The 57,566-nt window shown below is 39.8% G+C and overlaps 2 protein-coding genes across 4 annotated transcripts; both read right to left on the minus strand.

Annotated features, from left to right (window-relative positions):
* Nucleotides 1–12,205: 12,205 nt before the first annotated feature.
* Nucleotides 12,206–34,019, minus strand: kctd1 (potassium channel tetramerization domain containing 1). 2 transcript variants are annotated; one of them, XM_084732852.1, is made up of 5 exons: nucleotides 33,585–34,019; nucleotides 22,823–23,001; nucleotides 20,281–20,425; nucleotides 18,133–18,438; nucleotides 12,206–13,439 (listed from the first exon to the last, which is right to left on the minus strand). In XM_084732852.1, the coding sequence occupies exons 1-5, from the start codon at nucleotides 33,591–33,593 to the stop codon at nucleotides 13,278–13,280; spliced, it is 801 nt and encodes a 266-aa protein (XP_084588978.1). In that variant the 5' UTR covers nucleotides 33,594–34,019; the 3' UTR covers nucleotides 12,206–13,277. The 2 variants fall into 2 exon arrangements, with proteins under 2 accessions (XP_084588978.1, XP_084588977.1); XM_084732851.1 differs by lacking the exon at nucleotides 33,585–34,019 and adding an exon at nucleotides 24,260–24,528.
* A 12,103-nt stretch (nucleotides 34,020–46,122) lies between these two features.
* Nucleotides 46,123–50,957, minus strand: LOC146317696 (aquaporin-4-like). 2 transcript variants are annotated; one of them, XM_084732141.1, is made up of 5 exons: nucleotides 50,646–50,957; nucleotides 49,617–50,034; nucleotides 49,369–49,533; nucleotides 48,208–48,288; nucleotides 46,123–47,197 (listed from the first exon to the last, which is right to left on the minus strand). In XM_084732141.1, the coding sequence occupies exons 1-5, from the start codon at nucleotides 50,738–50,740 to the stop codon at nucleotides 46,943–46,945; spliced, it is 1,014 nt and encodes a 337-aa protein (XP_084588267.1). In that variant the 5' UTR covers nucleotides 50,741–50,957; the 3' UTR covers nucleotides 46,123–46,942. The 2 variants fall into 2 exon arrangements, with proteins under 2 accessions (XP_084588267.1, XP_084588268.1); XM_084732142.1 differs by lacking the exon at nucleotides 50,646–50,957 and adding an exon at nucleotides 50,489–50,639.
* Nucleotides 50,958–57,566: the final 6,609 nt, after the last annotated feature.

Below are 57,566 nucleotides of genomic sequence, written 5' to 3' on the forward strand. Positions count from 1 at the left end.
CCATAAACATGTAGCCTCGATCTCACACCAGATAACCTACATCTTAAACAACACGACACATATGCTAATGTGAAAGGCATGATGTTTATGAGCTGCACACGATGCATATGCTTGTGCGTGTGGGTAAATGCACAGACACGCTTGGGTACATATGTCCGCGGGGGCAAAATGGGAAATAGACACTTTCTCTTCATGCCTGTTCTTTAATTGGGGCATTTATTGTTTTTGCGGTGGTGTTTACTTCATTAAATTAAGGCGCATTTAAAAAATGCAGCATGTTTCAAGGTTTATATAAGCAAAATTATGCTTTCAGCCATTAAGTTGCAAATTAACATATCTTTATGACTGTGGGATATGCCAGTTGAAGATGCTTTTACATTTTCACACTAATCAACTTGACTTTAACATGTTGGATTTCAGTTTGATTTGCTTTCATCGCAAATATTGTTTCCCCCCTCGGCTGTGTGTGTGTCTGCACGCACGTTTGTATTCGAGTGGAGCCGTGTTGGTGTATGTGTGCGTGTGTGAGTGTGTGTTGTTACTTGTCCATGGCACCTTCATGTCAGCCACAACTGTTCTCTTTCTTCACAAATCACAAGATGCGTGTGTCTCTATGTGTGTGTATGTGTGTGTGTGTGTGTGTGTGTGTGCAGAGGGGGGTGTTGCAAGGACAAAATGAACTAATGTTGAATATTCCGTATTGGTTTTACTGTAATTCTTTTCTAATTCTTAGTTTATTCAATTTCATCTCCTTGAGGCTGGTAGGTATGGAAATGAGGTCTGTTCTTTTTTTTCTTCTTCTTCTTCTTTTTTTTTTCGCCTGTGTAAATTGCAGCTATCACCTCAAGCCTTTTGAACAAGATTACCCAGATGGCCTTGCGTGGTGTGCCTGAAGTTTTATTTTCCTCCTTTGCCTGCTTTTCCTTCTTGGCTGCAGGGGGAAAGGAGAGGGGAGCTGGGAAGCCTCCTGAAGGCTCTGGGCGAGGCCAGGAGGCAGCAGCTGTGGCAAAGAGAGATCTGGGGGAAGAAGAAGAAGAAGAAGAAGAAGTTGGGGAGGGATTGAGCGCTGGGGGGTGGATGAGACTGGTGCAGGGGGCGTTGTTGTGTGTGAAGGGAGGGGGCACTAAAATCTGAGAACACCAGCCATTATGAGCACTCCCCCCCCCCACACACCTCGGTTGAATGTCGAGGGGACCGGAATATAACCCTTGGAGTACTCACACAGGGGGCTGGTGGAGTGGATGGGAGCAAGAAGAACTTAGGCGATGCGTTCATGAACATGTGTTTGGAGTGAGGTGTTGTTTGTAGATACAGCGAAGTGTGTCCCAGTGTAAACATGGCATTACCACATCACCAGTCACATTAGCAATACTTACAATTCAGACAGCTCGTATTGGCCCGTAAATGCCAGGATTTTTGGTGAAAAGCATGCTAAATAAGCAGCAGCCTCCTTCTGCCCAGGTGATCATTGTTGTGCGAGTGGTGGAGATTTGTCATTGGGTTTCCACTCACCGTGCCCTGGACATAATCTGCTGCTGGTTTTCTGCCCCGAGGAAGAATATGATTTTAATACATTAAGGTGGCGCAGAGATAGAGAATTATGCAGAGTTAAAGTGTTCACCTGTTTATTATTCTAACATGCAACAGCCTCCATCCACACTAATCTCCAAAAGAACACACCCCAACTCCCAGATTGCTGATCTTAGCTCCGAGGCAACAGTGAAGGGAGATTCTCACCTGTGATAAGGTGAGGAGTGGAGCAGGAGGAGGAGGAGGAGCTGCATATATCACTTAAAATATAAAAACATAACATTGGAGGAAAAGCTGATAGGAGACAGAGATCTACAGCATTATTTTATGTTTTTGCTTGTTTTATGTTGCTTACTTTATGTGTGCTTTTGATCCCATATGTGGTTCCTTGTTTGCTTACTTTTATGGATTACATGACTTGTATTTACTTACATAATGCTTATTGAGGTGAGATTCCTTCTATAAGCCCCTTGGCGTTTTTTAAATCTCACCTGCACAATTTGCATCTTTTCTTTCTTTTGTTGTTGTGTTTCTGCTGCTCTGATTTATTGTGCAAAAAATGTGTTTTACCAACTGGAGTTACCCATTTATATGCAATTAAAATACAAACATGATTTTATAATGTAAATGTATTTTTATTTGATGCAAAATAATAGCAAAGGAAGTTTTTGATAAGAAGAGAGCAGGTTTCAGGGCGTTATTTCTTGTTTGGTAGCAAACAAAGATCTCTCTTTGCAAACCAAAGAGGAAAGTATGATGAAAATATGTTGGTAATGGAAATATTAATGTAAATTTTCTTGTAGTACTTGAACATTGAGGTGTTGTCCTTCAATCCCCCAATCTAATTTGAGTTTGAGACCCCTGTTCTAGACTGACATACATTCAAAAGACACATCCTTTATTTAATGGACATACTAAATATCAGAAGTGGCGAGAGTGTGCACCTTCTTTAAATACAGATACTGTGAAAAAAAAAGTAGAGGTATTGATTAAATTTTTATGCTCAAGGAAAAGTGAAACAGTGTAGGTTCTGAAATGTACTCAAAGTATAAAAGTAAAAAGTTGACCTCGAAAGGACATTTCTGCCAGCAGTGTCTGTGCAAGCTTAACTGATACTCACCTTTTCTCTGCAGGCAGGTCTCCCTTTCTGGTCTGTTTCTTCTTGTATAACCGCTTTTTCAACATTTGCTTTTTGTTACATATGTCGTGTGTGATATGCACTCATCTTTTTTATGTTATATTCCATTCAGGTGGAAATCGGTCTCGATGTTGGGAAGGCAGCGCGCAATGATGCAAAACTAAAATAAACAATAATTTACCCTTCCTAAGCACCACCTTTTTTTTTGCTCTGTGGTCCAACAACAGTTGAGCAAGCTTGGTACCCGACAGGATCTCGGTCAGCTTGTTACTTTCCTGTACCTTGATATGATTGTGTGCCAGACCAGAAAACCAAATTTTTAAGATGGTTAAAAGATGTTGCTGGAGGAACTGTAAAAGCAGCATATAGCCACTTCTTAAATTACTTAATGTTAGCATAACATTAGCTAACTTGTTACTTAATGACTGATGTAGCTTAGCTAGCTAGCATTTTGCTAACATTAGCTGTCATATGTAACTAACTAGCAAACAACTGGTGTAGATTAGCGAGCTAGTTAGATAGTAATCAGAGCAAAATGCCAGCAAACTAGTTAGAACTGTTATTGGAGCCCAGAGCAAAAAGGAGCAGGGGTTAGGAAGGGTCAGTTCTCCTAAAATGCATTAAAACTAAAGCAATGAGTCTGTTTTTAAAATGTGAGGAGTAAAATGTACAGATGAGTTAAACCGTAGGGAGTAATAGTTAAAAATCATGAGAAAATTAAATACCCAAGAGAGGTACAGATAGCTGAAAACTCACTTTGGTACAGTAACAAAGTATTGTACTTTTCACCTCTGCTAAATATAGTTGTTTTCTGAATACAGTTATACAAAACAAATGTCTCAGCATGTGATCCATATGGTCAGTCTTCCCCTGTATTGAAGTGTGCCTTTGGATCAAATCCCCCGTGTTACTCCGGCAACAGCTTTTCAGATGCTGCTGCCAAAGAGTCAATAGTAAGCTATCACTGTTTGTTTTCACTCCCTCCATTTGTTTGTTTTGTTAAGGTTTTGCTCTCCATCATAATGAATCACTTTTTTTCATCTTGTTCTTATTTATTCTCATGGCTGGAGGTAAGAATGTGGTGGTTGATGAGGGGCTGAAATGAACTGAGCCTTAGCCTTAGCCCGAGGGCTGGCGCATATCTTAGCATAAGTGATGGCCAACCGGAGGGCTAGAGCCTAGCTGAGAGCGCCCTCAGGACAGCAACTCTGACAGATCATGTATTTATAGGTCTGTTGAAAGACCTCTATTGTGTCCCACATAGCCTCGGAGCATGTCTGTCCTCTGTATTATAATAAAGCCGCTGGCCTTACCGCTATGATGGATGGGTGGCCCTCGAATGGCAAGCTCCAGAATCATTAGAGCTCTCCTAACATGCAGGTCTACCCATGTGAAAGGCTGGTGCAGGGAGGGGTGCTACCGGTGAGCAATACAGTACAGTTGAGACCTTTTAATCAAGGATAGGTAGCCCTTACTAATTCGCCACCAAGAGAGGGAGGGAGTGAGAGAAAAGAGAAATGGAGTGAGGGAGGGAGGGGGCGTATTTGCTGATGTTTTTGCCAAAGGATACATTTGCAATTATCTCAGTGGCTTAAAACGCCCTGCAGGCTTTTTCAATACAGGTTAGAATGTGGCACCTATAGCATTTACAGGCAGCTTCACTGGTCAGATTTCATTGCAGCTGAAAATTTCACCAAAGCCAGCATTCCATCACACCTCCACTGAGCCATACAGCGTCAGTGTAAAATAAATGTGTGAGCGTGGAGGTATAACTGAGCACAGCATATTTATTAGGAGAATTTTTGGAGAAACTATTTAAAAAAATAGAAAAGAAAAACAGAACTTGCTTGAATATGCTCTGCAGCCCAAAAAAAAAAAAAAAAAAAAAAAAAAAACAGCTTGACTTTTCTGTGCCTAAAGCCTCACAAGCAGAGTGGTGTTTGAGCTGTTTCCCAATCTCATGTTCTTCTGTTACCTCTGGACTAGAATATAAATGATTCCCTCTCAGTGTACAGTGTATGCCAAGGGGCCTGCAGCGACCATAGTCCGGTCTAAAATTCCTCACTGCAAGCGCACCATAACTCAAGGCCTGACTGATAAATAAACAATGGAAAGTGCAGCATGTTGTGGAGCACTACCTCAAATCCTCCACTTGGAGCACTGTCACATATTACAGCCCAATCATCATGAGGTGAGGAGAGGGTCTGATAGAGGCTGGTGTATAAAATCTGCTGTTTTTGACAAAGGAGGAAAGTGTATTCCCTCTGCAGCATATTTCAGGATACACGTATACAACACTGTACAAAATCTGTGGAAACACACTCAGGATTTTTTAGTCAAGGAGCGCTCCACTGATTTTATGTCTAAGTCAACTGAGTAGGCACAGAGAGAACTACACTGAATAGCTGAATAATGTCTGCTGTGGCTCTGGTCAAATCTGAAAAAATACTTGAGTGACTTAACTTTAGTAACTGCAGCTTGGGCTTGGGGACTACTTTTTTTTTGTTATGCTAGCATTGTTGTTGGCATACGTCAATGGGCAGTTGCAATTCTGTATTGTTTGAGTGTGTCCGAGGGTTGATGGGGGTTGTTGTTGGGTTTAAGAAGGGGGCCTGTCTGCTGCAAGTGCAATTTTTTTCTACTGGATGCATTGCCAAGAAATCTTGTATATTTGTACATTGCACGACGTCGTACAACGTTCATGTCACCCACCAGGATGAATTGGAATAACTTTGGTGATCCTGACTTAATATCTATCGCCATGACCATTTGTCTGCATTTCGCTTTCACTTCTTTGATTTATGAAGAAATACCTGCAACATTAAGGGGATTCCCATCAGCCTCAAATATACATTCTGTGATTAATGCTAATTAGCTAACATGCTAAACTAAATTGGTAAAAATGATAAACATTATACCTGATAAACACCAGGATGTTACCATTGTAATGGTGAGAGTGTTAGCATGCTGACATTAGCCTTTAGCTTAAAGGTCCAGTATGTAAGATTTATGGGGTCTACTGGTAGAAATGCAATGTTCATTAGTGTATAATCACCTTAAGCATTAATACATCTTCATTACCTTAGAATGACTCTTTTAAACTGCCAAGACCCGGGTCGTCTTCCATGGAGTCGTACTTTGGAGCCATGTCGCACCACCACGTTCCTACAGTAGCCCAGAATGTACAAACCAAACACGAGCTCTAGATATGGCCTTTCACATTTTGAGTGGGTGAGTTTCACGGCCACCATAGGTTCTTCTACACACTTGAAAGAGAAAAGTGCGACAAAGTGCTTGCAATCTACAGCCTCACCACTATATGCCACAAAATCCTATATACTGGTCCTTTAAAGCAACAGTCTCACAGAGCAAATAGCTTGGGTGTAGACTTAGTCTTATTCTTGTAATGTTATGCATCATATCATCAAACGCCAAAGCCGCACCCCATTGTAGGGGAAAGAGTCAGGCTTTCACATAACAAGAGACACAGGAAAATGCCAAAAATCTGTTATGCTGTAAAACAAATAAACACCAGATCTCTGGTTCCCCATCCTTCCTGGAAAGGGATCCCATGAAGACAGGAGTAAAAATGCATAAGCCTCCAGAGGACGGTAATTCTTCATTTTGGCAGCAGTGTAAATTCCTTTCTGATATGAATTAGCTTCTGTCATTTAAATTATGCCGAATAAGAAACCAAAAACAACCGTATTAATAACCAAGGCTTTCACACTGAGTTTTGAGACACAAAATACATGAATATTCACTGTCAGTGTGGTTAATAGCTACATGATGCTGGTGACAGAATAGCTAGTTTGAGTGGGAGGCTGCTGGAATACAGTCATTACATTACAGTATAGCAGCGTCAGACGTTCATCTCTAACCAAATCTCAGCCTAGCTTAGATCAAACAGGTTTTTTTTTAATCAACAGGTTGGTTATTTAAAGACAAGACTTATTATACTGTTAATTCAATATAATCAGTGTGCGAAATACGGGGGGGTCCAGGGGGGTCCGACCCCCCCGATTAACCCATGAGACCAACGAAAGCCTCAAAAGCAAAATTTGAAGGGGGTCTCAAATTTTGTCAAAAGAAATATTTCATTGTCACTAATGGTCACTAAAATGTTTTTTAAGCTCACCATGTCCAGTATTCAGAATTAAAAAAAAAAAAATACAATTTTTTTTTGCCAAACGGAGCCAGCCAGTCCTGTGTGTGTATGCAAATTAGTCATGTGCGCACCAAACAGAAGAAAGACGTAACGTTGAGAAGTCATACTGGTCATACTAAAAATGGCAAGCAAGCAAAACTAAACCGAGTGTGTCACGCGCACACTTTGGGTTCACATGGCACTCAGAGATGAAGATGCTGGTGCAGGTAGCACAGTGGGCCCACTCGCTACCAGAACAGAGGATCCTCTCCCACCCAGTGACTCCACAGAAGAACAAGGTGAAGTTGAGGCCGAGTGCTCTGAAGACGCAGCAGGTGCTGGGGTAACGTTAGCTGCTTCTGCTGCTAGCACTGTCATATTTGCTGTAGATGGATGGTTAAATTATGTCACACGATCGGTCATACTGCAGGCTCTCATTTGCAAGTGCACTGATTGCGTGTCGATATACCTGACATTTATTCAGTCAGTTGCTCTTGTAAATGCGCCAGATTGGTGTCAATTGTTGTTGTGTCTGCATTGTAATGCACAACTTTGCCTCTCCTTGTTATAAAACAACGTGCATCCATACAACTTTAGCCAGTGCAACCTCCTATGTCAGTGTTGCTTTGCGAATATTATGGGATTATCAAAAATTGTTAAGTGTGTGCCTGTGTGCTGTCACGTAGGCTATAGACTGATTGTCTTGGCTTGCATCCATGAAATGTTGTAATGTTATAGACCTACTGCATATTGAGAAAATTTAGATCGGTATTGTGCAACAATCGGGAGATGGGGACCCCCCCGAATATTGACGGGTATTTCGCACACTGAATATAATCAATATTCAGCCACAGCGTTGAGCCATTGATCCAGCTGGATGGGGGTGACTGAAGACGCCTGAACTTAAATTTATCGAGGTGTCAAGAACGCTCACATTCAGACAAGGTAGCAAAACAATTATTGGGCATGTCTATAAAACAAAGGTTTGTTTAACACAAAATAAATGCATACAAACTTGTAATCCAAAAACACATCAAATTGCATTAACATCTACAGGATCTTTGGTTTTCAAGAATATATACACTAAAATGGCATCAATGATTATTTCCTGAATCTCTCAGTAGCTCCTCACTAACTTGGACTTTCCTGTGATTTTACTGCACATTGGTGGAAATAATTCAGGAAGCCAGTAGCCAACTCATGTAAATGCATGGTGTGCAGAATATATATAATATAACATATAATATAAATAGCATACTAGAAGACAATACATACCCATACCACAGCGTGTTCAGCCTGCTGCCATCTGGCAAGAGATATAGAAGTATTCACTGCCCTACCACCAAACTATGGAGCAGCTTCTTTCCTGAGGCTGAGACAATTCATCCTCCACACTCCACCATAAGTAAATTTATTTTCATGATTTATTATTTAATCAAATATTGAAAAATGGAGAGGAAAGGGGGGATATAGAGGGCACCATGCCTGTGTTTGCCTTGGGCCCCAATATGACTAAATCCACCCCTGGTCTAATGTATCTATGGTTCTACTGCATTGAACCTTCTTCTTAAATCTCAAATTCCCCCATTTTATAGAAATCTAATACAAAATCACTGTTATAAGAAGATCTATTTTTGAGGAGTCAGAAACTGTTAGGGAATTTGAAAATACATGCTTTCCAATATAGAAAAAGGCCATTGCTGGCTTTTGTCACCAAGCTCACCAGTTTAAAATCTGTTATACATTAAGAGTGGATTATTACAAGTTGCCTTGGGCTCCTACAAAAAATAAAAAAAAACTTGTGGGACAATATGGATTAGGTGTTAATATGGTACTTTCGCATGCAGCCTTTTTTCTCAGACAAGTTCAAGCTCAAGAACCCATCAGTACTGCTGAGCTCCACTTTTTGTATTTAGACCAGCTCTGTTTTACACTAAGTCTTGGATTTCTGTAACTCAAGCAAAGCCACTGTGACATATTATTCCACTAGCGAGTGTCCATTTGAGATATTATCCTACCAGCGATTGTCCATCTAAGAACATTTAAAGCCCCAAAGACTGTGCAGGCATTCATCACACAGATGAACTAATTTTTCCACTAGAAATAATTGCTAGAAATATGTGGCCATTATATTATAATAAAGGTATTTATGAGCCTTCAATCTCGCAGCCTCACTATGAGATATCTTTGAAAATTTGAAATCAGCTCCCGAGGCTTAGGGAGCGGGAGGAGGGGAGGGAGAGAGAGAGAGAGAGAGAGAGAGAGAGAGAGAGAGAGAGAGAGAGAGAGAGAGAGAGAGAGAGAGCAATGGCAAGGGAGAGATGTGGGAGTTGTGTTTTGCTTTTTAGCCACGGGTTACATTTATAATTATCTTGCTGGCATAAAATGGCCAAGAGGCTTTTTCAATAAAGGTAGGAGGCACCTACAGTACTGAATATTACCTACAGATCAACACAGAACAAGAGAGATGACTGCAAATAGAATAAGTCCAGAGTACAAAGTATATCATCTAATAAGTGTATTTAGTTAGGACATTCATTAGGAAGAGTAGCCACTGCTTGCACGCTGCTGTAGAACCGAGCACTGTGAGGGCTGATGATTTGAAGACGAGGTGAATGAGTCCATCCACTGACCTTCACTAGTGGTGAGTAAGCAGAGCCTGGGGAGTGAGGGAAAGATGGCCACAGCCACTTTCTCCAGGCCCTACTCTGCCTTTTGATGACTGGAAATAATCACTAGAGAGAAAGAGAGTGAGAGAGACATGATCACAGACACACCACAGAAGAGAGGAGGATCTCAAATTGCTTTATTCTCCTCAAAAACCCCTGTCCTCTAAAGGACTGGAAGTCAGTTTCTTAATACCATTCATCTTTTCTCCAACAGGCTGTGTCCGGGGAGGAGGATATGTCTAATTCCTTTTCAAGTTCGCGTGAAACCAGGAAGTGAGAGGAGATAGGGCTGGACAGGGTCTCATTATACTCAGGCTGCCCCACAGGTAACAAACTTAAAAATCACATAGGAGTGCACAAAAAGTACAGCTGAATTTTAAACTAAACACGTGTTCATTCTCTCACACCAACCTTAAAAATATTTTATTTTAGCAAAACAGTGGCTGTAGTGGCTTTCATGGCCTTCTTTTGGGTTTTATGTAGCTAAACAAATTAGCTGCTCAGATAATGTTTAAATGTCTAAAAATCTTTATAAATAGTATTATAGGTATAGGTCACATTTTGGGGAAAAACTTCCTTCCTTCCTTGCTAAGACTTGAGAGAATCGGTATTCTCTCTCATATCTGTGCAATTAATGTAAAGCTGATTAGCTTAGCTTATCTTCGCACAAAGACTGGAAACAGGGAAACAGCTAGCCTGACCCTGTCCAACAGTAATAAAACTGGCCTATCAGCATCTGTAAAGCTCATTATTTAACATACTATATCATCTAAACTGTACAAAAAACAAATCTAATTGGCTGCTGACTGCAGCTTTAAATTTAAAGGTCTAGTGTGTAAGATTTAGTGGGATTTATTGACAGAATATGGCAGAATTGGAATATAATATTTGCAAGTGTTAATGCATTAATTTAATCACCTGAAAATATGAATTGTTGTGTTTACCTCAGAATGAGCCATTTGTGTCTACAGAGGGTGCTGGTCCTCATCCACTGAGGTTGGCATGTTGCACCAACATGTTTCTACAGTAGCCCAGAAGGGACAAACCAAGCACTGACTCTAGATAGGGCCTTTCATGATTTGTGCAAGTCTCATGGCCATCATCGGTTCTCTTACATGCTTGGAAAGTGAGAGTGAGGCAAGGTTTTTGTAATCTGCAAGCTCAGCACTAGATGCCACTAAATCCTACACACTGGTCCTTTAAATGAGGTTAACCTGGCTCAGCTTACCTTATCTTAGCTTAGCTTAACTTACTTTAGCTTAGTGCAAAGGCTTGAAAAAGAGGGAGACAGCTAACCTGGCTCTATCCAACAGTAACAAAAATCTGCCTACAAGCACCTGTAAAGATCACTATTTAGCATGCAATATATTTGTTGCTTTCTTTGTACAAAAACCAAAATGAAAAATAGTTTTACAGTGTTTGTGCTAAGCTAAGTGGCTGCTGGCTGTAGCTTTATAGGCCTATTTAATTGTACAGACATGAAAGCAGTATCAATCTTCTGTCTTGACAAGAAAGTGAAAAAGCGTATTCCTATTATTCTTTGTAAAATCTTTGAAAGTTAATGAAACTGTTTTAAATATTTATCCAGTGGTATTTTTCAGTACTGAAATGATAATTAAAGATAATTTCTGGAAAATTTGAAATATGGCTCATGATGTTAGTTTAATGTCAGAAATTTTTAAAAAGTTTTATTTTGTTAAAAAGTATGACCTATTAGTGCTATATCTCCTCTAAAACTTGAACGACAAGTTTAAGAAATTTTAAAGGACCATTGTGTTGGATTTAGTGAGTGTGAAAATGCAAAAGGCCAAATCTAGAGCTAGAAGTTTGTCTGTTCTGGGCTATTGTAGAAACATGAAACTTAAACATGGCAGTCTTTGTGAAAGTAGACCAGCACCCTCTGTACATATAAATGACTCATTCTAAGGTGACAAAGGAGCAACACTTTTCAATATCAGGTGATTATGCACTAATGAAAACGTACTTAATTGTATTCCATTCCTGCCATATCCTACAAAAAAATCTCCATAAATATCACAAACCGGACTTTTAAATCTGCAAACTAATAGTTTTAGCAGAGTGTTAATGTGGTTGATATCTCCTCCATTAATCCTTTATAATTACATGGGAACTGATATTTTGATTTGATGACTGAGAGCAAAGCATTGTTGCTGTGTACCACTCACAGTTGCACCTCTAGCCTATGAGAATAACAGTCAGTCAAACGGGAATCTAGGGCAAAGAGGCCTGAAAGGGAGACATATAGCATAAACCGTAGATAGCCAAAGAAAGTGGAGATTCTGCCAAAAGGGATGAAGACAAGACGACAAGGCTCCGTGTGGGATTTCACTTTGGATTTTGGCCCTGCAGGGATATGTGGAAGCACAACTGACAGGACTTGCGTGGAGAAGTCGGCTCTATTCAATATAACTAAGTAAAGAATGCCCCATGTAGTCACTGATGCACCAGCATAAATCCTCCAAGGTACAATATTGCCTTGGTGAAGTTAGCTTTACCTCTCTGGTTATAAAACACTACATAATGTAAAAGCTTCTCTTCTCTGGTAGATGTAGATGTTGAAAGAATCTTAAGAGGTGGGGTAGATAGAGTAATTTTAAATTTAAGGAATTACTATCTAACCATTGTGCTTGAAATGCAGTGCTGGGCAGACATGCGAAAGCAGTCCCTCCAGCAATATAAAAACAGCGAACAGACACCATGACAACTTTAGTTGAGATTTATTTCACATTTTTTTGCTACATTCCTCTTTACTCAAATCTAGGGAGCGTAGGTGGGTCAGTCATCTTAGAAATACTTTATAATCCAACTTCATATCAATATGTGCTACAAGTAAAAGTGATCTCGGAGTGGGTAGTACAATAAGCTTTAATCTGTTCAGTCATGTTGGAGGCAACAAATTCGCTTTAAAAAGATTCAATGTAAAAAACACAAACACATATACAATGAAAAAATTTACAGGTCATGACTTGGAAGAATATTATGATCCAATTAAATAATTCCCAAGGTAGCACATGGGGGTGAGTAGTTCATACTTCCCGATGAGGCAAATGGTGTGACATAATAATTTACTAAATTATTTTCTTTACTGTGTATAGAATGGCCTTTGATGTTTAATTCTGATGATACTAATGACAACTATATTTTATGGCATAATCCAATAAAATAGCTTCAATGAAAGTAAAAAAAAAAAAAAAAAACACTTCATTGGTATCACAATATTCAACATCATGTTATTTGCGAAAAAAAGATGCTTTGTTGAAACTAACTGTTTATGACAACTGAGACATTCTGTACTGTAAGCAACACATTAGTGACCTTTATACAGCGAGGGATAAAAACAGACTTAGCCAATTTGCCAGTGAGACAACAAATTCAAGTCACTGGTGACAAGCTATGCAACATACTACATAAGCAATAAAAGCCTTTTTTTAATTTATATGGGTATAATAGAAATCATGTTCAACCTAATGTAGGCTCTAAGTTTTAAAACAAACTTTGTTTGGGGATCCAGCGTATATAAATCCTTTTTAAATTGGCTTATGGGGGCTAGACAATCACAAATGTCCTTGCAATCTCAAACTTATCAAATGTCTTGTATCTTCTTATGGCAAAAAATCTCCTGTTGCACCTCATTTTTTATTCTCTAGATGGTTCTCAAGTTTAAGAAAACAAAAACATCAACAAGGAAACGAAGAAAAACCAGAGTCCACAGAGCTCTGCAGCATCGAGCTGCCACAGAAAAGTCTAGCACCTCCTGCTGCTCGGGAGGCTTCTAGTCCAGCTGCTCCTGCTTTATCCTGTTTGTATTGGATCCTCGCTGACTTGTCCTCCTCAGTTCCCTCCTCAGGACGTACTCGCTGAATTGGGATGAGTCCACGCCTCCGCCGCAGGAGCCAGCGATCTCGAAGCCACGCTGTTGGAGACGCTCTAGAACCTGGGAGAGGTGGGATGGGATAAAGGGAGGAATCTGTCAGTGGCAATACAGGATATCAGTCACAGAGGGAAAAACGTCATTAGCATTCTTTATTAGCACTCCAGTGACAGGCAGTGCTTGCTCATATACCTGTGATAGTCAGTGTTGACCTGGTAGTGTTGAATTTCATATCAGGGCTTCCCAAGCTTTTATTATGTCAGAGATCCCCACAGTAAATGCATATTAGACCACGGACCCCCCGGTCTGAGAGTATTTTGTCTTGAATTTATTTTTAGGTTTGAAAATAAAGTCAATAAATAATCAAACTAGCATCACCATAAATTACAATCAAGCAAAACACTCCACCTTATGACTTCCCTTGTTGTTTCAACCTCCAAAAACTTTTCTAAAAGTTGAAATATTTTATTTGTCCTTTTGCTGGGGACCTGTGTTGGTCCCCTTACCCCAGTTTGAAAACCACTGGTCAAGACCGCCTAAACTGAGACAAAGTCATGGCCAAGACTGACTGACACACGACCAAGACTTTGAGAGGTTGAAATCAAGTTAAGACCAAGACCAAGGCAGGGCAAAACTGAGTCGAGATCAAGTGATCTCATGTCCCTAGCACTCTCACCCTAGTGAGGGAGTGGTACTGCAGCGTGTGGTGTTTGTGTCAGAGCTGACAATAGCTAATGATGATGTAACATTAGCTACATACTGTAGCTTTATGTGGCTGGTCTAGTTACTGATTGTCACAAGCAAAAACAGCCTCACTTACACTTGGGTTACCTTTCTTTATGCTTCCTCTCTAAGTGTTGATAAAAGTTTGATGTGGTTACTCTACAGCTGTCTCAGTAAGCATTGCATTAGTGTTATTTTTGTTACTTTTGTTGCCTACACCTACTGATGTAGTTTTCTTGCCTAAAACTACCCAATTTGCTTTTGTGCTTAAACCTAACCAAACTGCAACTGAAAATAATACGTTATCTTAGTCTAAAAGAAAAGTTGACAATGATGTTTAGCTTCACACAAAGCACCATCTGTTGGGAGGATTTTCAAAAACAAAGAGGAATTCTTCTTCACAAGAAACAACATTTTGTGTAGCAGTATTGTTGTCCAGGTGGAAACAGTAAACTTTACAGTTATGGGGCTCAGACACACTGCACAGTGTCAGAAACAGTTTGTGATAATGAAAAGGATAGTTTGTCCTAAACTGGGAAGAGGAGGGAGAGGAGAATTGTGACCATGGGAAGAAACTGGAAGAGGGTGATGAAAAGCAGGAGTCTGCAAGGAAAATCTGACAATGCACAGGCAATTTAGTGATATCCCTGCAGATGTGGTCTCAACCTTGTCTTGAAGTAAAATCCTGAGTCCTCTTAACTGAGACCACGACAAGACTGAGTAAAAATGCAGTCCATCCAGAGACAAGGCCAAGACTGGAGCTGGTCCGTTGGTTGATGGCACTGTCCATCGTGATGGTCAACCATGTTGTCTTTATGATTATCTTTTCAAACACAACTGATTTATGGACCTGTGGTGCTGAGACAAAGACCCTTTTAGACCCAGCAACGGTATCATCATCCATCACATCACCATATACTGATTTAGTCGACATTGTCCAGCCCTAACCAAGACCTTCAGAAAGTGGTCTTAAGACTGGTCTCAAGACCAAGACCAATCTCAAGAACTACAACACTACAACTGGGTGGTCAAAATGGCCAATAAATAATTCGTGGAGGTCTGCCAATCCCCATGCACTGATGCTAAATCATTAATGTAACCTCTGACCTTTTGTTTCCTCCTACAAAACTGGAAAGCACAGAATCACCCGAAACTCTTCTAGTTATACAGCACGCTGCCGAGTTAGTGCTAAGTCTAGCATTGGAAACAGCTTTGGGAGTAAGCTGCAGCAACATACGGCCTGTGACGGGAATTTGGATGAGACTTTCACAAGACTTTCACAAAACCAAGAGCCTCTCATTTTGCTTCATGCCTCATTTTCATTGTTTTCTGGTGTTTATGTGTGTATATGCCTGTGTGTGTTTGTGCGTGTGTAGCTGTTCCTGATCTCGCAGCCTTGCAGACATCTACAGACGTGTCCGGGGGGGCAGTAGGATCACATTCCATCGAAGAGGCCCCAGGGAGCAGTGAGGCTTTCTCTCTGCCACTTGGCTCAGTGTGGACTGCTCAGCAAAACCCCCTCTCCCCATTTCTCCCCCAGCCCCCAGGCCCAAGCCTCCGCCAAAACTACAAAGGTCCCCCTACTGCTGGCAGCTCTCTCTGCCCCCCTTCCTTCTCTCAAAACCCCCGCCCTGCCTCCATTAGCCGCAGATACAGCATCCACCGCCGGCGTGCTTTAATAACCAAACAGGATTATGGGCCCTGCCTGGGGACAACCTGCCAGGGAGCATGCTCACTCTCTTGCTTGCTCTCCACGACTCACACACTTCAGAGACGGGGTTTGTTTGTGTGTTTTTGGGGAGGGAGATGGAGATTTGACTTCCTCAGATGGAGACACAGTCCAAATCATTGTGAAATCTTTTCAAATATGCCTCTCGCCATCATTTATTGATGCGTATCCGAGGATTTTACCATCAATGAATTAGTGGAATGTCAATATATAATCAGGGAAATACAATATTGCCAAAGACATGCTGAATATGAAAGATGAATTTACGCTTTCTTGTTTCAATCTTGCAAGTATGGTTTTGCCCAGAACCCTGGTATGCTCAAGATCATTTCCATATAGTATAAATGTAATAGTGAGTGTTGAAAGTACACCTGACCTTTAGATATTTAAAGACACTTATTTATAGATGCCTCCCTTGATAATAAAAGAGTCACAGGTTTACTCCTTGAGAGATCACAACTTTCCCAAACACCTTGAAAGTGTTAATTAAGGCAACAGAAAAGGATCAATAAAAATAACCCCATTTGGCAAGATTACTTGTCTAACTTTGCTTAATGTTGGTGTAGAACAACCAGAACAGCCTCAGACAACTGCTGCCATCCATGCACATATGCATCTGTGGATCTGCAGAACTGTCTGAACTACTATTTGATAAGAAATCTGGTGAAGGCAGATTGTCGCTGACCAATGACCGGGCAATATATTGATATTATATCGATGTCATGATATGAGACTAGATATCATTTGAGATTTTGGATATCGTTGTATCGTGTTATGGCACAAGTGTTTTCCTGGTTTTAAATTACAGTGAAGTGATGATTTCTGATCTTATCAGTCTGTTCTAGTGTTCCTACTATTTACCTTTACCCACTTAGTCATTATATCCCAATCATTGATGACTAATTTGTTAATAATTTGTGATCACCAGTAGTCATCCCTACAGTGTGGTAGTAATGATATCAAGGAATTTGGTCAGACACCTTGTCCATATCACCCATCCTTATGCCTACCCAGAGTCTGGTTCTGCTCAAGTTTTCTTCCTGTTATAAGGGAGTTTTTCCTCGCCAGTGTTGCAAAGTGCTTGCCCATTGCAGGAATAGTTGTCTCTCTGTAAATAATATTATAATAATATAAAGAGTATGGTCTAAACCTGCTCTATACAAAAGTGCTCCGAGGTACCTTCTGTTATGATTTAGCACTACATAAATAAAACTGATTTGACTTGACTAAATATGTGTTTAACACTTTTAAAACGGACCACCAGCAGGTGGCTGTGAACTACTCATGGGAGATCATTGTTTGCATATATCTATTTAAAATGATCAAAAATAAAAACCATAATAGCTAGAGCATTCATTCTTTTTGCAGCTGAAAGTCGACACTTCTGTTTTTCATGTCATTACATTGTTGTATTTATACTTATTCCACATTCCCATACTTTTATCAGTTAACATTATTTATGAAGCATTTGAAGACACTCAAAATAAGCAAACATACAAACAAACATAGGTACTGGTGGACCATTTCTATTGCAGAGTTCAGAGGGTTAACAGATTTGTTTCCTGCATGTTGCAAACAAATATGTGTGGAGTTGCTTGGCTTTGGTCTTGTTTTAAATTTAGCCTTGAGCCAACAGCCCTGTAAGACACTCAAGGGATTCATCTCGTGTCTACTTAAGCGTTTCAGTGCAACCTGAATTGACCCCCTTTCTCTTGTTGTCAGACAGTTTCTCAACAGTTTCCACATTGTCGGCCGTTCCTTCACTTAATGGGTTAAAACCATTAACCCTTTTACGGTTCCTTTTCTTTTCGTTGGTACTGATGCTCACGATCAAAATAACATATGGATTTAATTGTAAAAGTTTTTCATCCTCATGCAACACAGCAGGCGATCGCGTAAGATGTGAGGACCATATTATGAGTGTTGCATGATATTAAAGCTGACCATCCACCAACCAAAGACGCAATCATTATTCCAGTCAGATCACAGAAAAGTAAAGATAGTGGTAGACTTGTGTAATGATGGCTTGTTAAATTGATACTTTGATGAACTCATCAAAGAACTCATTTTTCTGCAAGGCTGTTCTCATGATTCGATTAGATTAAAAAAGATAAGATTTTGCAGTCAGACATCAGTAAGTATACAGTATAACAGCAGATGAAAAGACGCTGAATGAACAGATCATCACCTCAGTCAACTCCTTGGGCATAAAATTGAATAGAAAAGTAGAGACAAACATGACTTTATCCGACCTTTGAGTGTTTATACTTATTTAGGAATGCTGAATAAAATACTCAGTATTACCTGGACAGAGTTAAGGTGGCAGTATCCATTAAGTGGGAAGCGGATGACGTGCGTGGAGTCATGGTTCCAGCCAGCATTGACAGAGTTGCACATGACATCACCGATTTCCGGAAACACATCCTCAATCAGGGCCTTGTCACCGCTGAGCGTGATCCTCTCGCCCAGGTCAGGTGCAACGCGCACCACCAAACACTCGCACGGGCGTGACACCCGGCCCAGCTCCTGGTCCTGACGCCAGCGCTCCAGCTCAGCAAGCATGGGCTGCAGCTGGAAGTATCGCGCCTCCTCGTACAGCAAACTGTAGTCCTGTAGGAGATGACAAAGGGCATCTTAGGATACAGGAAAAAAACGTGTGATCATCTGCCTTGAAAGTGTAATATATCATCCACTTAAAATGATACTGATTTTGTCATAGCTTAGCTTCCCACACCAGTACTCTTGCTTCTTCTCCAAACTTGGGGCCAACTGCCATCTACTGTAGATAATACAATGTCTTTGAATAAATACCTCATACAACCTTCAAAAAATCCTAAAGGCAAAGATATAAAGGCAAAGATGCTTCAGTGTAGTTTAATATTGATCCACTGACATTTGTGATACTTGACTTGAGTTTGTGGAGCAAATGTCAACACAGCGAATAACTGGATATATTTACCACACAAAAATTCCAATGGTTTAAAGGTTTATAGACTATCAAAATGTTGCATACTGTATAAAGTTATAAAATACAGAGCTGTGATGATTAGTCAAATAATCACTTCACTGATCAAAAGAAAATTGTTGCCAACTATCCTGATAATTGATTGATCGTTTCAAGCAAAAAAGTCATACAGTTGCTGGCTCCAGCTGTGGAAAATTGTGATTTTTCATTTTTTGACATCCATCGTGAAATTAATCGGCAGATTAATCTGTAAGAAAATGATCCTAAGTTGCAGCCCGAATGGTAACATTGCGAGAAGGGTGTGACTAATGATGGGTCATGAGCTCAACACAGGAACGATTATAACTGGCATAAAAAACCCTGCAATACAGTATAAATCATCACTATCATTAATCTAATGTGTGGAATAAGCATTCCAGTTTGATTGTTTTATTTACAGATGCCTAAATGCAAAATAGCCATAATCTCTCCTCCTTAGTTTTTTTCACATAAAGCTCAGAAATTCCCTCAGGCAATCTTACAAAATAACATATATATTGTACACTGATACTTCCTACTGTTTAAGGTAGACTAAACTAAATTGGAGGAAGCTGGCAGCCTAAATGCATCATCTTGCTATTTTAGAGAGCAAAATAACCAAAAACAGAATAAGCTAATCAGTTTAAGGTTGTGTTTTTCTTTTCTAATGTGGTTCTAAACCAAAAAAAGAAACAACAAAGAAGTTTGCAAACCACTGTTCTACATGAACGAGCAATAAACCAAAGCAAAGCAGAGGAGATGTAGTGCGACATGTAACACAGGGTTGCGTGGGGTAGAGGAGCAGATCCTTTACTCGCAGGACTGCAGGGCCTGAATCGCACCACAATCAAGTTTTCTCATGCTCCTCTCAAAATCGACTCAATGTGAACGTGGCCTCGCCCTGAACTTTAGCCTGTCTTTTGTGTCTTTGCTTAGTTTTGCTGACATACTTTCCACTGATTGAGTCACACTGTGGACAGTCCATCAGATAATGTGGTTTATTTGTTTTCTCCCAGGGCAAGTTAAGTAATTACTGACTAAATGACACATAAGAGTAAAAAGGGGAGGAATGCTAATGTGTCACATACAGTGAGACTCACCCTGGATGGACGCTTGGCATGGGAGCATAGAGCACTGAGGGAATCTAGCACATGCAATGTGGTCGTGGGCGCCAGAGCGTTTATTTATTTGTCTTGATGCAAGCTTATTGTTTTCCTTACATATCTCAAAAGAATCTGTGGACACTTACAGCTGGAGGCGACCAAATTGCATCTTGTGATGAGTAAAAACATTATGATAGAGCTGATATTTTGTCTCCAGCATGGGAACTGTTTTCAGCAATTCCAGGAGGACCAGTGAGTGACCAAAGGCATTCCACGGCCTTAGCATGCATTGTGTGTGCTGCTAAGTTGTAGGACTGCTGACTGGCTGATGGGACTTTACAGTTTCTAGGATGGACATCCACTCACTTTGAAGTCGTCTGGGATGAGGAGCTTGGACGTCCTGAGGAAGTTGAGGATGTAGCGGAACATGTGTCCATCCCTGTCAATGAAGTAGTGCTGCTTCAGGCTGTCCAGGACTATAGGCTCTGTGCCATCAAAGAGACGACCAATTCTGCCCACAGAGAGGGGAGGAGGAGGTGTGGGTTGGGCAGAAAAGGAGGGAGGGAAGGAGGCAGGGGAGACAACATGTCATCATTAACAATCTTTCTTGATTTTTGCTTGCAAAAGTTCATTTTCTGTTCATCATATATATGGGTGCCACAATTTTTTTTATTAGGTTATCAGGTCTTATTTTTTAAAGATCAACACATCATTGGTTTTATGCCAACTATCATTTACATGTTCAAATTCAGTTCTTTAAAAAGACAGTCTATACAATTACATGATGGGAATGTAGGCGGGGACGGAGAGGAACAAAATTTCGAGGGGACAGGGCAACTGAACCCACCCCTTCAATGAAAAAATTAGAGTTGTCCCCTTTAATGTATCATTGTAAACATCACTGTATTTTTAAATAATGTATCAATAAGTATTTAAAAACAGTTATGCTAATTATAGATGTTAAACGGTGCATCTGTCCAGCAATCTCTGGAAGTGTGCCAGTGGTGACTAACTTTGAATAAGTAGCTGCTTTGCAAAGGTTGGCTTAAAAATAAATTATGTATCAGAAAATTTTCTTTACATCCAGTAGGCGATTTCAGGGGTGATGAACAGGGATGTCATCCCCCTCGGGCAGATAGGTCATGTAGCTGAATATGTTAGTCTACTCTGTCAGACTTATTGATCATTTATCTGACTGAGGTTTTGGCCAGTTACAATCTGTGGCCCTGACCATGGCTCTGAACTATCAGTAACGTTAACCAAAAGAGTCGTTAATGAGTTGGTTCACTATAGTTGCCCCAGTTGACATTTCCCAAGTCCCACCCAATGTGTTCCAATAACAGTCGAGCAAGTTTGACACCTCAGTCAACTTTCTTCTTTCCTGTAAAAGTTCACATTATAGGTTAGCTAATGCTAGCAAAACAGAAGCTAACTAGCTACATAATGATTGGAGATTAGCTTGCTAGTTTGCTAGTGTTTGCTAATCTTAGCAAAATGGAAGCTAACTAGCTAGCTAATGAATAATCTAGACTACCTAGCTCATTAGCTAGTGTTCTGCTCACATTAAGTGTTCTGCAACTTAAGATGTGAATATACGTCACTTTTACAGACACCCAGCAACATCTTTTATCCATCTTCAAAATCTGGTTTTCTTTTTAACATAGACAGGTTCAGCATGTCAATTACAAGAAACAGGAAAGGAGAAAGTTGACAAAGATACCAAACTTTCTCAACTGTTATTGGAGCACTGAGCAAAAAGAAGGGTCAGTTGCAACTCAAAGCATTTGACTGTCTATTCACAACTAAAATCATCACAAATCTCTGAATTTTTGACCGATTTTCAAGTGGTTTGGTTTATCACAAATGCCAGATGTGTGTTTATGACACCAGATACTTGGTTAAATTAAAAATGCAGGTTTTCATACCAAAATACTTTATCTTTTAGTCATAAGAGTTTTCACTGTATACATCAAACAACAGTACTTTTGGTGGCACCTTTGGTTTCCCCCTCAGGAATTTCTCTTGAGAAATTTTTCTCTCTATTGTCCCCCCCAACAGTGAGATGAAATATCCTCGTCTATATACTACTCTTGAGATTATGTTTCTGTTTCTTGCACCTTGTATAGTGGAAGACAAGTGGCAGAAAAAAGAAAGAGAGGCCAAAATAATACAGCAGCATGTGCAAGGGGATGTGACTCATTCATTTTCTCAAGCTCTGAAATCTTTTTCACACCTTTGCACCGACATGCACACATTACCGACCTCAACACACGCATCAATGATGGAGAAAGACAGGAAGAAAGAAAAAAGATTAAAAACAGAGGTCGTCTGAAAAGGTCAGGGCCAGCTGGTAGTTGGATGCCTGAGGCTGGGTGCCAGTCACCCTCAGGCCCGAACCTTGCAGCGACAGTGCGGCCTCCCAGCCTCCAGATGGCCCCATGCCCTTTGGCCCTTTACTGCTGCTGTGACATCTGTCAGAATAACCAAGTTGCTTTTGTCTGAGCACTGCATTCAGCACTTGAAGCCCCCACAAATTGTTTACGGCTCAAAATAACTGTGGTGTTGTGATACTACCTGACAAATCCAAAATCGACTGATAGTGCAGATTTTTTGGATAAGAGGAGCAAACATTTCATATATAGTCTCCACTCTTCACTAAATGCATCCTTGAGATATTTTTGTGATTTGAGGAGATGTGACATTTGACTGTTTAATGTCACACGGTGACATTAAAGATTAAACAGGATGACATTCTGACGCTGATAAACACATCTGACATCTGAAACTATAAGACACTGAATCTCCTTCCTCCTTTCGTGCAAAATGCTGGACACAAAATGACAAAAAAACGCAAACTTTAATCTCCATCACACACTTAAAATACAGATGCATGTAGGAGCAGACTCACCGGGATTCTGGGAATTTTGTTAAGGTGGCCAGACTGCTGGTGTACATGTGTCCGCCCACGTCAATGTGCACAGGGGCATTGGACTTGGTGAGCTGTGCAGGTGTGGGGATGCCCTGGTTACTCAAGGGAGACACTGGTGACCGTGTGATCATGGGCCTGGACATGCTGGAGCGATTATCCTGTAAAAAACAATTAAATAAACACCAAAAAATATTATAACACAGGCAGGTGAGACACACAGAAAGATGCAGATTAAAATGTGCTGTTCAATATGAAACATACATCTTTCTAACCACAGGGGTTGGGCTGCAACTACTGATTATTTTCATTATCAATTAATCTGTCGATCATTAGTTGTTTGGTCCATAACCCAAAGATATTCAGTTTACTGTTATTGCAGACTAAAGAAACCAGAAAATATTAACATATTGAAGATAAAACCATAGAATTTAGATCCTGTCCTCTTTAAAATTATTCAAAAAAAATAATGAATTATCAAAATAGTTGGCGATTCATTTAACAGTTGACAACTTATTGATTAATCGACTACTTGTTTGGTCCACAGCTGTGAGAAAATGGTGGAAAATGTTGATCACTGTTTCCAAAAGCCCAAGGTGATGTCCTAAAATGTCTTGCTTTGTCCACAACTCAAACATATCCAGTTTACTGTCATAGAGGACAAAAGAAACCTGGTTATATTTACATTATTACATTATTTTTTTTTAATAATTCAACTAATCGATTAATCGTTGCTGCTCTACACAGAGTACTTGGTAATAACTTATTAAACACACTGATCTTTAAACATTTCGGCAGCATAATACCCTTCAACCAGTCAGTCAGGAGTGAAAAGGGAAGATTTTCTTTTTCTGCTCTAAGTTAGAGCAGCCTGACCTTGACCTGAATGTTGCCACAATCCACAAGCATCCACTCCTGTGGGCCATAATCTCCAAAACCAAATTAATTTGGAGCATCAATCTCACAGTCTTGGAAATGAGCAATAATGACTCTTGATTTGAACACTGTAATAGGATTTGGAGAAATTGTCTCCTGTTAACCTACAAACACCATTAGCAGAACAATTTCTGTTGAAGGAAAATTACTTTATACCCCCAAAAGTTTCAGAGCCTGGGTGCAGATGAATGAAATAACAACTCGATCACTGACGCCATGCAGTTAGATATGACAAAAATGACCCTAAAATGATATAAAGTGGTTTAACAGACAATTGAAGCAGCAAAAAATAATGTGTGCGTGACATTCTTGTGCGCACTCTACATTTAAGGACAGCAGGAAGACAAAACTGCATTCAATAAAACCTCAGCGTCTGTCACTCCGCTCCTCCAGCAGAAGTGACACTTCAACCTCAGCCTCACACTCGTTTGTCCCCTCTGTTTTTTTTTTTCTGCACAAAATATCGGACTTTTACGCGTTTACCTGCGCCGGCATCACTGTGGTTGGAGAAGAAGTCACCGAGTGGTCATTTTGCTTGAGAGACGCAGCGGGAACAGGCTCTCCTCTGACTGCGAACATGAGTGAGGGCTCCCTGCACTCCGCCGCTCGGATCGGGAGCCGTTTGAGGGAGGCATGCACCGACTCATCCACGGAACTGATTGGACGCGGTCGCTTTCTCGCTTTCTGATGCGTTAAGTCCATGATGTCCGTCTCGTCCATTATTACAGCGCAGACTTTTCAAAGGTGAACACAAACAGGATAGGCTTTTCTTTTCTTTTTTTTCCGGCGCGCTTGTGCCAAATGTGGAGAGGCGGCGTGAAAAGCGGGATAGCAGCGAGAGCACCGGGGGAAGAGCTGCTGCGGCGCCGTGGCTGTCACACGGAGCAGCTTCTTTGCAATGGCTGGGAGAAGTCAAAGCCCCCGACAACATTAGCATTGTAGCGCCTGCGGCTCTTTTGGGCTGTCGCTGTTTCAGTGGCAGGTATGTGTGGCGCATTTTCACAATAAAACAAACCGTGCCGAAGCAAAGATCATATGCGAGTGGGGTCAACGCACACATCTGGACCTGTCACAGCTGGCCTTTGCCCTTTTGGAGCAGTGTTTCTGAACTGCGCCCTCCTCCTGTTCAGCGGCGGTTTTCACCGTCAAACCCTCCTTCAACACCACAGACCCACAAAGTTCAGTGTAAAAGAAGCCCCAAACGGTGACCAATCCACTCAGCCACCTGGACAAAAATGGCCCTTTAACACCCTCCACCCACAAACACACACACATCACTCATAAGCACCTGACTGATGATGATCTTCGGATCACACAAAAGCAACCAGTAATAGCACTGTCAGTCACCAGGGTGTAATATTGAAGGGCATAAGTATCTTTTAATCGTTTTTACAATATATTAATAATAACTTAAGAGCTCTTCATGCTCACAAAGAAACATCACAGGTAAAGCAGGGCAAACTAATATTATAATATCAGTATAATAATAGTCATAATTATTTAAAATACCAATAAAGTATATTTTGTATAATGTAAAATACTTCTCCTCCACTGCATATCTTTGTTACATGTGTTTGATAACCACATTTGTAGGATCATTGCAAGAATTGTGTGCATATGTATATATTCTATATTATGTATATTATGTATATTATGTATAAAGTTAATTGACTGATATATCGATATTGGAATGTTTTTTTTTCTCCCTACAAGGCTTAGGTGGTATCTATTTTTTAATACCTTCACACCCTCTTGATATTTTCAGGGTATATGGTATTATGTCAGTATTTGTATAAAACTTGTGTAAAACAGCTCAATTCGACTCTGCTCCACTGCAGATAATACACCCTCAGTGTAGGCAGAGCTGATCATCACAGCAGCGCTATGAAATCAGAACACATACAGGGGAGCTTTGCTTTGGTCTTGAAAAGCTGCAGTCTTTATTCACTGACAAACTCTAACCTAACCTGTACATTTACTGCCAGCTTGACAACTTCACAGCTCACCATTTCTTGCCATCACCTTTTCCCACTCGCTCTCTCACTGCTACTCTGACCAATCACTAGACTGCAGGGTTTGCTGGCTTACCTTTATCATTACAACTAAATCCAGGGACTGAGGCACTTTTCTTTTTTACTAGTTAGTCCTGTAAATTTATCCCCCAGATGCCATGTTTGTCAGCTCAGCTGCCTTGTCCACCAGAAGAGAGACTGACCTCTGGTGACACATGCTGTGCACTACAATACGTCACCTCAATACAGCATCTCTGCATCACTTTAATAAAAAGAGTGCCTGCACTTTTGACGGCATTAGATATCATTAGGATTTCTATACTGCACAAGCCTACTCCTATACTATCGGTGTCAACATCGGCCCACGAATTTCAGTATTGATCAGGCTCTAATCACAGCTCAAGTACCGCATCAGATCCCTCCAAAGCAGCAGTCTGCACCTCAGTGAAGACATGTACACTTGTAACACCCTCTTGATCAGTTTCTCTCTGGCTCTATTCCTGACAAACATCGGAGTTACTGTCTGATGGCTGCAGTGTGTAAACACACCACCTCCGCTGACCACATCAGCATTGCAAAACCACTACACTAATGACTTCATGGAGTATAAAACCACACCACAACATGTCCAATTGCTGTTAAAAGTACTGCCACAGCACTCTCCTGGGCTGTTTTTTTTTCATAGAAAATGCAGGGAATCCACAAATTTTAATAACATTCAGATTAAAATTAATTAGTTCAACCACTGGCCTTAAAACATCCACATTCCTGCTTCTCATTGGCAGTGTGAGTTTCACACCTAGATACCCAATTAGCAATTAAGCTTGCCTTTGAGTGTAGGCCTCCAATGCGGTGTGTGATCCTGGTCTGATTTGCATGCCGCTTGTGCACGCGCTGATAAGCGCAGGCAGCAGCCATACATAGTTTTAAAATTCAACTCCAGAATCCCTCGCAGAAGGCAAAGGGGCCTGCAGGGCAAAAGAGAGAGAAATCACATGGCTGCTCTTCAAAAGGGGACCTGTGTAAGGCAGCCGGCAAAGTGCGTGGGATCACACTCAGAATGCAGGTAATTTGTTCCCTGACTAATTTGTGGAGATGGTGGTGTGTGTGTGTGTGTGAGTGTGAGCGTGTGTGTGTGTGTGTGTGTGTGTGTGTGTGTGTGTGTGAGTGAGTGTGAGAGCGACTGTGTGCCTGTGGAGAGTAAGTTCTGAAAACAGCTTGGTGGAATTGGATTTCCTCAAAGCCTTGTCATCGCAAAGGTGGATTGAGTGTAAAATCTGTAAGGCATTATGGAAAATTGCAGGGGAGAGAGAAGAGAGTGAAAGAGAAGGAACGGGTGGTTTGGTGGGTGGGAGGTGGAAGGGGGTAGCGGGTTGTGGGAATGAGCTCTTATATCGCAAAATCACCTGGAGTTGTGTGGAAGTAAAGATACATATGTGGAGTGGACAAAATGTGAAGAAGTGTCCTTCCAGTGAACCAAAATGTGATGAAATCCCCTCTAGGTTCCCCTTCCAGTGGAGAAAACACGAGGAACTGTCCTCTAGGTTTCTTTACCAGTGGACAAAAAATGGTAAAGTGCTCTTTGCAATACAGCAGCTGGTAGCTCCTTCTCATTTTGCTACTTTTCTCCTTTAATCTGCAATTTTTCCAGCCGTATTGCTGAAAAATATACCACCTATGACAGAAATACACTCGCAGGTATTGGAAAATGAAGGTTTCGATTAAACAGCAGTGGACCTTGATCAACAATGCAGTCAGCATCTGTCAACTACCCACTCAGATCACCATGGATGCACCACTGCGGACCACCAAAGGAGAGGAGGCTGACGGAGCATTGGGAAACTAGAGACTGTTGTTCCCACACAGAAAGGACTTACATCGGTGATGCCTCATGCACAAGTGTTTTGCTAGATGTGTCCATCAGAAATAAACCTGAAAAGTTCTGTTCCCAGCTGGAAAAGAAAAATAGCAGGTTTTCCGTGGGCATCAAAGTGCGGGTGTCATATTCTACAGGTTGTTGTGTGTGGTGCAATGCCCTTTGTTGATGACATCCATGGTTACAGTGGTTCCACTCAAAATGGTGGAAATGCAGGCTGGTTCACTAGATAGCACCATGGTTCCAAGGATCTTAACAGAACCAGTTCAACAATCAGAGCTTATTTGGTGGAAAAGGGTCTTTTAAGTGATGGAAGACAGACCACTGATGCTCATGAATCAGCCATCAGCTCCAGATTTTCCTACCTGTTGCCGTACAGAATTTGACACGTTGCTACAAAAGTGTCCCATGCAACTGTGTTTGTGTTCCCAAAGTTTCCAGCCTTTGTGAAACACGACGAAACGTATGTGTTTAGGGAATTTGCTCGTTTACTCAGCTTGTATAATTTTGTTGCACCACAGTATGCACAAACAAATCTAAAACAGGCACAGTGCATCAAGGCCTGGAGTACTTTGGCTGCTCCAGTTACTTGTTGTTTTCCATCACTGGTCCTGAGCCTTTTATGCAAAATCATCCTTTAACATCTCCTTTACATCTCAATAAACAAACACTGTAACTGTTTACATCTTAAGTAAGCGAATGCAGGGTATTACCCACAGATGCTCCTGAAACCGAAGCATCAGCTACCTGTCTGCTGTTGCTACATATAATCAAAGGGCCTGTTGGGGATCAACAGCAGCAACAAACTAGCTTTCAATTTTCCATCCCACAATACAGCTCTTCAGTGTTTCGACATATCGCACAAGACACAATTAGCATTTCAGATCAGAGCATTAACATTCAGTTCGAGGCAGGCAGACTGGTATTTACATAATCTGGATGGGTTGTCTCTGCTTTGTTGCCCAGAGCCATTTGTTTCAAATGTCCACACACACAGACAACTACAGACTTTGGGTTAACTTCAGTCACTGCTGGCTGTAAAGGCAGAAAAATAACAGGTAGTGAGACGGTCATAGCAGAATCACCTGGGTAAATACTGCAGGCTGCTTGTCTGGTCAGGTGTGCATCACTTTGGATGGACACTAAGCATTATGAGACTCAGAGCCCCCAAACAATGCAACATCTACAGTAGACTGCTCATGTTAGTGTAATAACATGCTCATTTATATTAAACATATTTTGTTTAAGTTAAGTAAGTTATTAAGGTTGAGCTTCTGTGTTTGTGTGGAGTAAACGTGTTGTTTTTAGGGGAGACTGGGGGCAATTATAACATTTCTTAAATTTTCTTTCATAACTCCCAGAAAACTTAAAAGATAATATTTTGACATAAGAAACATGTATTTGCATAATAAAATTGTTACATTTTCATTAATAATGACAAGACTATGATATTAAATTAAATGCAAGAAGTCAGAGTGTTACAATTGCCCCAACAGTGGTTTGTAACACTGAAAAAAACCTAACCCACTGTATCTCAAATAAACACAAAGCTCAAATTAGTGCCACAATATCTAAAAATGTCACATCTTTTTTTGTATATGGTTCATATTCTTTTAGATGTCAGTCATCGCATGCATTTAAAACAAAAGTCTAGTTATATTTTTGTAGTAGTTACTAGATTTTACTTACTTGAATTGAGTTAAAAGTAATTTTACATTTAAATTTAGTGAAATCTGTACATTTTCTAACAGAAGAGAATGTCAATACAGACAATCAAGGTGCTTAAATTTGGCCATGTGTCTTGGGATCTTGCAGTCATAATAAAAATCTTGTATGCCATCCAGCAACGTTTACGTTAGCCATAGTTTGGTCATGTTATTTTTTAACAAATAACCAAGAGATCAAATATATGTAAGTTTAAACTTGCAGTCATCTAACCTTTAGACAGCATAAGAAAAATACTGCAAATCCAAAACTTCTGCTGAGGTGAGATGATCCTGCTTCTGTTCCACAGGCAGCGGGAGAATCCCACTGAACATGTGCTGAGTAAGTGTCATCACTCTAGCTTGTGTCTGATTTGAGTAACGGAGTGTGTTACAGTTGCCCCCGGTCTCCCATATGTTTTGCATTGTCTTGTCAATAGATTCTGGGCCTTTTTGTTTTGTTCATGTGGAAAGTGCACGTTGTATATACTGAGAAGTCTAAATAAAACCTTACATAAAAAAGATTTAGGCATGAGTCTTGAATTGTGGCATTAAGTTGATATGTTTGTGTTTCTTTGATGAGTACAGAGATATCTTTGTGGTTTGTGTCATGTCAAACATACATGTCACAACTGTATTTCTTAAAAGCGTATTTCTAAGTAACAGCAGTGGCTCTGCGAGTTTGTGGTAACAAATGCAGAAATGTGTTCAGTTTGGCATTTAGTGAAAGGATGAAGACGTTGCCTTGCAGTAAAAAGTTACCAGAGCAAAGCGACCTTGCTGACCTGCTCCTGAGCTAAGAGAAATGTGATTTTCTGGATGAACTACTTTTTAACCTCTGGATCATGGTTATCCAATCTGTGTTTGAGAATCTGCAGAATCAACAATGTCACAGGACTCGGGCACCTCTGTTAACAGTGTCTAAAAAGACAATCTGAACTGACACAAAGTTTTAGATTTTACATGCAACACAATTACGTATCATCAGTGGTGGAACCTAACTAAGAACATTTACTCAATACTTAAGTATGAGAGACTTTCATCCCATTTTTGGACACTTTAAACTTAATATTGTAAGGTTCAGATTAATAATACATAATATAATTAACACACAAGCTAAGATGTATTGTTAGTATAAGGATAGGACTTTATTGATCAGTTTGTGAAGTTCACAAGGTTTCCTGCAGTATATACAGTAAAAAATAGCTCCACCTTTATGAGCTGCAACTATATTATAATTATAATTCAGTAATTAAATAAACATAATGCAGAACTAAACAATTCTGCATAAGGAGTACTTATACTTTTTCTTCTTTAAGATTTTAAAGAAAATGCCACATCTGTCTCATTTATGCACATGTGGCAGATGTTGTAAGATTTTGTAAATTGTTTCCCTATATTGTAATATTCTGTAAGTTTATATGAGACCTTTGATTTGAATTTGAGAGAAAAAGAAAGATGTTAAGAAGATAATCTAGTAAGAAGAGGATCTAGCCTCGTTTCCACTTAAATGCATTTTTCCAGACCACCTTAAGGGACTGGAGTTCCTCCACGAGAGTCTCACAATATAGGGGCCCCCAAACAACATTTTGCATAGGGCCCACAAAAAACTAGAAGCAGCCTTGCTATTACTTTTTTTTTCAGTGTTACTTAAGTAAGATTTGCAGGACTACAGGACTTAAACTTGTGACAGAGTATTTTTACACTGTAGTATTGCTACTTTCTCAAGATGTGAGCACTTCTTCCACTACTGCACATGACAGCAGAGCTCCAATATGTATCAAACTATATATTTAAGACCTTTTCTATGATCATTCTAAGTGCAATTTTAGATCTATTTCACATCAATATACTAGCAAAAAAGTACATCCACAGTTTGCATTAGTGGTTACTGGTTTAGTGTTGGTTTTGTTTTGTAGTTGCTACACCCTTCTCATCACATTTACTTCTCAAAAACACATTTAAAAGCCAAGACCAAGATTAATTTAAAATCAAAATTCTATTTGACACATTTTAAGGCCTAAAATTCAGATTATTGGACTTAAGACTTTTTTAAGAACCTTCAGAAACCCTGTTTTTTGCAACTACAGCTACTTGTCTGTACTCCAGCATTACTCTGAAGAGTTACTGCAGCAGCACATCAGCATGATACCACAGATAAGGAAGGGTGATCAGTGCTCCGTGGCTGCAGGCCTTTGGAGACGCTGGCACAGACCAAACTGTCCCAGGGCACAGGAGTGGCATCACACCATAATAATATGAAATATAATAACACCATCTCTTTCCAAGGAACTCCAATTTGGCAAGTAAAGCAATTTTGGATTGATGATGCTCTCTGACAAATATAATGTGGACTAACTGACTTGCCTTTTAAATACCTGTCTTCCACCAGATTAAAGTCTGGTTGTTAAGTGTAAGTTGTCTGGGAAACAGATGAAACTACAGGTGCTGTACATACAGGGTTCTCACAGGTGCTAGACATTTCAAGGTTTACTTGCATTACTTTCATAATAAATCATTACCTGACTGACTAGTTTTCTTTTTAGATACAGAAATAAAATAAGCTGGATATTGGCTCAGTCGAGTTGTAAAGGATGCAAAGTCTATTTACAGACAGGTGACATATTTTGAAACATTAAACTTCGTCACGTTTCCTAAAATTTTTTAAGCCACTGTGTAATGCTTTTTCAGCACAAATTTTTGGTTGTTTATAGCAAAGCTTCCCAAACTTTATCATGTCAAGGACCCCAACAATAGATGCACATTAGAGCATAGACCCCCAGTTTGAGAGGATTTTGTTTTTAGTTTTAATATCATAAAGTTTTCATAGTCAATCAATAATTATTACAGTATACATTACAATCAGGCAAAATGGTCAATCCTATTTCCTTCCTCGTTATCCAACTTCCAAAAAAGGTGAAAAAAAGTTAAACTATTGTATTTCTCCTTCTGCTGGGGAACCCCTACAACTGATATAATGTGATGAAGAAGTGGAATAATGGTTGTGAATATATACATATATAAATATGTAATTTACCATACATGTAAGATGCTGGAAAAAGTTGAAAATGCACCTTGAAAATCCTTGAAAAGTGTTTGAATTTGACTTTGGAGAAGGTGCAGGAAGCCTGTCCATACAGTAATGTGGTAACTATGGTTTTGTTAATACAGCGCCATCAAGTGATCAGTCGTGACAAACCAACATCTCAATCTCATTCTGTTTATTCAATGCGCCCTCTGAAACTGGTGAAACAGAGTATTGGCTTTCATTACAGGTGACCCGAACTTAAGAATATTTTGTTTGTGATACTAAATTTAATACATGTAATTTAAAGTCTCAGAATTCTTGCAATGCGGTGATAAATATTAAAGTAAACAAATATATATATACATTTTGTTCAGGATACAGAATGCAATTTTAAAATATAAACTTTATTAGCATTATTAGAAGATTATTCACACAATGCATTGCTTTATGGTTGAAATAAGTCCAGATCCTCACTTAGTAAACTATATTTGCCGATTCGCATTCGGACCTTAGAGTTGATTACGCACGGAGCGGCGGTCAGAGAGCCAAGAGAGGAGCGGAGAGAGGACGAAATCTGCTCCTATCTTTCTCTCCGTTTCCATAAACATGATTCTGTTAACACGGTCACGGCTTGTGTGAGGGGATGATTCACAGATTCTGCATTGACGTGTGTAAAAGGTACACCCTGTCTTTACAGAATACGAAAAAACGCCTGCGGCAAAATTACTCCACAATGGCGTCTTTCATTAGAAGATCTGGGGCAGCCAGGAAATAGAACTGTTTCACGACGAATGCGACTTCAAAAAATCTACAAGGAAACGATAAAACACGGGTTTGAGTAAGTTATGAGCAAGTTAAACAGCAGCAACAGCAGAGGAAGCGACACGGAGACGGTGATGTGTTCGGAGCTGAAACGCGCCAGGAGCGAATTCACACGGTGGACAAGAAGAGTGTTTGCTCGACAAGATCGCAGCCTAATCCGCTGATTGTTTACACCACATGTAGCAAAGCCTCGTATATTGTGGCCATTTGTACACTAACTATGGAACAATAGCCAGGAAGTGGTTAAATATTTTTTAAGAACTGTACCGCTCGAATCGCTTGGCACATGCGTAAAAGCTTCTGCGCCTCAATGTCCCAGTCCATCCAGCCACGGAAATAATAGCAAACCAAATAAATCTCCGCTTACCTGAAACATACAGCGGCATAAAGTAGCTTTTTGTGCACCTTTTCCTTCCGATTTGGCCCACGATCTGCTTCTCTTCCTACACCAGTGAGAAATGCAATAGCTTGGCTAAGGTAGACAGAACAAAATACAGAGAATACTTGCTCCAGGGCTCCGAAACCCCTCAAGGCAAAGATCAGGATACAATTAGCTCATGTCTCTGCCCCAGTCTAAACCAATCTGCAGAATAAAACTCCCGAGCAAAAAGGAAGAGATCACAGCAGCAGCAGTGCCTCAGTCTTTGTTGAGTTTATGTTTTTATAAAATCAAATAAAGAAATCTTTTTTTTTCTCTTCTTCTTGCATTTACAACACCCTCACTCCTCCTGCCTCCAACTTGCCTCCCTCTCGCAGAGAAGCTGATTTTAATCGTTATGATTAGTTTTGATGTAACGTTCCCCCGGGCGATTGCTACAAATGGATGGAGTGTTTCTTTGCCAGGGAGGAAAAGCAGCAGATGATGATAATTATATAGATTGTTGGTGGAGTCCTTTGATTTTTTTTTCCTGCCTCTACTACCTCTCAAACATCTAACCTATCTAGTTCTTTAACACATGCTGCCATCCACACTGCAACTTGTTGATTAGCCTGGAATCAACTTATTAAATTAATGCAATGTGCTTAATGAAATTCTCAGTCTGTAGTGTTTTTTTTCTCCTTTGTAATCTCCCCAGTCTCTTTTCCTCCCTTTGGACAACCTCCAAATGACGTAGTTGTATAAATAAGCACTTGCAGCTTGCCTTGCCCCAATCAAGTCTGAATCAGTGCCTGGGGGTGATGTGCGAGCTCATTTCAAATGTTCAACCATGCATGATTTCAGGAAGATTGAGGCACTTCTGAGGCTTTTAGATTTACTTGGGGGATGCAGTCAGCAAAGGAATTACGTGTTTAAAGTGTTTCCTTTTGTGAAATTCCTTCATGTGAACACGCATAATTATTCTGTCTGAGCCAGGAGTGCTGTTTTGTGCACATCTGGACATACAACTGACACAGTTATGTCTTTACATTCTCAACACTTCATTCAGAGGAATAAGGCTTAAGTACCCGCTCCTGCGCCCCCTACTGTTCAGAGCATCAACTTTTCCAACAGCAGCTATGAAAGCAAATCAATTTGAGCATGTTATTGTAACATTACCCAACTTTAAAAGCAGAGAGAAAAAAGAGAAAGCATTCGTTTGAAACAAATATTTACAATCAGACTGTGTGTTCTAATGTTCGTCCAGGGATAAAACTGGATCCAAGTTTGTTCTGAAGTTTAAAGGGATAGTTCATATTATCTAATGCAGGGTTGTGGGCATGTATCAATAGTTAAAGAAACAGTTACAGTATGGTGGTCAGCATGGAGCTAGTTTGGAGGAGCAGCAGGAATACCAGTAAAGGAAAATAAGCAATGTTCTGCTGTGGACAGGGTCAGCAACAAAAGGTGTTTTGGTCACCTAACAAACATCCTATTAAAAAATCCATTTAAATTTAAGTGTAGGTTATATTCAGAATATTTTCACCACTTTACTTTGCTGTTTGACAATTTTTTTAAACAAGAAACCACCTTTATATAAGCCAAATATCACTCTTGTCATTTTACCCTGCAGAAAACAGGGAGTTGCTAGTCTACCACTACCTCAATCTGTTATTTTCTCTGTGTCATTGTGACTTGGCGTTTTAAAAAGATAGATCAGATTCACCAAATTCACACAATGACTCAAACAAACAAACAGATCAAAGCATCGATAGACCAGCAACTACAGTGTTCTGCGAGGTAAAATGACTGATTCCTCCCATGGAGTTTGGTTACTGTACACTTAGCGGCTTAGTGGTTAAAATGTATGCTATATTTAGACTATTTTCACTACTTTACTTTAGACAAAAAAGGCTGTCTGACGGGAAACCAACCAAACTCCAAGAGAGTCATTCTAGTTGCTGGTCTACTGTTGCCTCACTCTGTTCTGTTTGTGTTACTGTGTGACTTTGGTGAATCCAAACTATCCTTTTAAAACACCAAAGTCGCACAATAACACTAAATAACAAACAGCTTGAGGCAGCGGTAGATCAATAACCACCTGATTTCTCCCTTGGAGTTTGGTTTGGAGAGAATGAGATTTGGCTTATATGGCAGCGGTTCCCGTTGGAAAAAGTCTGTCTGACTGCAAGTTAAAGCAGTGAAAATATTCTAAATATAGTGAACACTTAAACTGATATTTATTTATTTATCAATGATAAAACATGTTTTGCTCCTGACCCTTTGCACAGCAGTACATTGCTTAGCTTCTGTGCCAGTACTCCTCTCTGCTTCTCCAAACTGGGGGCATGGCACTGGGCATCTACTGCACTGACTATTGATAAGTACCCCAGACAACCCCACCTTAAATAATCTGAACCGTCCCTTTAAGCAGCAGTGGAATAAGAGTCCACCGTCCCGGGAACAGCGACTGATGGATGCGAGCACACAAACAAAAGCATTTTCCAATTCTCCTCATCAAAAGAGTTCCCCTCTCAGAGCATCCTTTGTCTATGATAAACAGAATTACGTCTGAGGAAAGGCCAGATATCCTTTACCCCATCTGATCCAGGGACCATTAAACTTTCCACTTTTTGACCAGAATGTCCCACAGGAAAACAAACACAGGATTAAAGTGTTACGATGAAGTTATTTGCCCCAGAGGTTACTGGCTGGCACACGATACACCACCAAGCCTCAACTATCACCCTGCGCACACTCACGCTCACATTTTTATGCCATTAGTCTGACAAACTATAGTGAACAAAGAGCACCCCAGGCCTTAAAATCCCATACGTTATCCATTTTCCACACAAATGGAGCCCATTCATAATGGCATCCTCTCACTTCAGTATTCAAAGTATGCATCAGATGTTGTTGAACGTAACCAGTATTGATCTTTGAATACATGTGGTGTTTGATACTGAAAAACAAAGCCGTGCAAAACAAAGGCTTGTACTCTCCTTGGATCTAGACCTATAACTGCTGCAGCAGCAACAGCAGGCGAGCACTGGCTGGCTGCGCCATATTCTGGTGGACAAATTATCCAGATTGGTAGCAGATGTGAGTTTGCCCCAAACAGAAACGGCCGAGCCTGAATGACATCATAAGGTTATAAATGCATACATGGTAGAAAGGAGAGAGGAGTTCTGAAAAACTCATTCTGAGTGCTGGAATATTAAGGAACACACAAAAAACCCTAACTAGCTTGGTTATCTATCTTTTCTGTCACAAATTGAACACTTAAAGGCGGAGTTCAACCCAAAAAATGGACTGAACCAGAAGTTAAGAAAGTCTCTGCTGTATGGGCCACACAGCACAGGAGGATTTATTGAAGATCAATACGTAGAAGTTGGCTTCATGGGCCACTGAGCAGCTTTTGTAGAAATGAATCGAGGCCCACCTCCAATGCTGTATCCAGTTCTCTTTAATACATCCATGGTTACATGCTTACATGTTGCATGGTAGTTTGGTAGAGATAAAATTGTTCCTATATGAAGCTGCTCACATCAAGGTCTGTGGATGATCTTAAGTAACAGTGTCATGATTTCTGAAAAAAGACTTGTTGCTGAGTTGTTCAAATGTTTGTTTGTTTGTTTTTTGCCACTTTGAGCACCACAAGCCGAGTGGCATCTAGTTCCATTTTCATATTTGAGAGAAGGCAGACATCTCTAACACCGATATGTCCGCAACTTGGCATCTCACACTGAAACAATCCACAAATAGCTCCACAGGCATTGTTCCTCCTACAAAAGTTACATTCATAAACAATATATTTTTTTTAATTTGCAACATTCAAGCCTAACTTAGCCTGGTGTGAGCTGAAGGTGACAAATGTTAGCAAACATCAAAAACATATTGGTGTGAAGCTGACATCACTGAATCCACTTGATTCTTTGTTAGTTGTACTACTTGTCACTTTAAAGCTGGAACTTTACACAATTCTAACACTGAAAGGCTCTGTCTGTGTATTTAATATCTAGGAGCAACAATTCAGCTTTGTTCAAACACCGCTTTGACATAATTTGCTTGTGTCAAATAATATTTACCATGCTAGCAACAACTGGACCTGATTGACAAAGGCCTTCCCAGTCCTTGCCGAAACCAGTTAGTGTGGACTAAGAGAGACGTTGGTTTCGCCTGAGACCATGTTAATAACTGCTGCTGTGCTCACCACACCCCTCTAATGGCCCGTGGTTATGTAAGGGAGTGGGATGGATAAGGGAAAGTGCTGAAGCTGCTCCAGAGCCTGACTCAATCTGCCCTGCAGGGTTGCACAGTTTCAGGCCAGAACTGTTCATCAAATATTATCTTTGGCACAATGAAATTTAGCTCTGGAGAAATGACTCTGTTGCTACACTGTGGTCCAAGTCATAGCGTCAGGTATGACTCTGGTAGGCTAAACATTAACACTGGTAATTACATGTCAGAGGAGATCCTTTGTTCAGTGAGGAATAGCAAACAGTAAAGACAAGCAACGAGCCTGTGCACTATCTTTGTTCATGCTGTCCTTCAGAAACCCCAATACGCAAACTCTGAAGGGTTTGCATGTACATGTTTCTGCCTCACTGTTACAATGATGCTCGTATAACTCAAAGTAAATATGGCACACATGATACTCTGACTCTTGACTCATGATTGACTCTTTCTAAGCCCTGCCCCTTTTTGTTGAGAAAGCTTGGAACCTATCACATAGATAAACTATGTGCTGGGCTTCTCTATGCTGAAAAGAAAACCAAATTATGAAGAAGGCTAAAAGATGTGGCGGGGGGACCTGTAAAAACAAAATATATGTTGCCTATATCACATCTTAGGTCAGCTAATGTTAGCAAAGCACTGGCTAACTAGCTAGCTTATGATTTATGTAAACTGGGTAGATATTTCGCAGGCTGTTTGCCTCCCAAACTTTACACAATAGATGCACAGTAGAGCACTGATTCAGAGAGTTTTTTGTCTTAAGGAATCCCCTATTAGTATTTCCTAGTTTTGAAGATAATAAAGTCAAATGATGATCAAAGTAGGATCATTACAATTTATACTCAGTCAAAACTTCCAACCCCTTTTCTTCCCTTGTTGTCCCAAACTCCAAAAAACTGTGACAAAAGTTAAGATATTCTATTGCTACTTTTGCTGGGGACCCCCTCATAACCCACTCAAGAACCCCTGTTGGTTGCTGGACCCCAATTTGAAAGTCGGTGAGAGAGCTAATGATTGATGTGGATTAGTTAGCTACTGTTTGTTACAGAGCAAAACACCAGCTAACTAATGATTGATGGAGATGAGCTGGCTAGTTATAGCCTTTTTCTAACATTATCTTTTAACCATCTTCAAAATTTGGTTTTATTCAAGCCTAACACAGGCATATCTAAGTACAGGGAACAGGGAAGGATACACAACAGTCTACTTACTTGTTTTGGTGCCTTTAGCTTTCACTTCTGATGCAGAGTGTACTTGAGTACACATGAACCGTACTCAAGGCCACCTGGACCTGGGCACAGATCAGCGAACCATGCCTGTGCACGGTATGCACATTTATTAAACAAACAGGACTTTGGGGTCAAGTGTAGTCCTATCAAGGCCCAGGTCTCTGATGTGAAAGCCCTCTAAATGACAAAAGTGATCAGAAACCCGGATTTTACATTGACACAATACTTTTACTGTTGCTATGAAAAGATGAGGATCCCCATTGTATGGGATCACTTGCAGCCCCATTCACCGGCGTCCCTTTCAGCCCCAAATCTACCCATCCCACCCACAGTGGACAGAGGAGTCAGTGACACTACCATGAGGGGAAGAGAGACAAGAGGAGGGGGCTGCTTGGGTAATGCTGGGAGGCTCTAATAAAATGTAATCCTATTATATGGTTCCCACTAGAGGGCAACAATAATAAAGGTTTCCCTAATAACACGAGCAGACCAAACCCAAATGGAAAACAGCTCCTCCGGTCAAGTCCCACACTTGTACATATATCCTCTCATTAACCCAATTGCTGTTGGGCCACATTACACCGACAGGCCTTCGAGATTTAAGCCGTGATGGCGAGGCAAGAGTTAAGTCAAACAAATGTGTTTCATCAAACTGCAGTTTGGGCTGCTCTGCATAAAGGAATTGAAGGGGGGGGACGAGGAGGAGGAGGAGTGAGGGAATGTGTGCGGGTGGGAAGTTGGAAGCAGAGCCCCGAGGAAACCAATCAGAACTTCTCCTCCCTCCCTTCCTGTGTCAAAGCCACCGGGGTCTCAGGTGTGTGTTACATGAGCTAATACCTCCCAAACTTGATTGTTTGTGTTCGAGTAATCAGAGTTTTGTAAATTATCATTTTGGAAATGATAGTCTTATCATTGGAAAACAAAATCACAGTCTATTAGTATCCAGTGCTGAAACAAGTACTGAAAATCTGTGCTCAAGTACAAGTACTGTTACTTTACTGAAATATTATAGCTACAAGTGAAATTACTGCTGTTAAAAATACTTAAGTACTAGTACAAATATTTTTCTCACAAACCACTCATAGTATTTAATGCTTTTTATTATCAATAACAGGCGTCCGTATGTTTTCTTTGGCTCATTTGTAATCTCAGATAGCTCTACTGGCTACAAAATTGAAAATCCAAGTTTTGGATATCAATTCAACTTGTAGGCCTACTCATATTTATTTATATCATTATATTTTAAAAGTAACTAAGTAGCTTACATAAGCCAGAAACTCCATTCAACCTTATAATGCTCCATATCGTTAACACACTATGAAGTTTATTTAACTTTTAAATCCCATTCATAATAATTAGACCCTTTCCCACTTTTCCAGTTCTTCATACTCCTTTACCTGCTTCTACGAATGAATTAAAGCCAGCAATCCAATTTGGCGTCAGCTTTTAAACAAACCTTAAAACATTCAACATCTCTCTTGAATTCTTAGTATTATTCAACTTTAACAATAAAGTAGACTTAAGCATCAGCTTTTCAAAAACCACCATTCAGAACCCCAATTTCTTCAGAAACTGCCTTCTCTAGTTCTAATTGTAGGGCTACAGAGCCAGAGACTCCATTCAAAACCTTTACTCAACTTTTAAATACCATTCAAATTAATTTTACTGCTTTCTACATATGAATTAAAGGGATAGTTCACCTAAAAATGAAAATTCAGTCATTATCTACTCACCCTCATGCCAATTACAGGTCAGGTTTAGTTTTTTAGTTCACAAAACACTGCTGGATTTTTACAGGAAAACAGTATTGCAGAATCTCCCAAACAATGTAAGTGAATGGTGACCAGTTTTCAAACATATAAAAACAGAAATAAAAAATAATAATAATAAAAAAGCCTCCATACTGCTCATCCGGTGTAATCCAAGGCTCCTAAAGCCCTGACATGCCCATTTGACTTGAAAGACGTAATTTACAACATGTTTTTAGACTAAATCTTCACTGTAGATCTTTAGCTTGGAGCCACGTTCATGTGCACATGCACACTGTCAGAACTGGGTGTGTCGGGTGTGACAGTATGCGATCGGCATGTCGGGGGCATTAGCAGACTTGGATTACGTCAGATGAGCAGTATGAAGGTATTTTATGTTTTTTTGGGGGAGGCTGTGTTTTCCATTTGAAAACTGGTCACCACTGACTTCATATATTTGGGAGATTCTGCAGCGCTGTTTTTCTGTGAACCTTTAGCAGTGTTTTGCAAACTAACAAAATAAACTCAACCTTCAATCAGGATGAGGATGAGTAGATAATGATACAAATTATAAACAGCAGAGATTGGCATTAGCTATTAAACAAACCCTAAAGTATTCAACATCTTTCTTACATATCTCGGTACTGTTCACCTTAAGCACTGGGTCAGTTAGCATCAGCTTTTCAACAACCGGCATTCACACCCACAATTCCTTCAGAAATTGCCTTCTCTAGTTCCAACTGTAGGGTGAGTCAGAACTCAATCATGATTTTTAAAGTAATTTACATCTTGTAAGCCAAAAACTCCATTTGAACCAGACCATTTTCCACATCTTTAAAGCATTATCAAGTTTATTCAACCTTTAAATCTCATTTATATTAATTAGACCGTTTTCCATTTTCCCAGTTCTACATGCTCCTTTAACTGCTTCTTCATATAAATTAAAGCCAGCGATTCAGTTTGATATCAGCTCTTAAACAAACCTTAAAACAGCACTGCAGTTTAGTGTCAGCTTTTCAACAATCAGCATTCACACCCAGAATTCATTCAGAAATTTGCTTCTCTAGTTCAAACTGTAGGGTTAGTCAGTACTCAATTATGATTTTAAAGGTAACTAAGTAGATTATGTTATGCATACTTTAAGTACGAGTTAAGTTACAGTCTTGAAAAATACTTGTAAAACGTATCCCCCCAAAAAGACTTAATTACAGTAATTTGAGTGATTGTTATTTCTTATATTCACCCCCAGTAGTGTCCAGATGATTATGAAGTTCTATTCTTCCTCGTAGGCCAATTGAGATGAACTATTTCTTAGTAGTAAAGTTACTAAAAAGCTGGAATTTCATCAAACTCTTTGCATGGGAACAGTGGAAGGGACTCTCTTAGACTAATATGAACAAGAAATGGCAATCTCTCTACTGGAAAAAGACGTAAACACAAAGTCTCATATTTATATGATTTGATAATGTAATGAATGAGTTATTCCGCTGCCGAGCTATCTCACATAAACGCAGTAAAATATTTATCATAAGTGACAAGGTGAGTGAGAATATCAATCATATTCTCAAGACAGCTTGAGTTATTAAGTGAGCCAATGTAACAGTATTATAAAACCCAGAATAACAAAGTTATTTATCTCTCTCTCTGCGTGTGTGTGTACGTGTGTGTACGCCGAGTTGTGTGTGTCTGTGTTTATGTGTCTGACAGCATCAGACAGAGGGAGAGAGTGTGTCGCATGCCTTCCTGTTCCTGTACCACCCTCCAACCCCAGAGCCGCAGACTCAAGGCAGTTTCCAGAATCAAACAATTTCACGCAGCTACTGGAGGAGGAAATGAACTGAGCCCAGAGCAATAATAAAATTATACAAATGTTATTACAGACTCGCCTGCTACTGTCCTACTTTAATTCAAATTTGGGCACTCCAGGCAGTGCTGGTGGCAGAGACCTTCCTGAATAAATCAACATTAGCTTACGTCTAAATTATTAAGGAAGTGGGAGACTTTCTTGTTTATAGTATGAATTATTAAACAAGTGTTTAACGCTGTTTTTCTTCATGAATCCCCAAATATTATTTGCTAATGATCTTTAAGGTGTGTGTTTTATCTTTTGCCCCTTCTGTTGTGTGCTGGGAATTGAGAATCTGAATTTTCAAGTCGCAAGAAATCTGTCTGTTCTCAGTTAGATAAGCATGAGATGCACTTTGAGATATACTTCGCTGGCATCTGTATGATGTGCAAATGAGGCTCTAGTTAGAACAATATTCCCATCATATAGCCATTGTTGGTATTTGCAATGCATGTGAATGTAAATTAATGAATTATGGAGGCAGCCACTGTGAAGGCTATCCATGCATTATCAGTTTTCTGCTCAACATCTCGCTGATAAGCCGTGACGTTAACAAACAGACAGCTGAAGGAGCGTTGGTCTATTATTTGCTGTCACTTTTTATTTGCCTTTTCCTAATTGAGGAGTCTGCAGCAAGCCTTTGGAAGTCAACACACACACATACTCAGAATTTTTTTTTTTCTAATGAAATCTTCAGGTTTGATTGGCACTTTGCAGCATCCGCTCATTCATGTAAGAGTATGAAAATGTATCACAAGGAATTTTGGTTGCACTTTATTATACAGAACAAGAAAAAAAAAATAATTTAATTATTTAATAATTTGGGAAAAACATTATAGCAGAAATGTACTGTAAACTAAAGTATATTGATTCCCACTGTTACCTAAATGTGTCCCTACCTCAAATATAAGCTAATAAGGGTCCAGTAAAGGGTCTAATACAGTCTAAGAAAGAATTTATTATTCCTAGCTTTTTTCTAATTTAATACAAAGTACAGCTTGTTGCATCTCATTAGTGTATTGTTAGGTGTCTAATTATGGTATAACTGTTTTTGTTTGCTGTCTAATTAAGAACATATTATATCTAGTTTAATATAAAGTACAGCTTCTTTCATCTTAGTCTACTGTAAAAAAACAAAAGTGCAAGCAGAATTTCAACAATATCTTGCTCTGTGTGCACACAGAAGCCACTTAGAAACACTTGTTAATATTTTACTCTCTCTCACCAATATGAAATTCATAACAAAACCAAATCACCAATCCAACAGGGACTTCTCTCCTCACCTGTCTTCCTCTATTTAATCTTCAGATGGGCGAGGGCTGATAAATCAAAACCGAGTGAGCCCGTTCCCCCACCGTCCGTCCCAAGAGGAAATAGTGAATGCATGAAACATCAGATTTATGTACTCATTTATTTAGGCTATAAAGATGATTAAGGGGAGCTGAGAGGGTGCTGGCCTCGAGCCACTGAAGCCTTAAGGGATACAAGCAGCATGCCTGCAGGTAAAGGATAGCGCTGCTGAGAAATTCAGTGCTGTCCATTTTCAACTCCAGTAGGCCTTGAAGAACAGGAGTCATTAACATTAACAATCTCGCTCAACTAGTTTTGCAACCTTTTAATAGGTATAAGTATTAGGAATGCACTTCAGCTTGGGTGAAAACAAGAATCCTCTGACAAAAATGGTAAAAATGCTAAAAATACCATGGTTGAAAACAAAAATATACTTTAGTATTTCCTCTCTTCAGCATTTATTGCAGTACTGAGTTCAGTTAAAGGGCTCTGCAACACTTAATCCTCGTGTGTAGTTCTGAATTAATGGCCTGGACCAATTTCAAATTAAATGTGGCTCAGTCTTATGAATAAAACTGACTTGTGTCTACCCACGTTTGCAGAGCAACCTGTACATCCAAGGCTCGCGGCTGCCCTCCCCTGGAGAAATGCAGATGGGAGCATTATTCCACCATGAGGTGATTCATAATGTGGCCAGGAGGTGATGCTGTTGTCACACACAAAAACTGCACTTGCTCGGTGAAGAAGCTCATATAAGGGGGAGTTAGTTCATGTAGGAGTACAAAACAATTTTGATTTAGTATCTGAATTATTCTGGCATTCTAGTCTTGCAAAAGCAATATAGTTGCAGCATGTAGACAACTTCAGTTGATGCAGCAGGATCAGGGGGGCTGATCATTTCTTTCGCATTACAGGAAGAGATTGAATTGCACCTGTTCTTTTAGCAAAGGAAATAAAGTGCAGACATAACAGATCACCTCGATTTCGTATCACAGAGTGGTATCATTTCCTGTGCTCTCTGTTGATGGAATGAGATTACATGAAGCTATTCTCAGAGACTTAACTCACCGGGAACACACATCACGGACATTTATCTGGCCATAGGGAGACATAATCTAAAGGTAGATGAGCCAATCCATCATTGATCCGAACCTCTTCTCTCCCCAGTGTCTGACTCCTACTACCAGAAGCAAGTGACTCAGTCGAGCGCCTCATAGGTGTGGTCCCTAGATTTCTTCAGAATGTGAGGAAGATGTAGATTTACTTTTTTTTTATGGTAACACTTTATATTAACCATTATTAATAAATGGCAAATTGATAGTTAATTAATCAAATAATGCTTGTATATGCTATATAAACCATTTATTATGCAATTTTAACATCAGTTGCAGCTCTATAGAGCTATCCACATGTTTATAGATGCACTTCACAGTATTCATTAACCTTTTACGAAGTCTCAGAAACATTACTTGCAACCTTACAATAAGCTTGGTCAGTGGGTCTATACGCTTCCAGCTGTACAGGTACAAAAACTACCTGTGCAGGTTTAGGAAGAAATCATGCCTTGGATTAAAATAAGTATGTTACTTACGTTCAGTATCAAATGCTATAATACTTTTATTACTTTTCAGTGTCACTGCCGATATTTCTTTAAAAACAACTGTTGCTATTCATCTTTTTGTATTTTAGGTTTTGTTTTTTTTGTTTTTTTTTTTGCTTACTTATTTTACTTAACATATCTTACTTTTATTGTTTTGCTATTAGGTACTGTTTGCATTCACTCCTAATATCTTTTATATGTAATATTGTTTCCACTCTTTTGACTAATTTTTTACCAATCTCTGGTACAAGAATTTTGTTAGGGATAAATAAAGTTATATCGATAATAAACTGAACTATCACAGCTAATTGGTCTATATCACTATATACGTTATTCGATATGTGCTGATATGAAAACCTTTTTTAACAGAACAAAATGCAGCATTTTTTCACCCCCTAATATTGGTATTGGCATCGGCCTCAAATATCCAGTATCGGTCGGGCCCTAATCTTGTTTTATTTGCGCGGTTATACTGTTCACATGTTTCAAATCATATTAATGATCCAGAGAAATCATTAATGATGACTTAGAGAAATAAAAAAACCTTTATTATTACAATGTAATATCTTTTACATCTTGTAGCACTTGCAGTCTGTGAGCATAAAACAAGAACTGAGAACAAAGTCATGAAGACAGAGCAGCCAAACATCTTATCAATAAGTTAAGAAATGCAGCAAATCATACAGAGAAATACGAAACACGTTACAAGAACCAAAGCTATGTCTACAGAATAAAACAGACCAGTATCACAATTTTTATGAAATACAAAAAATAAAACCATTGTGTAGTAATCGACACGATGAACACAGAAACAGGGTGTTTCCATTAAGATGAGCAGGTAGTTTCCCTGATTAATGCACTGAAAATAGAGAGCACTGTAACACAGCTCTGATAATAAAGCTTGACAGAGCTGTCTTACATTGCTGGGACCTGTAATGTGCTTAATGATCACAAGGAAAATCTCTCCTGTTATTTCATATACAATACATGGACCAAATGTGACACTAATCCAAAAATAACAAGGCTACATTTTCTTCTTCGGTCCTCCAATTCAGCGTGATGACCCCACATAATTGGTTGACCCTACACATATTTCCTTAACAACACAATGTATCTCGGGCTGTCACTCTGCAGCGTGCGGTGTGCTCCGCATGCCAACGCTTCTACTAAATCGTTTACGGAGGGCCTCGGGAGAAGTATTGAACAGGTTGTAGATGTTTGTGGGATTGAGCCATAACATCATATTAGCTTTATGACAATGAGAGTAATTCAGCCTTGCTGTGAAGCCTCATGGGCAGAAATAATATTCTGCTCTGAGGATAAAGTCTTTGGAGGGGGACAGGCTCAAGATGGATACTCCAAAGTTTGACTGTCAGGCTGCTCTACAGATTGGTCTCCATTTCCAGTGCACGTGATAGTCATGCTGAAGAGAGCACTTCTCCTGTCGAGTCCAGGAAAGGCTCTTTTTTCTCACATTTCTCCACATCAGAGATGAGGTGGATGGAGCCCGGCTTGATGGTGAGGTCCTCTGTCTCCACCTCCCTGTATTTACCTTGTGGGTCCTTCTGAAGGACCTGCTTCAGCCTCTTCTTGATGTCGGGGTCAGGACAGTACAGGTACTCATACAGTCCAGCAGCCATGATGGCCCCCAGAATGGGTCCCACCCAGTACACCTGCCACAAACGGCGAGAAAACCATCTTAAAGGGACAATTCACTCCAAATCCAAAATACATGGGACTACAACTATCATTTCATTATACAACCTTTAAAGTAATTCAGATTCCATGAGAGGTGACAAATCTAGGGTTTCCTTCTAGACACAATGGAGAACTTTATCAGAGGTTCTGCGAGGTACCAAGCTTAGCTAAACTGTTATTAAGCACAGAGCCAAAAGGGGCGGGACTCAGTAAGGGCCAATCAGCCAGCTGGTTAATAAATGCCCGTGGTTTAATGACTGATGTCAGTACCAAAACTACCAGATTGTCCTGCTCTGTTAGACTGGGAAAGAGGTTCAGTGTTCTTCATGGGCACGTAGATCGGTGTCTGCTGCATCAAGCAACTGCCACCAAGAGAGGACGACACTGAATATGATACTAGTGACATAATGACAGTTATACAGTGTTATAAGCCAAGCTCATCACCAAGTAGACACACACAACATGACACCATGCTGCCTGCAAATAGATCAGTGGAAGTCATTGCCTGGGCACAAAAATTCAGAGCTAATGCTATTTTACACCTTGTTCAGCGACGTCTCATTATGTAGCTGGAGTTGAAAAAGCTGAAAATTTGCAATTCCTTTGCACTTCTTTTGTTGCATGCAGTCATAAATTCGAGGGTCAATGTTTAAGATTTTTAAGAAGTATTTAAAGCACCTTGTATTTAGTGTTTAGTGACAGTCTATTCTTTGATTTTATCTTTAGGTCACAGCTGTTTTTGCTGTTCTGGCAATGGTGCTGAAAATGTGACCTTACCAGATTTCAACATGCCACACTATCCTACTGTGGTACAGTAGAGCTGGCCCTCCTCAGGACACCATCATCAGCTAGTGCTAATTAATTCAGAACTGGTCGTACTGAAATGCACTCAAACTGACCCAGCCTATATCAGGAGGAACTGGCTAATGTTTGGCCATGCAAACTCCTAAAAGAAAGATTATCCTCTTAGCGAAGTATCTCTTACCCAGTGGCTCTCGAAGTTAAGTGTGACCATCGCAGGCCCGAAGGATCGAGCAGGGTTCATGCTGGCTCCTGTGTAAGGGATCTAGAGAGCATACAACAGCATTGTTTTCAGTTTAAATAATTAATTGCAAGATAGTTTAAAATTCTTATCGATGATATGTTTTTAGGTGTAATTCTGTCTTACTTTGACGTACAGACCATGTCTTATACTGCAAACTGTGTCTAATACAAGTCATAATGTATGTATATATGCATTTGCTAAACAGACCTAAGGAGAAATCAGTTGAGCATTGCGAGAGATAACATCTATTTCCCTGTGCATTCATTTTTGCTCTGCAGGGTTCAGGGAGCCCCCCCAGAGAACGGTTGCTATGCGATGGCAGCCTCCAATAAAGATGTGCACGTGGGTGTGAATCAGTGAGAAGCGTACTATCACACATTGAAGAATAGATGCTTTAGTGCACCTGCCTCCTTCTCAAGAAGCACTGGCGCTCCGGCTTTCATTGCATGCTAAAGAGGCTTGCACTTTGGAACTACAATTCTTTTAATGTGCTGTGTTGAATTTAATAAGATTTCAGGATGGATCTTTAAAACAGTGCATCGCTGCTGGGGTTCAGCGCTGAGGGTATCAGCTGATATGTAGATGAAGATGCAGAAAATTTATGAGGCTGATATTTTGTTGTTATATAGTGTATATGATATAAATGCTTGTATATAAAGTTACTGTAAATGTGTAATTGTTTCTGTAGAATCTAGTTGGCCACCTTCTTGCTGGAGTAATAAGAATTTAAAGGGATAGCTTGTATTGTTCGATTGTGGGGTTGTATAAGGTACTTGCTGATAATCAGTGCATCAGCTAAGCTATTTTTGAGGTGACTTTTGTTGCTGACCCTGTCCACAGCAGTACATGCTTAACGTCCTACAGCAGTACTCCTCCTGCTTCTCCGAACTGGGGTCGCCTCTACTGCCATCTGCAGCCGGTAATACAATGACTATGGATAAATACTTCACACATCCCCACTCAAATAATATGAACTACCCCTTTAAGGTGACAAGCCAAAGTTATTTGAGCACCGCTGCTATAAATACTCTCCTAGCCTTCTAACCCTTCTAACTGTTATTTCATACCTGTCTCTTATCTCACTCACTGGAAGGTACTTACTGCAAATAAGTGACCAATAACTACAGCAAAGCCGATGGCGAGGCCAGCAGAGCCTCCGAGGTCTGTGCGTTTGGGATCACAGGTGGCGAAGACGGTGAAGACGAGCTCAAATGTGATGAGGAGCTCCACAAGAAGGCCGTGTCCTACTGAGATGTCGGTGTTCACCTTGGAAACAGAAGATTTTCCCCATGAACTTTGAGAAGACATATTATATACTCAAAATAAAGTGAAAATGAGCAGATTGTTACCGTGGTAACACCAAGGGACCCTCTAAGAGCAGCAGGCGTGACAAGGTAGAGGATCCCAGCTCCTGTAATAGCTCCCAGGCACTGGGCCACCACATAAAACAACGCCTTGGCCAGGCTCAGCTTTCTAGTCACCACCATGGCCGCAGTGACCGCGGGGTTAATGTGCCCACCGCTGATGTGACCAAAGCATTGCACCATGGTGGCAATGCTCAGGCCAAAGCACAGCGAGATGAGGACCAGGTCGGCCGGGGGAGCCGTCTCCTCCCCAACGTGATGGTTGATGGTGGAGCCCAGACCAAGGAGGACAAAGATGAGAGTGGCCAGGTATTCTCCAGACACAGCCCTCCAGAAGTCCTTGGTCCAGATCCCTTTAAATGCCACCATTATGCTCTGACAGTTACACCAGGACAGGAACCTCCTGGCGGAAAGAATAATGAGCAAAATGATTAGCCTACTTATGTATTCCTGGTGTGTGCATGTGTGGCTGGAAATGTACTGAACCCTATCAGGATGGCTGCCTCTGGGCACAACATTTATAACTCCACCAGGGATTTAAGCCAGTGACTTTCCATCACAAAATGCCATACAGAGCATTCTTTAAACATTGTGTATAAGGGGCAAATGATCACACTCACAGTCAAAGCATACAAGGTTTAATTGCTGTCACTCACTGAACTTTAACTGGGATGGAAGAAAAATACATCTTTTGACTATTAATACCAAACAGAACATGATTCACATTCATTAAAGCATCTGTAAGCGACTTTACAAATAGAAAAATGTTGAAAATGAAAAATTGAACATAATTACATTTGCCTCAGCAAACCTCCAAGGCTTCAGTCATTTCTTTTCCTCAAAAAGCTAAAACTTACCAAATGCAATAACATGCTCTCCCTGTTTCTGTCCCAGTTGTGTGTGATGTGTTTTCATTCATAAGTCCTGGCGAGTTATTCACCCAGCAGACACATCTCTCCCCTCAGTCATCACATCTAGAAGTTGAAATGGCAGTGAGTGACCTGCAGTACTTACAGGAGAGCAGCAGGCTGTGCGAGCGCAGGAGGAGTGGAGCAGAGAGCAGGTCTGTCAGACGAACATGATCCACACATTGTGCCTCGGGATTGCATCCAGCAGCTTTATTAAGTTACTAACCGGGCATCACCTCACGGGAATTAAACAGCCTCAGCTCAGGGGGGGAGGAGTCAGGAGATCTGCTTGCTGTGCAAACAGTAGCACAGTTGCACAGTTGTGGACACACAGTGACTCAGTCAGCCTCAGCATCAGAGCTTTGAAAACATGCTGGAGTGAGCATAATATCTACAAAACAATTATTTTTTCTATTACGTGAATTTTATATTTGATTTTAATCAGTAACCAGTGTGTATGTTTTGTATTTATTTTTTGTTTTCTTTTGTTGTTTCTTTCTGCACTGTTCAAATATTTGTATCAGATTTTTTTTCTTTCTTTACTTTATGCTGTACTTGACACAACATTGACACTTGAGATGTAACTTTTTTTCATATTCATGTGTTGCTGAAAATTCAATAAACAAACTTGAGGGGGGAAAATACTACCTAAAGAAACATATTGACCATTTCAACTTTTCAACCCTATTCAAGAACATCTCAAAAAACAAAAAATAACAACTTTAAAAAAACAGATATTATAGCAATATTATTGTGATGGGAGATGCAACATACTGTATGATAAACAACAGGGGTAGAAGATACATTAAATCAGTTGCTATTTTTGTCAAAGGACTCTGGTAGTGAGGAGAGAGTGATTTAACAGCGTTATACCTCCAGTTTCCTATGGGAAAAGGCTGTCTGACAGCAAGGTAAAGCCATAAAATATTCTAAATTTTGCTGCTGACCCTGTTTACAGCTGTACATTTCTTAGCTTCCTATGTCAGTAGTACTCCCGCTGCTTCTCCTGTAGGTAACACTCCTGTAGGTAACACACTCTCTATGGATCATGACCTCATACAACCCCACTTCCAAAAAATCCAAACTATTCTTGTAAGTAAAGGATCGTCTTTCTCCGCTAGTAAAAATATACTGAAGTGCATAACTCAGGCCCACACACCAAGTTCTGGAAAGAATAAAACAATATGTTTGTTTTGTTTCTTTAGGGCAGCTGGGATGAGGACACATAATAAAGATAGAATAAAACAAGAGAATTAAAAAGTGCCTTGATTTGTCCCTTTGATTAAAGTCACCTCATTACTGGAAAAATAAACAATAATCTTGTTATTATCTAAGCTTCAGGTTCAACAGCCCGGAAATCATTAACCATACGTTTATGTTTGTATTGAGTAAGACGGAAATGAAATTCCACATTTCTGTTTTATCTGGATCAAGATCTTGTGTGTGTTTCCACATCAACAAACTCACACGTTATTATTTTTTCATCATGTGTTCAATGATAAGCCTCCTGGAAGGAACGTGGCCTTTCTGGTTTGAATGGAAGTATAAAGATGTTATCTTTACGGTGATCAAAGCAGTATCCTTGTAGAGATCACCTTTGCTTCCTTTTTGCTTTATTTGTTTTCATCAAAGATTCTCTATTTGTTCCTCTGACCTCGACTATGTGAGTAAACAGATAAATACATCGGAAACTCCATGACTTGAAATGTTTATTTTAAATAAATAGAACGTAATTTTTCTGCACTCACAGACGTTTTCCTGCCGTTACCCAAGGTTAACACAAGGCTCTTACAAGACGGAACTCAAACTACTTCAGATGACTAAAAATAAAATAAAATAATTTTTAAAAAAAGCAGTATTTTCCCTTTCATTTCTCAGTTCCAAACTGTAGCTGCCAATTCTATGTGCTCTTGTGATATTGATCTTGAGGGACTAATGACTGCAAACTTAAATTGTAAGTAATGTCCAGTGTTTTCAGTGGTTGGCAGTGCAGCATTTGAGGGCATGTAAAACACTTCTTCACACACTCCTTGAGGAAAAAGAAATGTCTGCAGCTCCTTCAGAAAAAAAATGTGAGAGCTGCCAAACTGGAACTATTTTGGGTGTGAGCACATTTGTTTTTTATTCTCCTTCTACACTTGCAACTATTTCACATCACTGACAGATCACAACTTTTGCTCTAAGCCAACAAAAGTCAGTTCACTTTTAGAAGCCTGGTTCAGTTTTTTTTTTTTTATGTCTATTGAATTTAAAATTTCAACAACACAAAACAACATCATAGAAAATCCAACAACCCAAACAGCACCAGACAGATGAAAGAAAAAATATAACCATAACCATTTCTAAGGGGGGAAAAATATTTCACCTGGAGATCTTAAATCTAAAAGTCTGCAAGAGTTGTGCACTGACTTATAGTATAATGACCAAAAACTGAAGAAGTAATGCTTCACTTTATTAAATGCAATTTTTCAATTGGATTGCATATCAGTTTCAGTGAATATTCGTCCCTGCAGCATTTTAAACTTTCATATGTCACCATACTGTGTTAGATGTGGACAGTGTCTCCCTCAGAGGACATCACGCGTGGACGTGTATCCTCCAGAACTTTTTGATGAAGTGCTTCTTTAAAGCATCACTGCTTAATTAGAAATGACAACAACAGAAGCCAGTTTCCAATTTTTCCAATAGTCTGCCATCGCTGCTTCTGAAACACACATTAAATGACATTTAAATATTAGGAAGCAGAAATATAGAAAGACATTTGTAAAGCAAATGGAAATACTGATAAGAAAAGTAAAAAGCAATAATAATCTTTCTCCAGGATACCTAAAATTACATTCAGCTTTCAAAAATAATCGTTTTTAATATCATCATTCCCTTTTTAGCTATAATACTACTTTGAATTTCTTTGTAGATGTTTCTCACTTTGATGATTATATGAACAATAAACAAGAAGCAAAGAGGATATTTTGTCTGGACACATCTACAGTGTTAAAGAAAGAAAACAGTCATCATTTCTGACACATTTATGCCATAACTTCCAAAAATTTCCTGGCATTGTGCCCCTGCTTCTTCATCATATCAGTGATTTACAAGAACACATGTTCTGTCAGTGATAACAGCAAGATAATTTTATACTGCTCTGAACAAAGTACTGAAAAACACACCGTGTATCTGGTGAACTGAGGTGATCTTGTTATGCAACTTTAAAATGCTAGATTCAGTATTTTTTATATCAGATGGTGTGACAAAGAGTTTCTTTGAAAGTTTAGTTGCATTTTATGATGACTTGTACTCAGACTAAGCAAAACCTGAAATAAAAGTACATACTGAACACTTACTGGACACGCTGAATGTTTGTTTTGGTTTCTTGTTATGATAAAGTTTGCAAAGTTCTACAAAGAACCATTTCAACCAAGAAAGGTTCCTTTAAGAGTTCTTTGTAAGACTAAGGGTTCCATGAAGAATCCATTTCATTCAAAGAACCTTCTTTTGTTGAAAGTGTGGATGTTAAAAGTATCTGAATGTTTACCCATAATTCAAATCGGCCAGTTTGAACTTTGTTCATTCTGTTAATTGGTGATGACCACAATATACATGAAATGGCATTCAATATTTTTGACCCATCCTTTATAACACAATGTGGTTCTCATTAGAACCCACAGAAGACATTGGTGAAACTCTGAGAATATGAGGGCAGAACCCCCTGGGAGGGTTCCAGATGAAAACTTTAAAATACAGAGGGGTTGTCTGTAAAACCCCTTGGATAGGTTCAAGATAAAAAGAAGAATAGAAGAATATAAAAGGGTTCTTGTTAGAACCCCTTAATTGGGGTGGCAACTTTAGAATGTGGAGAGGTTCTGGATAGAACCTCCACAGAGAGTTCTGGGTGAAACCATTACAGAAGGGTTCTCTGTAGAGCCTTTCATATGGAGTTCTGTGTAGAAGCTTTCACACAGGGTTATAGGCATACCCTTAATGTTGGGTTCTGGGTAGAACCCTGTGTAAAAGAACCATTTATAAAAGGCTCTACGAGGAAAAAGCCGAAGAACAGTTCATGATTCTAATCAGCACCTTTATTTCTAAGAGTGTAGCATGTAATAGGAAGTAACCCAAGCAAACCCCCAAACTAAAAAACTATTTGACAATTCTACGGAACTGTCATTAGAAGAGAAGAAATAACGTCTCACGTAAAATCTAAAATCCTGCTCTACAATGTCAGGATCTAATTTGGTCTCGTTTGTAAACTAGATGCTAGTGAGACTATAATGTGCACCTACAATGATTCATAAATTGTGTGCATGTAGCTTGTGGTAATATTGTGAAACCAGACTTAATGATGCATTCAATGACCATATAAGTGACCTTGCTCTGAGGGGACATTCAGCGGAGTTTTCATGCGTTACTATGTTTCATGTGTTAATATTTGTCTTAAAGATCCTTCATGCTCTTTTAGGCCAACACAATAGTTACGCTCACCATTAACCAGCAGAAAGGTCGAGAGGAGAGTGAAGGTGATTTTGAGATGAAATGAGCTCACTGGATTGAGAAAATATTGGCAAATATGCTTTCTTTCTTTCCCTCTTTCTTTCTGGCTCTTGATCTCTCTTATCTTAATTTGGCAGAGTAGCGTAGTTAAAAGTCAGAGGTTGAATACAATGACGCAAATAAAACATGATGACGTTTGTCCTCCATGTGAGCACCACACACACACACACACACACACCATACATGTACAAATACAATATATGTTCCAATGACATTTTCTTTAAATAAATGGATGACTGCCAAAAGTTATCTGAAGCTTAACCTTTGCTCTAGATACTTCACCTGCCCTTTCTGGGATAGGCATTAAGGTGGTAGACGGTAACTTCTACACACACACACACACACACACACACACACACACACACACACACACACACACACGTATGAAAATAACATATGTCCCAATGACATTTTCGTTAAACAAATGGATGACTGCCAAAGGTTGACTGAGACTTAACCTTTGCTCCAAATATTTCACCTGCCCTTCCTGGGATGGGCATGAAGGTGGTAGACGTTAACTTCTAGGATTTCAGCATGCTGAGGTGCTGCGAGGATGAATGCACGCATACTGCAAACAACTGCACATCTATAGAGTAACAAGATCCATCCTGTGATGCCATCAATTACATGAATGAAATATTCTTGTAATTTAAAGAGGAGATTTTACAGTCTCGATTTGGACGTAATGACATATACATACTGGGGAAGAGCAGGAAGATATATCATCATCATCACTCGTCAGTCGTCACAGATGCCAGCTTGTATCCTCTTGCACTTTCGGTCAAAAACCAGAGCACAGAAGGGCACAACTTTCATGGAAATAGGTTCTCCTTTCTGCTCCTCCAGTAATTCTGATCCATTTTAGGCAGCAGCTTAAAGGTCCAGCGTGTTACATTTAGGCCCACACTCTTAGAAATAAAGACGCTAACTAGAACCATAAAGGGTTTCTCTGCTTGTCCCCATGGTTGAACCCTTTTTGGTTCCTGGTAGAACCAGGATTGGTCCCACCTAGAACCCCTTGTGGTGGGTTGTATCCAGAAACTTTCCACCTTCAAAGGATGCTAACAAGAACCCACCTTGGGGATTGCAAGTTATTTTTAAAGAAATACATGAAATTCAGGGGAAAAATTCTCTTCTGCAGTTACGTCTCTGTAGGTGACTCTCTAGGTCGTACCCTGATGTTGATTCCACCTGTCCCCGCTACACTATATCACAGATTTTTTTTTCCTGCTGTACGGCCGTAACATATACCATCCAACCCTACACCTGCGTCTGGAGGAGCTCCAGAGGGGGGTGTCCCTTTCAAATAGCCAATTAATCTGCCTGACTTTTGCATCCCTTCTGGCCCGCCGTCTGATTCTCCTTAAGTGGAAGGGCAGGGCAAGATGTAACAGCACATTTAAAACTAGAGGAGCTTAAATACCGTAGCCAGGAGTCTATTAAAAAAGGCGTGGCAGCCCTTCCTAGATTACTTGACGACTGAATAAAGTGGTATACACATGCTCCTGCACTCTCGCCCCATTGCCCCCTCACCTTTTATTATGTTCATGGGAGAGTAGGGTAAGGTTAGCCAGTTTTTACATATGTTATTCTCTCGGCATGGAAAGATGAGACAGATGTAAAATGGAAATATTTACTCTTATTTAAGGATGTCTCCTATCAAATGACATGGTAAGGATTGATTTATGACAAAGGGCTCAGGAAATAGGACTTGCCCGGGATAATGAATAAGTTTTGCCAACTTAGTGGGTAAGTTGAGCCATCTGGGGTTGAATTGCCCATCTGACTTTTCAAGTTTAAACCAGAGCATGAATAAAAAAAAAAATCACATCTTTAAAAGCATTGTTTAATATAATAATTTAATTTGAAATAAAAACTTCCCCACAAATTCCCACCTGAATTTATGGCCACATGACAACAATGTGCCCTAAAAACAGGGGTCAACATCCCTCCTGACAATGCACATTTCTTTTACTTTTATTTTTACTCTACTTAAGTTGCTTGTATTTTTATAATTTCTGCTTACACCTGTGCCTCGGTCTGTTTGTCCGCATTCTGTGTAGAATACAATAAAAAACAGCTGAAATTAAAAAGAAAAACCTTTAGACTTCCAGTTAAGGGAAAGTCAACGTCATGGATGAGACAGCATACAGTAACACTCTGTATTCAGCAGTGAGATACAACCTGCACCATATACATAATACAACAATTATGCATGCAATACAGTTTTATTTATAAAAGTAAATATGGCCACTGGGCTCGCTCATTCTACACTGAAATTTAAATCTATAATCACTATACAAAGTTGAATATTAATGAGCTACATAAATTGTTATAAAACAGTTTCATGTGGAGGATCCTGTTTCTATGGTTCCTCCAGGCGTCAGACACATCAGAAGAGTCCCTTCTTTACTAATTAGAAACTTGCCTTATTTCTTCACATTTGCATGCCTTTAAATTACAGTTAAGTCAATTAACG

This window comes from Lutjanus erythropterus, chromosome 12, assembly GCF_056507025.1.
Source record: "Lutjanus erythropterus isolate fLutEry1 chromosome 12, fLutEry1.hap2, whole genome shotgun sequence".
In the NCBI taxonomy this organism is placed as follows: Eukaryota; Metazoa; Chordata; class Actinopteri; order Lutjaniformes; family Lutjanidae; genus Lutjanus; species Lutjanus erythropterus.

Excerpts from the sequence above, each read along its gene's own strand:
- kctd1 (XM_084732851.1), bottom strand. The coding sequence starts at position 24,496 with ATGGACGAGACGGACATCATGGACTTAACGCATCAGAAAGCGAGAAAG. Across the intron at positions 23,002-24,259 it reads CCACAGTGATGCCGGCGCAG|GATAATCGCTCCAGCATGTC; the intron begins GTAAACGCGTAA and ends TGTTTTTTACAG. Across the intron at positions 13,440-18,132 it reads GCCACCTTAACTCTGTCCAG|GTTCTAGAGCGTCTCCAACA; the intron begins GTAATACTGAGT and ends CACCTCTCCCAG.
- LOC146317696 (XM_084732141.1), bottom strand. The coding sequence starts at position 50,740 with ATGCAATCCCGAGGCACAATGTGTGGATCATGTTCGTCTGACAGACCT. Across the intron at positions 50,035-50,645 it reads GCACAGCCTGCTGCTCTCCT|GAGGTTCCTGTCCTGGTGTA; the intron begins GTAAGTACTGCA and ends TCTTTCCGCCAG. Across the intron at positions 49,534-49,616 it reads GGTCCCTTGGTGTTACCACG|GTGAACACCGACATCTCAGT; the intron begins GTAACAATCTGC and ends TCTGTTTCCAAG.